Source organism: Triticum dicoccoides, chromosome 1A (assembly GCF_002162155.2).
Source record: "Triticum dicoccoides isolate Atlit2015 ecotype Zavitan chromosome 1A, WEW_v2.0, whole genome shotgun sequence".
NCBI classification, from domain to species: Eukaryota; Viridiplantae; Streptophyta; class Magnoliopsida; order Poales; family Poaceae; genus Triticum; species Triticum dicoccoides.
In genome coordinates this window covers 438,789,075-438,861,163 of record NC_041380.1, presented here as the reverse complement: position 1 = coordinate 438,861,163, position 72,089 = coordinate 438,789,075, and the positions used below count along the sequence as shown (strand labels likewise).

The 72,089-nt window shown below is 43.7% G+C and overlaps 2 protein-coding genes and 1 pseudogene across 13 annotated transcripts; 2 read left to right on the top strand and 1 right to left on the bottom strand.

Annotated features, from left to right (window-relative positions):
* The first annotated feature begins 18,548 nt into the window (after positions 1–18,548).
* Positions 18,549–23,785, top strand: LOC119277526 (NADH:quinone reductase-like). 2 transcript variants are annotated; one of them, XR_005137182.1, is made up of 7 exons: positions 18,549–18,896; positions 18,987–19,199; positions 20,447–20,542; positions 20,802–20,947; positions 21,050–21,269; positions 21,426–22,646; positions 23,397–23,528. XR_005137182.1 is itself a non-coding variant. In XM_037558810.1 (6 exons), exons 1-6 carry the CDS (start codon positions 18,762–18,764, stop codon positions 23,598–23,600), a joined length of 1,014 nt encoding a protein of 337 aa, XP_037414707.1. In that variant the 5' UTR covers positions 18,554–18,761; the 3' UTR covers positions 23,601–23,785. The 2 variants fall into 2 exon arrangements, 1 of the variants encoding a protein (XP_037414707.1); XM_037558810.1 differs by lacking the exon at positions 21,426–22,646 and having other exon boundaries at positions 18,554–18,896; positions 23,397–23,785.
* A 1,205-nt stretch (positions 23,786–24,990) lies between these two features.
* Positions 24,991–31,477, top strand: LOC119277534 (annotated as a pseudogene).
* A 1,184-nt stretch (positions 31,478–32,661) lies between these two features.
* LOC119277483 lies at positions 32,662–38,072 on the bottom strand. Of its 11 annotated transcripts, XR_005137164.1 has the most exons (7): positions 35,998–37,579; positions 35,592–35,630; positions 34,082–35,378; positions 33,928–33,981; positions 33,540–33,669; positions 33,362–33,455; positions 32,662–32,973 (listed from the first exon to the last, which is right to left on the bottom strand). XR_005137164.1 is itself a non-coding variant. In XM_037558768.1 (5 exons), the coding sequence occupies exons 1-5, from the start codon at positions 34,144–34,146 to the stop codon at positions 32,926–32,928; spliced, it is 354 nt and encodes a 117-aa protein (XP_037414665.1). In that variant the 5' UTR covers positions 34,147–34,176; the 3' UTR covers positions 32,662–32,925. The 11 variants fall into 11 exon arrangements, 2 of the variants coding, with proteins under 2 accessions (XP_037414665.1, XP_037414673.1); XR_005137153.1 differs by adding an exon at positions 37,586–38,072 and having other exon boundaries at positions 33,540–35,378; positions 35,998–37,500; XR_005137163.1 differs by having other exon boundaries at positions 33,928–35,378.
* Positions 38,073–72,089: the final 34,017 nt, after the last annotated feature.

Here is a 72,089-nt window from a genome sequence, read left to right as displayed (position 1 = left end):
TTAGCTCTCTAAACAATTAGGTAAATGACCGAAAAACAACAAATGATGTCAGAACATGTTGGAAATTGATGACGTCGCTTTGAATATTGCATACTGAATACAAAAGAAGTCCGGAGTTCAAATAAGTTTAAAAAACATTGAAGTGCCCGTGTAACAGATGAGTTCTCGTCCGAAACCCTAATACTCCGAAAGAGTTTGTCCAGTTTGTACATGAAGTGCGTCCAGTTTTTGCCGTGACCCTCTCTACTCTTTCGCACATGCTATGCGGGTGAAATGATGATACCATGCCAAGTTTCAACATTTTCAGAGTTCATTTTGTAGTGATTTTTAATTTCACGGTCATTTAGCTCTCTAAACAATTAGGTAAATGACCGAAAAACAACAAATGATGTTAGAACATATTGGAAATTGATGACGTCGCTTTGAATATTGCATACTGAACACAAAAGAAGTCCGGAGTTCAAATAAGTTTAAAAAACATTGAAGTGCCCGTGTAACAGATGAGTTCTCGTCCGAAACCCTGATACTCCGAAAGAGTTTGTCCAGTTTGTACACGAAGTGCGTCCAGTTTTTGTCGTGACCCTCTCTACTCTTTCGCACATGCTATGCGGGTGAAATGATGATACCATGCCAAGTTTCAACATTTTCAGAGTTCGTTTTGTAGTGATTTTTAATTTCACGGTCATTTAGCTCTCTAAACAATTAGGTAAATGACCGAAAAACAACAAATGATGTCAGAACATGTTGGAAATTGATGATGTCACTTTGAATGTTGCATACTGAATACAAAATAAGTCCGGAGTTCAAATAAGTTTAAAAACATTGAAGTGTCCGTGTAACAGATGAGTTCTCGTTCGAAACCCTGATACTCCGAAAGAGTTTGTCCAGTTTGTACACGAAGTGCGTCCAGTTTTTGCTGTGACCCTCTCTACTCTTTCGCACATGCTATGTGGGTGAAATGATGATACCTGCCAACTTTCAACATTTTCAGAATTCATTTTGTAGTGATTTTTAATTTCACGGTCATTTAGCTCTCTAAACAATTAGGTAAATGACCAAAAAACAACAAATGATGTCAGAACATGTTGGAAATTGATGACGTTGCTTTGAATGTTGTATACTGAACACAAAAGAAGTCCGGAGTTCAAATAAGTTTAAAAAACATTGAAGTGCCCGTGTAACAGATGAGTTCTCGTCCGAAACCCTGATACTCCGAAAGAGTTTGTCCTGTTTGTACACAAAGTGCGTCCAGTTTTTGCCGTGACCCTCTCTACTCTTTCGCACATGATATGCGGGTGAAATGATGATACCATGCCAAGTTTCAACATTTTCAGAATTCATTTTGTAGTGATTTTCAATTTCACGGTCATTTAGCTCTCTAAACAATTAGGTAAACGACCGAAAAACAACAAATGATGTCTGAACATGTTGGAAATTGATGATGTCGCTTTGAATGCTGCATACTGAACACAAAAGAAGTCCGGAGTTCAAATAAGTTATTAAAAATAAAAAAGAGGTGCAATGCTGGTTAATTTGCTTCAAGCCTTTCGGAATAGTGTAGACTGCACTGCACATAGCTCAGTGCAATCTATGCTATTCCGAAAGGCTTGAAGCTAATCAACGTGCAGGTGAGCATTGCGCCTCTTCGTCATTGTCTCTGCACTCACGGCTTATAAACCGCTCATACTGCCTCTCTCTTGGTGAGGTGGGACTAAAAATCAGCTTACTAAGAAACTCTAGTACCGGTTCATGCCATGAACCGGTACTAAAGGTCTTCGTGGGGGCCCCAGCCTGACCACAGCCGCACTGGCCTCATTAGTACCGGTTCGTGGCATGAACTGGTACTAAAGGTTACCCACGAACCGGTACTAATGATGCCCGCCCGCCTAGCCGTTTGAACCGACACTAATGGTCACATTAATGCCGGCTCAAATTCAAACCGGCACTAATGTGCTTCACATTTGACCCTTTTTCTACTAGTGATGTATCTAGAACTGAAATACACCTAGACCCATCCATTTATTTCCAGATGGAGTAAATACATGTCAATATGTCATGTCTTCCTATTCTTCAGTACCTATTCCATCTCTGTTGTAGCATGTTTTATAACTGAATCACCATTCTTCTATATAAGGCATGCAAGGGGAAGACGGCTATGTTAGAATCTGAAGGGTTACAAACCAGGTCTTTGCAAAAGATCCAAACGCCAGGAGATAATAAACCAACTCCATTTTTCATAGATACTGCTCCAGTACAGAGAAACCCAACTCCCACTGATAATAAGCAGATTCCAGTGGCCAAAGAACTAGTCCGCTCCAGTCCAGCAAAAGAATGTCAACTCCATTCTAGGAAGCATGTGCGTATCCTCGCATCATGAAATTTTATAGCATTCTGATCATATTTTCTACATGTTTCTTACCCGTCTCTCTTTCAGAAAATAAGGTTAAACGATACAAGACTTCCTCCATTGGGATCGTATTCGAGGAAAATATCTTGCGGGAATTCTCTGTGCTCCAGTGCTGATGTAAGTACCTGTTGTATATCACTATATTTTTACATCAGCATGTATTTTGTTAATCGGCGTGAATCTAACCTTTATCTGATCTAAAATTAGTTGTAGCAAAATGTTAAAGGCGCCAATGTTGATTTTTGTAAGGAAAATTGCCTGGTAGTTTTGCATACTGAGCTGCATGAATGTGCTATCGCATATCACGCACATTACTGAATTGTAGTGCTTCTCTGGTTGCCCATTCATTCATTGTGTCAATGTTGCTTTCGTATTACCTTACCTGACTTATGATAGTTGTGTCATATTGTGTTAATTTGGTGTAGGCTAGTTGCCCAAACGTTCGTTGTGTCAATGTTGCTTTCCTATTATCTGACTTGGCCAATGGTAGCAATGCTAGTGTGTTAATTTTGTGCAGGCTGCTGAAGATAAGAAGACAAACTCTGAAAACAGCAAGGCAACCCCATTGTTTCTTTTCAGTAAATCTAGGCCAGGTAATATGGAAATAACTCATGATTAATCTATTTGGTTCCCGTCCTAATTTATGTTATGATGCAGTGGTCAAGACACTCTCCACTATCAATAATACAAGCCTGCCAAAATCGCCATATGAATCTGTTCAGTATCCTCTGTCTCGAATGCAATGGAATAAATGTATGTTTCTGAACCAATTAATGGATGAAGCAATGATGGAAATGGTGGATGAATCAGAGGTGCAGAGTCGTGCGACACAACAACTGATCAATGTTTTTAGAGACAGTGTGGCAAAGTAGCAAGAACTTGCCCACATGCTTATGGGCATCATCTGTGCTGAGGTTGCAGATTGTGACGTTGTAGATGGTTAGGTTCTGCTCATTTATTTGCACTGGCATCAATCTTTGATTGCCCAGTGGATGTAATTTCCTGTAATATATTCTGGATGTGCAATGTTATTCCCTGTATGCCGTACCTTTGCTCGTCGTAATGGGCTCAAATTATCTAATTTGGCCCAAAGATATGAACGAACTTTAGTGGGCCCATTAAGTTAATGGGTCGTTACTAGGCCGAAAGTTAATGGTCGGCCCTCTTACCTCCCGGGTCGTTAACAGGCGACATCGAAGCGGGCAACAGGTGGCCCCAGTTTATTTCACGGGTCGTTAACAGGCCGTTACTAAGTTTGGGCTACATATGGCCCAATTATACTGTAGGCCTTTAGCAGGTCGAAAGAGACAGCGGGCTTGTATTGGACCATGAAGAGTATGGGCCGCTAAGAGGCCGAAAGTCAGGTCGTATTGTAAACGGCCCAACTGTGTTGTGGGCCTTTAGAAGGCGGAAAGAGAAACCGGGCTGGTATTGGACCATGAAGGGCATGGGATGTTAAGAGGCCAAAACTAAGGTCTGACTACAAATGGCCCAACTCATTTATGGTCCGTTAACAGGTCGAAAGGCACACAGGGCCCAGAATTGGCCCAACACTTAAATGGGTCACTAAAAGGCCAAAACTCAGGTCCGACTACAATTGGCCCAACTAATTTATGGGCCGTCAACAGGCTGAAAGTGACACCGGGCCAGAAATTGGCCCAACACTTAAATGGGCCGGTAAAAGGCCGAAACTCAGGTCCGACTACAAATGGCCCATCAGATTTATGGTCCATCAACAGGCTGAAAGACACACCGGGCCGGAAATTAGCTCAACATTTAAATGGGTCGCTAAAAGGCCGAAAGATGTACATCCTGAAAATTGGCACATCCATTAAATTGGCCGTTAACAGGCCGAAATCTCATCGGGTCGATATTGAGCCCAAATATATAGTGGGCTGTTAACGGGATCGAACTGACGATGGGCTGCAATGGTGTCAAATCTTTAACGGGCCGAATTGGCACATCTCGTATGGGCCGTGGGCTTAAATGGACCTGACACAAGTAGGCCTTATATGGGCCGGCCTGCTAATTTTTACTGGGCCGGCCTTTTTCACCGGAATGGGCCACTGTTGGGCCGTGCCACGTGTCGACCTATCATAGGTGCCTCCTGTCCAATGAGTGGATGACATATGTCCCAACGATGAGCCGACACGTGTTTCCTCTAGCCAATGATGATTTTACACGTGGAAAATCCCCATTGGTCGGGGCTGTTAACGGGTTATCGGATCCAAAACCCGACCCGATAGCTTAACGGCGTTCCGTTACGGTGGATGCCAAGTGTCGATCACCCTTGACGAAAGCACTTCTGTGACGCACGATTTATCGTCATGGAAGTGGACACTTCCGTGATGATAATTTTGGTAATGTCATGGAACACTTCTACGACAGCACAAGTATGACTATCTTGATTCTGTCATAAATTTGTCATGGATGTACATGCATGACAAAAAACGCGACCTACTGTGATAAACATGTATCATCACAGAAGTGTATTTTTTTGTAGTGTAATCTGTAATAATTCTTTGAGGAATCAATTCATCTTTATCATTAGGAATGACAGTAATATCTCCCTTCTTAGGGACACAATGGACAGGGCTTACCCATTGACTATCAGCAACGGGATAGATTATACCTGCCTCAAGGAGCTTTAGTATTTCCTTCCTTACCACTTCTTTCATTTTAGGATTCAGCCGTCATTGATGATCACGGACTGGTTTAGCATCTTCTTCCAAATTTATTTTATGTTGACGTAGAGTGGGACTAATGCCCTTAAGATCATCAAGAGTATACCCAATAGCAGCACGATGCTTCTTCAGAGTTTTCAATAATCTCTCTTCCTCATGCTCTGAAAGGTTAGCACTAATAATAACAGGATATATCTTTTTCTCATCAAGATAAGTATATTTAAGAGTATCAGGCAACAGTTTAAGCTCAAACACGGGATCACCCTTGGGTGGAGGAGGATCCCCTAGGATTTCAACAGGTAAATTGTTTTTCAGAATAGGTTCCTGTTTAAAGAATACTTCATCTATTTCCCTTATTTCATTCATAAACATATCATTCTCATGGTCTAGCAAATAATATTCTAAAGGATCACTAGGAGGTACAACAATAGAAGCAAGACCAATAATTTCATCCTTGCTAGGTAATTCTTCTTCACGGTGTTGTCTACTAAATTTAGAGAAATTAAATTCATGAGACATATCATCTAAACCGATAGTAACAACATCCCTTTTGCAATCTATGGTAGCATTAACAGTGTTCAGGAAGGGTCTACCAAATATAATAGGACAAAAGCTATCTTGTGGGGAACCAAGAACAAGAAAATCAGCAGGATATTTAGTTTTCACACACAAGACTTCAACATCTCTAACAATTCCCATTGGTGAAATAGTATCTCTATTGGCAATTTTAATTGTGACATCAATATCTTCTAACTCAACGGGTGAAATATCATGCATAATTTCTCTATATAGGCTAATAGGTATTGCACTAGCACTGGCACCCATATCACATAAGCCATGATAACAATGATCTCCTATTTTAACAGAAATAACAGGCATGCCTACGACAAGTCTAGGTTTATCTTTAGCACAAGGTTTAGCAATTCTAGCACTTTCATCACAGAAATAAATAACATGCCCATCAATATTATCAGACAAGAGATCTTTAACAATAGCAATATTAGGTTCAACTTTAACTTGCTTAGGAGGTGTATATGTTTTAATATTGCTTTTACGAACCATAGTTGACGCTTTAGCATAATCCTTTATCCTAACAGGGAAAGGTGGTTTCTCAACATAAGAAGTAGGAACAACATGATCATTATAATTGATAATCTTTTCTTCAACTTTAACAGGTGCAGCTACTTTTACTTCTATGGGAGGATGATATTTAAACCACTTCTCCTTGGGGAGATCAACATAAGTAGCAAAAGATTCACAGAAAGAATCTACTATCTCAGAGTCAAGTCCATATTTAGTGCTAAATTTACGGAAAACATCGGTATTCATAAAAGATTTAACACAATCAAACTTAAGTGTCATACTTGACTCCTTAACTTCGTCGAGGTCCCAATCTTCAGAGTTGTGTTTAATTTTTTCCAATAAATCCCATTTGAATTTAATAGTTTTCATCATAAAAGAGCCAGCACAAGAAGTATCGAGCATGGTGCGATTGTTATCAAAAAGCCGAGCATAAAAATTTTGAATAATCATTTCTCTTGAGAGCTCATGATTGGGGCATGAATATAACATTGATTTAAGCCTCCCCCAAGCTTGAGCGATGCTCTCTCCTTTGCGAGGCCAAAAGTTATATATATAATTGCGATCACGATGAACAAGATGCATAGGATAAAACTTCTGATGAAATTCCAATTTCAATCGTTTGTAATTCCAAGACCCCATATCATCACATAGCCTATACCATGTCGATGCATCTCCCTTCAAAGATAAAGGGAAGACCTTCTTCTTAACAACATCTCCGGGTACACCTGAAAGCTTAAATAATCCACAAACTTCATCCACATATATTAGATGCTCATCAGGATGCTTTGTTCCATCTCCTACAAAAGGATTAGCTAGCAGTTTTTTTATCATACCTGAAGGAATTTCAAAGTAGACATTTTCATTTTCAGTAGGTTCAGTAGGTTGAGGAGCAACTCTTTACTCTACTGGTTGGGGTGAAGATACCCCGAACAAGCCCCTCAGAGGATTACTTTCCATAGTAACAAGTGACAGTAAATTTCAGCACACTATATAAATTTTTCCTTACCAAATTCCACCTACCAAAGGCGCTTCACTCCCCGGCAACGGTGCCAGAAAAGAGTCTTGATGACCCACAAGTATAGGGGATCTATCGTAGTCCTTTCGATAATTAAGAGTGTCGAACCCAACGAGGAGCAGAAGGAAATGATAAGCGGTTTCCAGCAAGGTATTCTCTGCAAGTACTGAAATAAGTGGTAACAGATAGTTTTGTGATAGGATAATTTGTAACGAGCAACAAGTAACAAAAGTAAATAAAGTGCAGCAAGGTGGCCCAATCCTTTTTGTAGCAAAGGACAAGCCTGGACAAACTCTTATATAGAGAAAAGCGCTCCCGAGGACACATGGGAATATCGTCAAGCTAGTTTTCATCACGTTCATAAGATTCGCGTTCGGTACTTTGATAATGTGATATGTGGGTGGACCGGTGCTTGGGTGTTGTCCTTACTTGGACAAGCATCCCACTTATGATTAACCTCTATTGCAAGCATCCGCAACTACAACAAAAGTATTAAGGTAAACCTAACCATAGCATGAAACATATGGATCCAAATCAGCCCCTTACGAAGAAACGCATAAACTAGGGTTTAAGCTTCTGTCACTCTAGCAACCCATCATCTACTTATTACTTCCCAAATGCCTTCCTCTAGGCCCAAATAATGGTGAAGTGTTATGTAGTCGACGTTCACATAACACCACTAGAGGGATGACAACATACATCTCATCAAAATATCGAACGAAGACCAAATTCACATGACTACTAATAGCAAGACTTCTCCCATGTCCTCAGGAGCAAACGTAACTACTCACAAAGCATATTAATGTTCATAACCAGAGGGGTATTAATATGCATATAGGATCTGAACATATGATCTTTCACCAAAAAAACCAACTAGCATCAACTACAAGGAGTAATTAACACTACTAGCAACCCACAGGTATCAATCCCGGACTTGGAGACAAGAATTGGTTACAAGATATGAACTAGGGTTTTGAGAGGAGATGGTGCTGGTGAAGCTGTTGATGGAGATTGCCCTCTCCCGATTAGAGGAGCGTTGGTGATGACGATGGCGATGATTTCCCCCTCCCGGAGGGAAGTTTCCCGGCAGAACAGCTCCGCCAGAGCCCTAGATTGGTTCCGCCTCATGGCGGTGGAGATTCGTCCGAGAAGATGGATTCTTATTTTTTTCCCATCGAAAGACTTCATATAGCAGAAGATGGCCACCGGAGGGCCACCAGGGGGCCCACGAGGTAGGGGGCGCGTCTAGGGGGTAGGGCACGCCCCCACCCTCGTGGGCAGGGTGTGGCCCCCTGGTGAACTTCTTGCTCTTGGTATTTTTTTATATATTCAGAAAACGTCTTCCGTGAAGTTTCAGGACTTTTGGAGCTGTGCGGAATATGTCTCTAATATTTGCTCCTTTTCCAGCCAGAATCCCAGCTGCCGGCATTCTCCCTCTTTATGGAAACCTTGTAAAATAAGATAGAATAGGCATAAGTATTGTGACATAATGTGTAATAACAGCCCATAATGCAATACATATCGATATAAAATCATGATGCAAAATGGACGTATCAGGGCGGCGTCGAGGTCGGGGTCGGGGAAGGCGTCGAGGGCATGCAGAGGGCGATGGGAGAGGGCGCGGCGGCCGACGGCGATGCTGGGCAACGACGACAGCGACAGCAGAGGAGTTCGATTTGGGGGAAGTGGCCATGGGGAAGGAAGAACCGCGCGATTAAGTCAGAAGTAGCAGTAGCGCGTTCCTGGAAATGCGCTACTGCTACATTAGCTATAGCGCTGGTGGCAAAACGCGCTACTGCTAAGTTAGCTGTAGCACCTGTCCGGAAAGCACGTTGCTGCTACGCCTTTCTCCTTTATTTTTATTTTTCATTTGTTTTCCTTCACATTTTCTTTTTTTTCTTTCCCTTTTTCTATTTCTTTCATTTTCCTTTACTTTTCCATATGTTTCTCATTTTATTTTCCTTACATTAGCAGTAGTGATTTCCCTGTGAAACACGCTACTACAACAACCTTATCAGTAGCGTGCTTTCCCTAAGCCCGCTACTACTACTGGTAGCCTGGCCAGAACAATAGGGGAATTGCAGTTGTAGCGCTTCTTCCCTGAGACACGCTACTGTTATGAACTTAGCTGCAGCGCGTCTGGATTCCACGCGCTACTGGTAAGTAGTAGTAGCGCTTGTTTTTGTCCCTCGCTACTGGTAAGATTCTGTGTATAAGGTTTTCCCTAGTAGTGCCTAGCAGTGCATCAAGGACATAATTCTTCTCTGCAGCAATGAGGATAATCCTCAGATCACGTACCCAGTCCACATCATTGCTACTATCATCTTTCAACTTAGTTTTCTCTATGAACATATCAAAAATATAGGGGAGCTATATCGCGAGCTATTGATCTACAACATAGATATGCAAAACTATTATGACTAAGTTCATGATAAATTAATCAAATTACTAATGAACTCCCACTTAAAACAACATCCCTCAAGTTGTCTAGGTGTTACATGATCCAAATCAACTAACCCATGTCCGATCATCACGTGAGATGGGGTAGTCATCAATGGTGAACATCTCTATGTTGATCATATCTACTATGTGACTCATGTTCGACCTTTCGGTCACTAGTGTTCTGAGACCATGTCTGTACATGCTAGGCTCGTCAAGTTTAACCCAAGTATTCTGCATGTGTAAAACTGTCTTACACCCGTTGTATATGAACGTAGAGTCTATCACACCCGATCATCACATGGTGTCTCAAAATAACGAACTGTAGCAACAGTGCATACTCAGGGAGAACACTTTTATCTTGAAATTAAGTGAAGGGATCATCTTATAATGCTACTGTCGTTCTAAGCAAAATAAGATGCATAAAGGATAAACATCACATGCAATCAAAATATGTGACATGATATGGCCATCATCATCTTGTGCTTTTGATCTCCATCTCCAAAGCATTGTCATGATCTCCATCGTCACCGGCTCTACACTTTGATCTCCATCGTTGCGTCGTGGTCATCTCGTCAACTATTGCTTCTACAACTATTGCTAATGCATAGTGATAAAGTAAAGCAATTACATGGCGTTTGCATTCACACAATAAAGAGACAACCATAAGGCTCCTGCTGGTTGCCGATAACTTACAAAACATGATCATCTCATACAATGACGAATATCACATCATATCTTGACCATATCACAACACAAACATGCCATGCAAAAACGAATTAGACGTCCTCCACTTTGTTGTTGCAAGTTTTACGTGGCAGCTATGGGCTTCTAGCAAGAACATTTCTTACCTATGCATCAAACGACAATGGTGTTTCGTCAAGTTTGTTGTTTTAACCTTCTTCAAGGACCGGCCGCAGTCAAATTTGATTCAACTAAAGTAGGAGAAACAGACATCCGCCAACCACCTTTATGCAAAACTAGTTGCATGTCAGTCGGTGGAACCGGTCTCATGTGCGTGGACATGTAAGGTTGGTCTGGGCCGCTTCATCCCACAATACCACTGAATCAAAATAAGACATTGGTGGTAAGAAATATGACTATCACTGCCCATAACTCTTTGTGTTCTACTCGTGCATATCATCTACGCATAGACCTGGCTCATGATGCCACTGTTGGGAATCGTTGCATGGAAAACAAAAAAAATTCTACGCACACGCAATGATCTATCCATGGAGATGCATAGCAACGAGGGGGAGAGCGTGTCTACGTACCCTTGTAGACCGTAAGCGTAAGCGTTTCACAACACGGTTGATGTATTCGAACTTCTTCTCACATCAACCGATCAAGTACCGAACGCACGGCACCTCCGTGTTATGCACATGTTCAGCTCGGTGACGTCCCTTGCCTTCTTGATCTAGCAAGTTATCGAGGTAGTAGATGAGTTCCTTCAGCACGACGACATGGTGATAGTGATGGTGAAGTGATCCTCGCAGGGCTTCGCCTAAGCACTACGCAAATATGACCGAGGGTGTAAACGGTGGAGTGGGGCACCGCACATGGCTAGGCAATTGTCTGGTGTGTGCTAGGGCGCCCCTCCCCACATATATATAGGTGGGAGGGAGGGATGAGCAGCCCATCCTACTTGGAGTCCCTCCCAAGCCGTGCCCCCTACCATATATAACCGAGGGGGAAGGAAAGAGGGGGGAGAGGGAAGGAAGTGGGAATCCTAATCCACTATTTCCTTTCCCTTCTCCCCTTTCCTTCCCCTCCTTAGGCTAGACCATATGGGGGGCGCACCAGCCCCTTGTGACTGGTGTGTTTCCCCTCTTGGCCCATAAGGCCCATATCTTTTGTCGGGGGTGCCCGGAACCCCTTCCGGTGACTCGATAAGTACCCGATACCCCCGAAACACTTCCGGTGTCCGAATACTATCATCCTATATATCAATCTTTACCTCTCGACCATTTCGAGACTCTTCGTCATGTTCGTGATCTCACCTGGGACTCCGAACAACATTTGGTCACCAAATCACATAACTCATTTAATACTAAATCATCATCGAAGGTTAAGCGTGCGGACCCTACGGGTTCGAGAACTATGTAGACATGACCGAGACACTTCTCCAGTCAATAACCAATAGTGGAACCTGGATGCATATTGGTTCCTACATATTCTATGAAGATCTTTATTGGTCGAACTGTTATGACAACATACGTAATTCCCTTTGTCCATCGGTATGTTACTTGTTCGAGATTCGATCGTCGGTATCTTCATACCTAGTTCAATCTCGTTACCGGCAAGTCTCTTTACTCGTTCTTTAATACATCACCTCGTGACCAACTCCTTAGTCGTTTGCTTGCAAGCTTATGATGTGTATTATCGAGAGGGCCAAGAGATACCTCTTCCATACCCGGAGTGACAAATCCTAATCTTGATCTATGCCAACTCAACAAACACCTTCGGAGATACCTATAGGGCATCTTTATAATCACCCAGTTACGTTGTGACATTTGATAGCACTCAAGGCATTCCTCCGGTATCTGGGAGTTTCATAATCTCATAGTCGAAAGAATATGTATTTGGCATGAAGAAAGCAATAGCAATAAAACTTAACGATCATAATGCTAAGCTAACGGATGGGTCTTGTCCATCACATCATCTCCTAATGATGTGATCCCGTTATCAAATGACAACTCATGTCCATGGTCAGGAAACCTCAACCATCTTTGATCAACGAGCTAGTCAAGTAGAGGCTCACTAGGGACACGATGTTTGTTTATATATTCACACATGTATTTAGGTTTCCGGTCAATACAATTCTAGCATGAATAATAAACCTTTATCATGAATAAGGAAATATAAATAAACAACTTTATTATTGCCTCTAGGGCATATTTCCTTCAAGACTTGCATAAAATTTTGATTGCCATGTCATCCATGTAATTGTGTTCTCATGTTGCCTAAGTATCCATGGTTTTGTGTTATATACATCAGTGATGAAGTACAGGTTAAGATCATCCATAATTTGTGTGCTACGTCTTTTTAGTAGTATTGGACATGTTCTGGTTCAGAGAAGATAAAAGAAGTGACAATGTGTTTTGACTTTTTATCTCAGGTAATGGTGAAGCAACAAACAATGGTATCCTTTTTTAAAAAAGAAACAGAGGTTAGGAAAATGTTAAACAAGAACAACCATCAACTCAAACCACTCTCAGTTCTCTAGCATTGGTGGAATTGATGGATTAAAGGTTGATTTCAAAGCTAAGAAGGCAAATAGAGCATATTTGTAGTTATTGGTCATATTTAGTTGCCTTTTGGTCGGTCCAGTGTATGCCACTGTCGTGGCTATGGAGCACTTCTTTTGGTCGTTCAACTGTTTTGGCTATGGAACATTGGATAATAGTAATTGACCACAATATCATACCAAGTATGTTGGTGTTACCATGTATTTGCGTGAACAAGCTATATAGATATATGCATATAGCATGTATATTTTGTTCCAAGTTCATGTTATGAGACCATGAGTCACATCTGTTTTTGTGCATATTTTGCTTTTAGCTGAAATTGCCCCCCTCCCCCTGGTTGCTCATCATGCTTCGCCATTGCCCGTGATGAACTCCTCCTATCTTGGTCATATTTGATTCACACGTTAGAGGATAGCATAATATAAAGGTCCCCCAAAATCCAACAATTATGCAGTATTTCTGCATGTCTGGGAGATTGTGTGTTTGTGCACAGTTGTCGTGACATCAATATCTATATGAAATGTGCTTCATACCCCCATATGACGATAAAAAATATGAAGATTTTGCTAAATTTGCTCTTAGACACCTGAAAGATATATGAGACAGACCACAAACGTCACTGCCACGCTTATGGATCCATGAGTGAAAGGACGACACAACCTTCCATGAATCCATTGATGCAAACATGATTGGACGTAAGTTCATCCAAGGATACAAGAAAAAATAATCATAAACGGACTCTTAGAACATGAAAGGAGGACCCTAGCTCTAGATAAAATTACATCTAGATCCAACATACAACTAGCGTCCCTCCCATATCCATAGGGCTGGAATTCAAGTTGATTGGCTTGGTTTGACTCGTTAGAGCTCATTAAGTTAACAAGTTAGGTCGACTTGTTAACATAACAAGCTCAGTTTCAAACTCGATTTGACTCGTGTTACTCACAAACTAGCTCGTTTAACTCATTATAAATATAAACGACAAAAATATATGTATCATGTATGTAATTAATTTACAAAAATATTAGTAGACACATATTTTTCTTCACAATTATAACAATCAATAATTTACGTCAAATGACACTTGGTGCACACAAATCACAACAATATTGGTACTTACATCATGTCCAATTCAGTTAACAAGGTAAACGAGTAGCTCATCAGCTCGAGTCATTCAACTCAATCTGTTAACGAGCTCGCCGTCGGGGAACTGACGGACGCCGAGGAGGGCGGCCGTCAGGAGGAATGACACTATTGTCCTGGAACTGTCGGGGTCTGGGCCACCCCGGAACAGTTCGAGAACTAGTGTGCCTAGTGCGCACCCACAGCCCCACTGTTGTGTTCATCTCAGAGACGCGACAGTGTAAGGAGAGCGTGAAAAGAATAAGAGAGAGAATAGGTCTGGAAAATTGTATCACCCATGATGGGGTAGGCAAAGGTGCCGGCATCGCCCTATTTTGGGACGATAGCATTGAAATAAACTTGCTCTCTTATGGACTGTGGTATATCGATGTTCATATTCGGAATGAGCCTAACGGCCCCTTGTGGAGAGGTACGTTTGTGTATGGAGAACCAAAGGCACATGAGAGGTACGATATGTGGAATTTACTCAAAAGAATCAAGCCTAGATCAGCTGAACCATGGATGATGATGGGCGACTTCAATGAAACGATGTGGCAAGGGGAACACTTCTCTGCAGCAAAAAGATCTGAAAGAAACATGAGTAACTTCAGGGATTGTATGGGATGGTGTGACCTACAGGATTTGGGTTTTAAAGGGCCGGAATGGACCTATGACAATAAGCAGAAGGGGGTAAAAAACGTAAGAGCACGACTGGACAGAGGGGTAGCGTCTCCGGCTTGGAGTGAACTGTTTCCCCAGGCGCATATTCAGCACATTGTCACTTCGAGGTCCGACCATTTTCCCCTTCTGCTATCTCTAACTGATGCACACCCTCCAGTCAGACACAAAAGCTTCAGATATAAAATAATGTGGGAGAGAGTCAGCACTTTGGAACCCACTACCAGAGAAGCTTGGAACAGAGAGGGATTCGCAGGTAGTCTGTCAGAATTTGCGCTGAAACTAAACATAATGCAGACATCACTAGCGGCATGGTCCAAGAAAGATTTTGGCGCGGTTTCCTCGAGCATTAAAAAGAAGAGACAGCGCCTGAAAGTATTGACAGAGGGGCTGGACCAAAGGAATAAAGAGGAACAGATAAGAAAGTTGTCAAAGGAACTTGATGAACTGCTACTACGCGAGGAAGTAATGTGGAGGCAAAGATCACAAGCCACCTGGATTAGAGAGGGTGACCAAAACGCACGCTATTTCCACCAAAAAGCTACCTGGCGCCAGAAAAAGAACACAATTAAAAGGCTAAGAAATGCTGATGGAGTCTGGATAGAAAAGAAGAAGGAGCTCAACACCCTTGCCACAAAGTTCTTCAGGGAATTGTACACTAAAGAGGAAGGTGTGGCTCCTTTTGACCTGATTAATTTGCTACCCCGTTTGGTGGATGAAGAGATGAACAAAAAATTGATAGGGGGGTTCACAGAGAAGGAAATAAGCGATGCCCTTTTTCAGATCGGCCCGCTAAAGGCTCCGGGCCCGAACGGATTCCCGGCCCGTTTTTTCCAGCGAAACTGGGAGATAATGAAAAATTAGGTGGTGGCAGCTGTGCAGAATTTCTTTGAAAACGGGATCATGCCAGAAGGAATAAACGATACGTCGATCGTCCTCATCCCCAAAGGAAAGAACCCCAAAGCTTGAAAGACTTCCGACCAATAAGCCTCTACAATGTTATATATAAGGTGATCTCTAAATGCTTGGTGAACCGGCTGAGACCAATGTTAGATGGACTAATCTCAGAAACCCAGAGCGCGTTTGTTCCGGGAAGATTAATCACAGACAATGCCATCATAGCGTTCGAGTGTTTCCATAAGATCCAACAAAGCAAAAACCCGCACAATACACACTGTGCGTATAAGCTGGACCTCGCCAAAGCCTATGACAGAGTGGATTGGGACTTCCTAGAAGGAGCCTTGGAAAAGTTGGGTTTCCATGCTCGTTGGATAAACTGGATTATGAGATGCGTTAAATCTGTCCGGTACTCGGTGAAACTGAATGGAGAAGTCTTGGAACATTTTCTTCCTTCGAGAGGGCTCAGACAAGGTGATCCCCTCATCCCCTATCTGTTTCTTTTTGTCGCTGATGGGCTCGCCACAATCTTCAACAGGGAGGTTCAAGGTGGAAGCATTTCACCTGTCAAAGTGGCCCGCAACAGTCCTGAAATATCAAATCTGTTATTTGCCGACCATAGCTTGGTATTTTTTAAGGCCTCTTGTGACCAAGTCAGGGTGGTTAAGAGGGCGCTTACCATGTTCCAAAGATGCATATGCCAACTATTGAGTAGCAGCAAATGCTCTATATTATTTAGTGAGCATTGCCCCAACGCGTTACAGGAGGAAATTAAGGATATCCTCGCTTGTGAATCATCTACGTTTGAAAGTAAGTACCCGGGACTCCCAACTCCAGAGGGTAGGATGAAAGATGCAAACTTCCAACCTATTATGGATAGATTCTTAAAGAGATGCAATGATGGGTTGGGTCGCCACATGTCTTTTGCGGCAAAAGAGGTTCATGTCAAATCAATAGTTCAAGCCCTGCCTACTTTTACTATGGGAGTTTTCAAATTCTCAGTGGGTTTTTGTGACAAATATGAGCGTCTCATCAGAGAGTTCTGGTGGGGGGAAGATGAAGGACAAAGGAAAGTACACTGGATGTCGTGGGAGCGTATGATTAAGCCCAAGAGAGCAGGAGGGATTGGTTTTCATGATATGCAGATTTTCAACCAAGCCCTCCTCGCAAGACAAAGTTGGCGCCTGCTTCAGAACCCAAATAGCCTTTGTGCTAGAGTCCTTAAGTCAAAATATTATCCTAAAGGAGATCTCCTTGATACTGTTTTTGCTTCGGACGCATCCCAAGCATGGAAGGGCATTGAACATGGCCTTGAGCTTCTAAAAAAGGGGCTGATATGGAGAGTTGGAAACGGGAAGAAAATTCAGATTCAAAGAGACCAATGGGTCCCAAGGAAAAGTGGGCTGAAAGTAACAGAGTTTAAGAGACGATCAAGGTTAAGGTGGGTAAACCAGCTAATGAAATCAGATAGCAAAGAATGGGACGAGACACTCATCCACCAACTGTTCCATACCTATGATGCCGAAGAAATCTGCAAGATTAAAATTCCTAGATATGAAGCTGAGGATTGTGTTGCATGGCATGAAGAAAAGTCTGGCTTGTTCACTGTCCGAAGCGCATACAGGTTGGGTGCAAGTCCCAAACAACATGGCGACGCGCTGGCGTCGAGCTCGTCTCATGATGCGGAGAATAGAAGCATATGGGACCTCATATGGAAAACGAAAGTACCGGAAAAGGTCAGGATTTTTGTGTGGCGAGTGGCAACTAAAACACTCCCCACCAAAGAGAATAAGTGGAAAAGAACACTTGAGCTTGACAACATCTGTAGTATATGTGGGAGGGAGCTGGAGGATGAGTTCCATGCAACAGTTAATTGCACAAAGGCCCGTGCACTCCGAGAGAAAATGAGATCGAACTAGTGCTTACCGGATGAGGATCATTTCAGGAAAACCGGTGTTGACTGGCTCCAGAATCTACTAGGGAACTGCGATGCAGAATCAAGGAGGAAAATATTACTCCTGTTGTGGCGTGCGTGGTGGCTGCGCGATGATTGCATCCATGCGGATGGCAACGCTATGATCAGCCATTCAGCGGGCTTCTTGGTCAAATATGTTGAGGAATTGAATCTGATAGGAACTGAACCCACTGCAGACGAGGTGGACGGTCACCTGGTCGGCGTTCAGAAACCTGGCTCTGTTGAGGCGCGCCGCGCGGAGATTAGAAATGGCAAGAAGCCCCAGGAACAGTGCTTGTGGAACGGCCAAAATAATAGTACCCGTGAGGAATTGGAAGCAGACCAATCAGCAAGGACGGCAATGAAGCCAATACATACAAAGAGGAGCAAATGAGAACCGCCACCGGAAGGCATATGGAAATTAAACTCTGATGCAACGTTCCTAACCAATACTGGCGACACTGTGGCTGGAACCATCGCCAGAACACACCAGGGTGTGGTTGCATTAGCATGTGGGCAGCGACTGCATGCATGCAAGGACCCAGAAGAAGCTGAAATGGCTGCTGTTGCACACAGACTCTCAGTATTAAGCAAATACTACAGGGGGCCAGTTTGTGTGAAATCAGACTGTGCTTCAGTCATCATAATGCTGAATAACAAAGCAAGTAATCTGTCGGCTCTTTTCCCCCTAGTCATGAAAGTGAGGCACTTCATGAATATTTTCAAAGAAGTGACCTTCAGTAGCGTGAGAAGATCCAGTAATAAACTGGCACATGAGCTTGCTGCTCTAGCAAGAAGACAGAGAGACCTCTTTATTTTTGGCGATGTCCCTCCTTCTTTAAGGAGCATCCTCATAGAGGACTGTAATAGCTCTTCCATTGTTACTTAAGTTGTTGCTGGTTTGATCTAAAAAAAATTGAAACCCATCTGGACTCATTAGTCAGCGAGTTCGAGTCAAAGTGGAGCCGACTCACCGGCTACTCATTTAGCTCACGACTTTTATTTGCAGCCCTCCTTATCCATCCTCCGTGTGGAGGAAACGACCAGCCGCCGTGCGCGGTGACGTCCCCGCTGACGCCCGGCCCCTGGAGCACGCAGCTCGCTGGCTGCTCACGGCTCATCGTCACGGCCTATTTATGGATCCGCCGCCTGCCACCGGCCGCCGGCAGAACTCCCGCGACTATCAGGATCGGCGGCTATACACCGTGAACTGCGCCACTAGACTAGGAAGAAAATGGGGTGGAAGGGCGTCCTGGGGTTCGACTACGGCGTCGTGCAGGCACCGCTCGGCCCCGACATCTCCGGCCCGGAGCTCGCCGCCGCCGTCGCCAACGCTGGCGCCATAGGCCTCCTCCGCCTTCCTGACTGGGTACCTCGACTTTCCTATCCTACCCTCTTTGCTATTTACATGCGCTCTGCCAGTCTTGGCTAATCGCCGGAGCCCCCTACCTGCCTGCAGCCGGCGCCGGACCACGTGAGGGGGTTGATACAGAGGACCAGGAGCCTGACCGAGAAGCCGTTCGGGGCGGCCATCGTGCTGGCCTTCCCGCACGAGGAGAATCTGAGGGTCGTGCTGGAGGAGAAGCTCGCCGTGCTGCAGGTGTACTGGGGCGAGTTCCCCAAGGAGCGGGTCGACGAGGCCCATCGTGCCGGCGTCAAGGTCTTGCATCAGGTGAGAACCTTATCTGAAGGACACTTCACCGGAATGGATGAAACCCGGCTGCGGCTTGTGCTTGTACTTAACAGTTAACACTTGTGCCGTTCTTATTACCACTTTCCTTGTCTGATTGCGTTTGCCTAGTATATGTTCGTTCCAATTTCCGTAATTAACATTTGTGATGTCATTGTAGTACTAGACTGGACTCTTTCTTCCTACTCACATTCCTGACTAATAGTGCCCAACTAATTAGACAAAATTAGTTGGAGCAAAATCATTTTGTTCTTGACAGTTGTGAGAGAGGGCAAAGTCCAGTGGCCGTTAGCTAAGATATGGCTGCTTAACACCTTTGTTAATTAGTCAAAACTTGTGAATGGTATGTATCAAATTTGCTAAATCATTGGAGGGCGGTGGCCGGTGGCCGTTAGCTAGAGTACGTTGACTGGTCATTATTCTGTATATGTCCAACTTCAAACAAGTGTTGTGTTCTTCAATGGTTTTGGTGCAAATGTAATGAACAGCAGCGGAATGGGCTTTTATGTTATATAGACAGATGGAGACTTCCAACAGAATTTGTTCTCTCACAATGATATTTGGACTAAGAATGGAAGGGCTAGAGTTTCTTATATGGACTCTGTCTCTGCAGCAAACCATGAAATCATGAATATACCTAATTAAATCATACTCCCTCCGATCCAAAATAAGTGTCGCAGTTTTGAATTGTGGTTAGTTCAAAACTGCAACACTTATTATGGATCAGAGGTAGTAGTTTTTAGCCTTTCCAACAAAGAAATCAGAGCTTTCTACTATTAGTGCACACTTGCAGCTATTCTAACAAGTACATTTAAAATTTTCTAAGCTTCTTTTGGAGGTCTAGTAAGAAACTATAGTACTGTTATGTCAAGTTTTAGAATGCGATCCTTTTCATAAAAGAAATACTTCTTATCGGTAGTGAACATAAAGTTGAGTTTATAAGAAAATGCTTGTTATTCATTTCTCTCCAATTTCCTAGGACTGCTGGGATCATGGGATGATTTCAGATTTGTGATATTGATGAACAACTAGGATTAGCATTTGATGTAGACCATTCAGGTTTCAATGAACTCCTTGTTGGTGCGAAGAAATTCACAATAAGTGCCAATGCATGACCTGTAGTCAAGGCTTTGATGCTCTATGATGATGATATGAGCATGTAAGTCCTTGCACTTGTTCTGTTGATTATGTATATTTAGATTTGTTTTTTTCCTTTGTGACTTGAACAGGTTGGTAACCTTGAGGAGGCAGCAAAAGCTAAGGAAGCTGGTGTAGATGGAATTATCGTTCAAGGCCGCGAAGCAGGGGGGCATGTGATTGGTCAAGTATAGTCATTACACACTGTTTCCATCTTGTTTTCGCTTCAATATTTTGAAATGCTGTTAGGCAGTCTACCAAGAAGCAAGCATGCATGCAATAAGAATCTACACCATGTGCCCATGATATATTCCAGGCTACTGATTTAGCTTAAGGCCCCTTTTGTGGTGTCATCTTTGGAAGCATAACACATCTTGCAAGTCTGTTTCTATTTAATTGTCTTCATGGGCTTTCATCTCAAACAGCTTTTCTTCTTTGAATAAAAAGGAGGGTCTGCTACCGTTGCTGCCGAGAGTAGTGGATCTAGTTTCAGATAGTACTGTTTCGGTTATCGCCGCTGGTGGAATCGTAGATGGCCGTGGCTATGCTGCTGCATTGGCACTTGGTGCTCATGGTGTTTGCTTAGGAACTAGGTACTTGCTCAATCTTTCCTTTGTATGATTATGTCAAGCAAAGCTTTTCTTTATGCTTATGCATGTTGTGGTTCTCACATTATGAAATTCCTTAATATTCAGGTTTGTAGCCACCGAGGAAAGCTTTGCGCATCCGCTGTATAAGAAAAAGCTAATTGAGATGAATTGCACGGACTATACAGCTGTGTTCGGGCGTGCTAGATGGCCTGGTGCTCCACAACGTGTCCTGAAGACACCTTTCTATGTTGAGTGGAAGAATCTTCCAGATCATGAAACAGAGGAAAATCAGCCTATTATAGGTCATTCTATCATCCATGGTGTGGTATGTATTACTTGTTTATTTTTGTTGAATTTATCCCCTCATTCTGCATTTAGAAATTGAAACCATCTTACCGAAAAAGGCTTTCGCCCCGCTTTATATATAAAGCAACGATCCAGTTACAACCAACCTCATACAACTCCACACCAACACACACAGGGCAAGATACAAGAATGTTGGGAACAGCTACACCACCCAACACAACTCCAAGCCATCTACAGGAAGGAAGAGAGAGCGCCGCTTGAAGTCGCCGGGTGCCTCAACCGTGAACGCAACATAGCGAAGAGTCGGAGCTGTGCACGACGAACCGATTACTCCAAGGCGGAGCCTTCAACAAGGTCATGGCACCTAAGTACCACCACCGCCTGATCCAGGGATCGAGGTTTCCCTCGGAGCAACACGGAGGAGGAAGAGGAACCACGGCGACGCCTTCAAGAAGGATACGACGCCCGTAGGCGCCGCCGCGCCGACCTGGCAAAGCCAGAAAGAGTTTTCACCCGGCAAGCCCTCTTTGCCTCCGAGACAGAGTGCCGCAAGCACGCTGCAGAACCACCGCCACCGACCGTCATGCCCAAGCTACCACGCCGCCCGCACGACCATGGTAACCGGCCAACATCCGAGCCGCGAGCTCCGCCCACGAGCATCGCGCCTCCCACCACCGAGGCCGCCGCCCGGCATCCGAGACCACCCCTCGACCGCCGCCGCCGCACACCGACATCGTCAACAGGTGAAGGGGCAGCAAAGACCCCCTCTTTCCGCCCCAAACAAGTTCCTATGGCAGGAGCGGCCGGCAGCCAGATCTGGGCAGGGAAAACGCCGGCGGTCAGCCGTGCTGCAGCCACCCGAGACACCCGATCTGGCACCTCCAAATCGCGGCGACGGCGAGTCCGGGAGGCACCCCTGCCTCCCCCTCACGGCGCCCTTGCCATTCACCAGCCAGCCAAGCCACACCAGAGCACAAGAGGAGCCGCCACCAGCAGCCGATTCATGCGCCACGACGGCCATAGAGGAGGGGGTCGAGCATACTGCTGCCGCGCCGCCATCTCCGCCAGCCCGCGCCGGAGAAGAGGCAGCCACCCACGACCTGTGCCGACCGCAGCCCTTGCCGCCGGAGGAGAAGACGACCGGCCGCCGCCGTCGCCCCAGGCACACACCGCCACCGCGCCGCCCGTCACGCCGTCGCTGCAGACGAACCGCCGTGCCGCCCGGCGTCAGCACCACGCCCCGGCCCGGGGTGTTGACCCGCGCCAACCCCACCACGCGGGAGGACGAGGATGCCCCGCCGCCGACCGGCCTTTGCCCAGCCGGGCCCCCTGGCGGCGGCGAGGGAGGAGGGAGGAGGGGAGGGGAGACCGGCGGAGGCGGCGGAAACCATATTTGGTATGACCTTTTCTGGTTTTCTTATTTTGACCAGTAATGTAGAGTACTTTACTCCTAAAAGTCTAACCCCGGAACAATATGTAGGCACGATGATGAGTGAATGTGCTTTATAAGGACTTCGTTAGCTAACTTCAGTTCTCAGGCATCTAATTTGGGAAGTTTACTTCCCAGTGAGAAACATGAGTCTTCAAGCTGTACCTTTGAAACTGTTTGTCAATTTAGACATGTCAGCTAACTTTAGGAGCTCTTGGACACGGGAAAGGCTGCCCAGTCCAATGTAGGGCCAAACAAGCCCCACAATTGAACTAGCTACTTTGCAAGTTATAGCTCAAGCGATCAAATTTTAAATGGCCATGCCAGCTCAGAATGATTTCATTGATATGATCCTTGGGGAAAAGGATATCAAAATGTTTCAAAATGACCATGATTATTTATTAACTTCTGATTTTTTAAATTAAACCTGGGTCTGTGTTTCCTGGGCATATAAAGTTAGAAAACGACATGCACATATTTACTCTTAAGTGCCAAATGATTTTTGTCATGTTACTTCAATATAGGTTGAAAAACTAAAGTTCTAGGAGTACCTGTAATGTACCATTGTTGTGATTAATCATGGCCATCTATTATGCTATTTGTACAAGATGGAGCTCAGTAGAGGAGTTCACTCATTCCAAACCTTAAATGCACATTTCATACTTGTGCATCTAGAACTTAATAATGGAGAACTAAGCAATGGTTTCATAATTCCAGCACAAGGATATATGCCGGTTTGCTGGTACTGTTCCTAATGCGACAACAACAGGCGATATCGATAGCATGGCCATGTATGCTGGCCAGAGTGTTGGGCTAATCACCGAGATTGTACCAGCAAGGGAAGTTGTCAAGAGGCTAGTCGCTGAAGCACAGCGTGTCATTGGAGAAAAGCTTTCTGGTTTCCCCAAATCATCAGAGTAGTGCTGGTGAAGTCCTTGGTAATTAAACTGTTAAGGTATCTAATGGTGTACGCTGCGTGTTATTTGTAGGCAATAGCCAATGAAAATAAATGGGTTTTCCAAGGTATTCCCTTTTTACCACAGTTTTGTACTTGTATGTGTTGTTTGTAAGTATATATTCAATAAAGGTAAATGATTTCAATACAATGAGACTGACAAGCGGAGCATGTAGGCTGGAGCCACTTGTCAATTACACATCCGCTTGTGCTTATGCTTTTGGAAACTTTCATTTTCATGAACCTCAGAGCAGCTGTCACTAATCAGACCTCAGGTGTCGGGTCATCTAAGATACCAACCTATGACACTACGCACTATGGAGATAGTAGTGTATCCTAGTATAATATGCATGATACCGCCTTATGATACCACCCACTACGAAAGGTCTTAGTGGCAAGGGCAAATTAGTAATCCTAACTAGCAAGATTTTGGAGTTTGATTGGGCTGGATATGGTAAAAGAAGTTTTGGAGGTGGTGAAGTCGGGAGTAATGTCGGTGGGCTGAAATGACACATTTATTGTCTTGGTTCAAGAGGTAGATGGTTCGACAAAGAATACTCAGTTTCAGCCCATTAGCATGTATAATATGGTCTATAAGATAATTTTGAAAAATGTTAATCACATGCCCAAAGGTTATTTCGCCGAAGGTGACTGAACAGACGGGAAGTGCTTTTGTGTCGGATAATATTCTCATTGCACACGAATGCATTCATCGAATCAAGAGGGAGACCAGTAAGAATGGACTATGTGTGGTGAAGCTCGATCTTCATAAAGCATATGTCCGGCTAGAATGGTGTTTTCTGAGGAGAATGATGGACTGAACCGGGTTTGCTGACCGATGGATTGAATTAATAATGAATCGTGCCTCATCATATGTTTACAAGATTAGGTTTAATGCGGAAGAACAAAAAATAAATACTCCAGTGAGAGGCTTACGGCAGGATGACTCCTCCTTCTCGATGTACATGTTCTAGTTTGTGCTGAGGCACTCTCAAGTACACAACTCCATCCACTTTCCCCCTTGTTTCTCCCTCCGGTGGATCTCCAGCCACCCAAGGCCCGGGCCATGGATGGAGATGGCGACTTCAACGCCGCAGGCGGCGGAAGGGGAAGCGCTGGTCGGAGGCGTGGGGGGCAAGTGCGAGGCAGCCGCGGGTGGGAGACGCAGAGCGGCGCCCCGGTCCGAAGGTCGCGGCAGGAGTTCGTCGCTGAGGGCCTAACGGCAGGTGCAGCGCCGGCGAGTTGGTGGGTACGGCAGGGAGGTTGTGCAGCCGCGAGGAGGCGCCGTCTGCTTCCGCTTCTGCGGCAGGAAGGCGACGATGTGCCTCGTCTAGATCATCCATCGCCAGGCAAGCTGAGCTCCTCCCTCCCCTCTTTTCCAAATCCAAATCCTAATGCTTTGATTTGCAACTGGTTTTTCCATCAAATCAGAAACACTAAATATGGCTTAGCTCCCCTAAACATCTTGTCCCGCCCCGCTATTTTAATTCAACTGAAACTTAAACAAGCTAGCGCAACACTCGACACGAAGCGTCGTCCTCTCGGCCACTTTCACGACCACCCACCAGCAGCATAGCTTCCTCTTTTTCCATAGATGGAATCACGGAAGCTCAACCTCTCTCTCTTGCAGTGCACCCACCACCAGTCCACCACCGCCACTGTCCTCTCTCCCTTTGGGTCACTTCTCTGTTCCCTCCACCATTTTCCCATCAACTCTGCAAGCTGCGTGCTGACGCGGTCGAACCTTTGCTTGTCTGGAGGCTTTCTCTCCACCAGCGCAAGCTCGACACACACCGGTGTCTATGAAGGATAGCCTTGCCCTTGTGTGCTTTGCAGGGACTAGCAGATATGTTGATCGAAACTCTTACCTTAGGTTTCTGTCTCTACTACTCCCCTGATGTGATTAGATACATGATACAAAGATTATTCGGTGGAACTCTGTGGCGTCCAGGTAGGAACGCTCCATGCCGTCGCAATGCAGGAAGCCTTTTCGTTTGGAATCTTTTACACAGCCACCCCACAGACGACACGGCGCTCTCCCTAGCCATGTAGCTCAAGGACGAACCAGACCGAACAATCTGATTTGACTCACGTCACGTATAGGTACAGGAGCATCTAGGGCGTGCGTGCAAGGTTCAGCACGCAGCATTTAACGTTGAGGCCCCGAAGCCATTTCTGTGCTCTGCCCATCTTTTTTCTCTCACAAATCCAACCGAGGTAGAGTGAGCGAAAGAGGAAGAAGCATTTGCTGCTCTGCGCCGTGCCGTGCCCTCCTGTGCGCAGCCGCCGCCACCATCCGGTCGTCCTCTCTCCCTCTCGGTTCCTTCCACCACCACCACCACCACCTCTCCTCCTCACACGCCAAGCTCACGCACATTGGCGTCGCCCCCCAGCTTCCTTTCGGAATCGCAGCTCCAGCCATGGCATCCTTGGCCAACCTCCTGATCTCACTTTTCTCGCTCACCCTCGTGCTCCTGCATGCTCCTGCACCTGCGGTATGCGACGACCTAGTCGCAGGCCTCTCTCCAAGCCATCGCACATACATTGTGATGCTGAGGCCACCCGTCGAAGCCGGCAGCGAGGACGACCACCGCTGGTGGCAGGATTCCTTCCTGCCAACGCCTCTCGCCGGCTCCGATGAGCCACGCCTCATCCATACCTACACTGAGGTCTTCACGGGGTTTGCCGTGAGGCTCACCGAAGATGACCTCGCCATGGTGTCCCAGAGGAAGGAGTTTCTGCGGGCGTTTCCATACCATCTCTGGCGCCCCAGCACCACTCACACTCCGAAGTTCCTCGGACTGGAGAAAGATGCCCGGCTGTGGAGGGACACCAACTATGGCCAAGGAGTCATAATCGGGGTCCTGGACACCGGCATATACGTAGAGCATCCTTCCTTTGATGACAGTGGCATCCCGCCACCCCCATCAAAGTGGAAGGGCTCATGCCATGGCGCTGCACGCTGCAACAACAAATTGATAGGTGCCAAATTCCGTAATCCCAGAGCATATGATTCCAGTGATGACACGGGGCATGGAACACATACCTCGTCCACCGCAGCTGGGAACTTCGTCAGTCATGCCTCAGCCCACGGCCTCGGCAGGGGCACAGCTGCCGGAATTGCTCCACATGCACACTTGGCCATGTACAGGGTGTGCATAATTCTTGGGTGTGCATCCTCGGACATAGTTGCCGGGTTAGATGAAGCCGTCAAGGATGGTGTTGATGTGCTTTCACTCTCCCTCGGCCCCTTTTTTGATGTCAACTTCACTGATGATCCGGTTGCCATTGGCACATTCAATGTGGTAGCAAAGGGTGTTGTTGTCGTGGCTGCAGCTGGTAACAACGGTCCAAGGTCCTTTATTGCCAACTCTGCACCATGGTTGCTCACAGTTGCAGCTCGCTCGGTGGACCGAAGCTTCCAGACCGTTGTGCAGCTTGGCAACGGCGAGCACATCAGTGGGGAAGCTTTCAATCAGACTGCGAACTCAAACTCCAACTCTGTTCCTCTGTATTGGAACAAACACTGCAAGTCATCATTGGCTGGAAGAAATGTGTCTGGCAAAATTGTGATTTGCCATAACACAGGACCAATGAATGACACAGGGTCAGCAATCAACCAGTCTGACATCAGTGGCATCATGAGTGCCGGGGCGGCTGGCATAGTCCTGATCAACAGGAAAGATGCTGGCTTCACCACCCTTCTGGAGGATTATGGCAGTGATGTTGTGCAGGTGACCGTGGCTGATGGCAACAATATCATAGGGTATGCAAGGGCAACAAGCAAAGCCAGTGCCAAAGTCATATACAAGAACACTATGCTTGGTGTCCGTCCATCTCCCACTGTCGCGGCATTCTCATCCCGCGGTCCCAGCACGTTCAGCCCCGGTGTGCTAAAGCCAGATATATTAGCACCCGGGCTCAACATCATTGCTGCATGGCCACCACTCACCATTCTTGGATCTGGGCCATTCAACATTAGATCAGGGACATCCATGTCGACTCCACATGTCAGTGGAATCGCTGCGCTTGTCAAGAGCTCCCATCCTGATTGGTCTGCTGCTGCTATCAAGTCAGCCATCCTCACCACAGCTGACATCACGGACAGCGCTGGTGGCCCGATCTTGGACGAGCAGCATCAGAGGGCAACTGCGTATGCCATGGGTGCTGGCCATGCCAATCCTATAAAAGCTATTGACCCGGGCCTTGTGTATGACCTTAGCATCACTGAATATGCTGGCTACATATGCGCTCTCCTCGGTGATCAAGGCTTGGCAACCATTGCGCGTGACCCGACGCTGTCCTGCAAAATGCTTCCCAAGATACCAGAGGCACAGTTGAACTACCCATCCATAACAGTGCCACTCAGGACAAGGCCATTCACGGTGAACAGAACCGTGACAAATGTGGGGCCAATAAATTCAGTATACACACTGAAGATGGAGGTTCCCAAGTCGCTCACAGTGCGAGTCTACCCAGAGACGCTGGTGTTCTCCAAGGTTGGACAAAAGAAAACATTCAGCATTACGGTGAGCAGGCATCGCAATGTCGGGTCAAAGGCCTTGCAGGGAAGTTTGAGCTGGGTGTCCAAAAAACATATTGTGCGTAGTCCGATCGTGGCTTCTCCTCTGTTGTAATCAGTAAAAGCATGTGTGACACATGACGTTGTAGAATCGCGCATGTAATATTGTAATTAGGGAAATGACTGTCTTTTAATTAGAAGTGTATCCATGCCTGTAAAATAATTGATGTTTGGACGTTTAGCATCCATTGCTGTCACAATTCTTTTCTGAATTACTTTTTCCTTTTCCCAACTTATCAACAATGTTTGCTGCAGGTAGTAGATCACCATTGAGAGGTGCTGCTTCTAAGGTGTAAAATCCATCCAGGTACCTAAACCTACCCTTTCCCTCATATGGGTATATGCCATTGCTACCTCCAGATTTTTTATCCGCGCTATTGATGATATACTTTCTGCCGATATGAGCTATTGATGATAAACTTGCTCTTTTTTTGTTTCCTCTACATTAGTTCCTTTCAATGCTTAGGTTCAGTTGGGCACTAATGACTATTTCGGGTGCTTTGAAATTAGATTTTGATGATATTAAGGTCATCATCAATCTACATGAACAAAGGAGAGGTTTGCCTGAATACTCGTAGCTAAATTGGTTTTTCTCCCTGTGTTTCTTTTCTGGTCCTTTTTGTCTTTTGCAGTTGGTGTATATATGTTCCGAAGCTAAATTGAGTCTTGACTTTTAAGAAGAAAAATACATCGTTGCAGTAATTGTACAGTTTAAACTTATTAGTTCGTGTTGTAAGCACATGTATTAGTGAGTCAGTTTAGAGCTTGTACTATTAGTTGTGCATGTTAGCTCACTCCCCTGTCTCAACCCGGAGCCAGGCACCGAGTTAGACCTTGCCAACACACAATCTCTTCTTCCTCAACTCCTCTGCTTTCTGCCTCCAGGTCCAGGTCGCTCTCCTCAGTGGTGCTACATGAGTGAAGATTTATGTTTGCTACTGGATCCGAAATCCTTCATCTTTGCTGATGCTATTCCCCTATATTTTCCCATCACTTGACACTCTGATCTCCCTGATTTTGGTCTCTGGTTTTTGAAATGCAGATAGTGGCCGCAGCGTTGCCGCTGGACGGTGCACACTGGAGCTCGAGTATGCAGCCACGACAGAGCTGCTCGGACATCACTGTATGTCGATGTTCTCTATCACTCCTGAACACCTTGAACTCTCCTCTACTTGATCTAGAGGTTTCTGGGACCTAAAATGCTCTTGTGTGCTGAGACAAAATCCCCAACTCTCGCCTTTAAACCCAGCATTTATATTAGGCCTAAACCCATAATTTATACTGATGTTTAACTCAAATTCCCACCTCAATGGTTTCTGCTATAAAACTGAGGTGATGGTGTCGTTAAGTCCTAAGTATTTTGCTTGTCTTAAAGCATTTCACTATTTTCTTCATGTCGCCAGCTTTTTCCGTTAATGAAACCGTTGTGGTGACATGGGATTTGTGCTTGTACGTGAGAAAAGAAAAATGATGGCATGAAGAAAAACACCTTTTTTTGATGCAATTGCTCCTTTTTGTTCTTGCTTGCTGGCTTTGTCTCTACTCTGGATGCAATTGCTTCTTTAGGCATGCTTCTCAGCTCCTCCCCCTCCCACGACAGCCAGCATTGGTGGTCTCTCAGGTTACCACCTCCTTTGGTTCTTGTTTTTTTTAATTGGGAAAGAGAAGTGGAGACAGTGGGAAGGGGGGAACTACGGCCAGGTGAATATCTTCTTCTATTCTTATCCCTCCTCCTCGAGCAAGTATACCTTTTTTTTCTTTCCCGAAAAGAGGGTAAAAGCCCCCGGTATCGATTGAAGCAAGTTATCCCATACCTTGGTCTAGATGATCCTTTCATTCATTGGTTGAGCTACTATGCTTACACTATTCGAGCCCCTTGTATGTTTACAAAGACGATTAGTGCAGCTGCACTGTATTTATGATGAAAATGCTGGTTCATGCACAGTATTAATGTTGGTGATCTATCTGTTTATAGGTGCACAGTGGGTTTTATTCTGCATATCATAATACAACATTGCGTGATGGAGTCATCAATGGCATCCAGAAGACCAGGGAAGCATATGACAATATTCCCATCATGGTGACTGGACATTCTATGGGAGGGGCTATGGCTTCGTTTTGTGCCCTTGATCTTATTGTGAGTGCTAATATTTGTCTGAAGAAGATATGCTTTCATTTATTTAGAAGTTTCTCTACTTTTCATGAATGCATCCTCCTGCTAAATTCTACTACAAGCTGACCTTTTTGAATGGAATAGGGTGCATTGTTGGGGATTCCATTCCTCCTCTGTTCTTAGTTTTAATCGATTCTTTCATGTGTATAAAATGCATTGAAAAAACTTCTAACATCACTAAAATCAATACTACATAAGTACTGCACAATTCTCAGACTGAACTCTCTTTACATTTGACAGACTAGTTATTGCTAATATTTTGTTGGGAATGACAGCAAGTGTCGGCGAATCAAGAACCTCAGTAATAGTATAATTTGATTTCTGTGCTGTTCTTCTGAATACAAAAATCTTAGACGAGGCAGATGTAACTATCTTTGTTCATGTGTGGACAGTACACCCTCTGTATATCTGAACAGTGGCATCAAGCATAAGTAGTACTAGCGTCTGTTTTTGTCTATCCTGAAAAGTACGACATGCTTCTGATTTTAGCCACCATATTGGGCTCGATAGCCTAGTATACCTGATCGAGCAAATCTGTGACGATTCTGGTGAAGATCCCACTTGCAGCAGGTCCTTTCCGCTCTCACGTTTTAACATTCTGTCCTTTGTGAACTCTTTGCCAGCTGATGTTCTTTCACCCTAACATTGCTCTTCTATTCAGGTCCGTCAGTGGAAATAGCGTGCAAGACCATATCCACTATCTTGGCATCAGCATGCATTCCGAGTCGCGGGGATCATGCAGGATCGTCACGGATGACAATATGCTCAGGTACAAAGTTGGCACTGTAGACGGCGCTATTGTCTTCTCGAAGCAGCCTGGTTTATCAGTTGATCAGCTACTCAGTGCACAGTGAACAAGCTGAAGATTACATGGATTTGTTTTTATGGTTCATTTCTGCCAAAGTACAATATTCTTGTTGGCAATCAAAGCACTATCTCATGTATATATACACGCGTTATCCTGGCTGGATTAAATTATCATAGCCGAGGGTGTATTTCTGAAATGTACAAACATATTTGTGCTGATTAACTTGTCCATATTCTTGTATATAATTTAATTTATTTAAGCATGGCGGTTGCTTTCATTATGTGCAGCATACCAGATGCATATGTTATATATGGTGAAGTGCACAAGTCAGTTTGTGGTATCAATTGTTCTTAAAAATGTTGAGGATGTTTATACACAATGGTTTTTGACATTCCTGCCGTCAAATGCTTTGTTTTACAATTGCCTGGTTTTGATATTCAAGTTAAACTATTAAACTTTACAAGGATGTGGTAAAATTTTAAAAATCTGCACGGCTATTGTACATGCATTTAATTGGATATGGAAATCAAGCTGTCTCTCTAAATAGATACTTACTTACGAAGCCTTTTATCCCAAACAAGTTGGGGTAGGCTAGATATGAAACCCTTTCACGAGGACTTCCCAGGAGGTCACCCATCCTAGTACTACTCTCGCCCAAATGGGTTACATACCCAAAAGACTGGCTAGTTTTTACGTTGGCTCGCCAAGCCTATCACAACCCTTAGATATGAAACCCTTTCACGAGGACTTCCTAGGAGGTCACCCATCCTAGTACTATTCTCGCTCAAATGGGTTTCATACCTATGGGACTGGCTAGTTTTTACGTTGGCTCGCCAAGCCTATCACAACCCTCCTCCTTTACCCGAGCTTGGGACCGGCTATGCCTAGAAGACATAGGCGGAGTTTGTCTCTCTAAATAGATATTCTTATTTTTTTGGCATCTCCTTTAAGACAGATTGAACACAAGGGGTCTACTAAACAGAAAGAATTTCTATGTTGAGAATAACAAATGTGTTTATGTGTGATGATGAACCTAATGAAGATTACATCCACCTTTTCTTTTTATGTGACTTTAGTCAGAACTTCTGGATTGCACTTGATTTTTAATGGAACTAGTGGACCCGTTGCGCCAAATGGCGCAGAGGCACGCTAAATCCATGTACACATTGAAAAGAAAATACATTATTTAGTTGATTTAGTCATGGGCAAGCACATATAGTAACAAATTTAACACCCTTTAAAAAAAGAATGGTGACTCCACAATAAAAAAAATGATTTCTTGTTATCTACAGCAAGATGTGCGCAAATACCCATTTAAAATCATGAATGTGTAGTAACTTTAGCTGTGAGCAACCACTTAGAGCGCCAACGCAAACCCTTTTAATCAAAAATTAAGGACTTCTTTTTACAAATATATACTTGAGCATGCACAATTTGTAATCAATCACATTTTCAAACAAGGGATTGAAACAACAGTTAACATAGCTAACACTTTGCATTTGCATTTAAGTGTAAAATATTGTAAGATAGGAATAAGGGTTTGGTTCTTCCTTGGAGATGCACCAACTCCAGTACACACATACATAGACCTAACAAATATTTCTTCACCAGGAACTACGTCACACAGCAAGGCTCCATCATCCGTGAAATCAAACTAATTTAGCTACCCATCAAATGTAGAAAAAACTTTGCTGCTGGAAACTTGCACGTTCATTCTCCCCTGCAACCTTAGCTCGCGGAACCCGGCTTCGAGGGCAGATACAGGGGCATGGGGACCTGTCATGATTTTTTGAGAATGCAAAACACACCAGCATGAGATTTATTAGGAAAAACACATTATATCAGTTTCTAATTGGCTCACATTATAGCAGAAATAATGATAACTGACAACAGGCCTGGAAGATAGACTAACAACATAATTCCCACAATCAAATTAGCTAGATTAGGATTTCCATATGTACATACCGCCACAACATATTATAGAATCTGTAACCTCACTGGAGAACAAAGTGTTCAGTAAAAAATAACACAATCTGGCCTACATAACTTTGGAATCACTGCACATTGTTGAAACTTGTAAGCCCGACATTCCTTATTAGCATTAAGGCGAGCCAAAAGTATTGAAACCATGATGACCTAAATAGTGCATCAGGTAGAGCATTACCTGCACTGGCCAAATGATGACATGGTCTTCCTTTCCTTGACGCCAAATGATGGAGACCTTGTTCTTCACCAAATTCTTCCATTGGATCCTTGCGCTGCTTTTCTCCCAAATTAGTAAATTTTATACAAGGAAATCAAAACCAGAGAGACAGTAATATCAACAGGTCAAAAGAGAACACCTTATAGTGATTTGTCGAGAACTGCCTCTTGCTGCCTCTGCAGGATTGTTTTGTCCATCGTCGTCTCTAGATCCCTTCCTCCTAGATGCACCACTATATTGGTACACAGAGCCGCCGAACGATCAGTAAACTAAGGACCATGAATTAAGATCACTTTTTAAAAAAGTAATCATGTGATGCATAAAAATTGCAAAATAAAATAGCAACCACGTGGTAAGAACCGGCAACTCATTTTACAGGATAAATATTTGCCTAACCCTTGCTGCAGATGGTCAAGACCACAACACAATGACACATAATAGCAGGTTCATATATAGAAAGATAAAAGGAAACTAAGATTACAACACAATCAGACAAATCTATATATTCAAGTACACTAAGATTTTACCTTTGTCTATTTCCTTTAGAATGGTGAACCAACAATGATGGATGGATCATAGTACTGTGGACAAAAAAATTACTATATATGATTAATTTTAATGTGACAAAAGCAAAGCAAAGTGGTCCATGCCGGAATTCATGCCCAGCAATCAATTCTACACCTTTTCTCTGTGCATAGCTTTATTTTCGTTTCTGTATGTCTACGATAAGTTACCCCATTTCTCATCCCTCGCTGCTCTGCTCATACCTTGACAATCTGGAAGCACCAAAGGAATAAGCACTTTGTGCATATATAAATATAGCAGTCAGCCAGGCATGGTTAAGCAATGACATTGAAAGATAAATATGCCAGTCGACGCTAATAAGGTAGGCTACAATCTTCTGGGAACCACTAACTTGCAAGGCACTGAAAATAAACTAAACACAACGACCTGACCCTAATGATGCTAGCTTATGGAAGCCATAGCCTATCTGATAGACAATGAAAGTGATCAGAAGACCAACAACAATTTTGATTTCAGAAAAGGGTATTTCTTAAGCAATGCTTTTATTAGAAAGATGCATTCACATATATTTTTCTAAAATCCCATGCAAATGTGTTGATCCATTCCAGGGAAATAATTCATACCCAAAAAACCTGGAACATAGATGGGGACAGTATTTAAGGCAAAGCAAGTATTTGCCTAATCAACACAGAAACTTTGCATATTCCACTTTGCTGTAGTAAACATATTTGAGAACAGTTCAAACAGGACCTCCATATGTTATACATAAGTAGCCATATGGAGCTGTAAACCAAGACAGAGGCCACTCAAGGCAGAAATTCAAATAGTGACAAAGGAACATCTCGTAATCAGGAGAATTCTATGACTATTCAAAAACAGAAGGCACCTCAGGAAGCGTGTAGTCAAATTAGTCTAGCTTAAAAACTAAATAGTAAATAAGGTACCATTCGTTTTTCCATGAAAAATAGGCATGCCATATTAGATTTCTGAAATCCTTTACTTGTAAATGCCATATCCAACTGCCCAAATTATTGATGTATAACCCGTCAGCTGCATCCAGTCAACTGTTTTTAAGAGAATAGGCAAACAACAAGAAACCAAAGCAGACCCCCGCTTCTTAGAAAGAGCTTCAATAAACTTAAATTGTTGTCCTATTATATTAATTAATCTATACAGATGAGACTTATTCACGGGTTTGTCCTCAAGAAAACAGCTTTAACTCTTACAAAAAAATAGTTTGACCAGTTCTAAAAAAAATCCATTCGTATGCACATGTTTAACTCTCAAAAAATAGCTTTAACTCTCATAAAACAGGTTTAACTCTCATAAAACAGGTTTAACTCTCACAAAACTTGCACGTGTCTGTCCTCAAGAAAATTTCCATTATCACCCATCCAACGGATGACCCAAGACCATAGATCACAAAACCATATCTTCACGCCATGTCCCCAATCTGCATATGAGACCTTTCTGATTAGAAACTATATGGAAAATAAACAACATTTATCTAATTGGATCTTAAGTAAACATGGCTGCATGTTTGCCGATAATCTAATTGAATTTTAAGGAGGGCGACAAGATGCATGTGTGTGGCCACGACACCCATGTTGCCAAATTGTTTAGTGCGGCCAAGAAGAAAACTGACAATACTGGAAAGTAGCCGGACCTGGGGTCGTGAGGGAGGTTGAGGATGAAATCTTCGCCGCTGCATGCCAGAGAGCAGTGGGGTAAGACAATGCTAATGTTTATAGAAGATGTGAACTCTTTAAAATGCATGTATAGCCCTTTTTAGGGGATTAAAGGGTACAGAAAAGCAGTAAAAAATGGAGCCAGCTCATAAATACATTTATGGGCAGAAACATATATATGCCTAGATGGAACACATAAAGATAAGGAATGCATCTATCAGTACATGGAAACCCAGATCACGGCAACATTAATAAACAGGTCCAGAAGTGATGTACAAAGCATCAAATTTGCCCTATGGAGTGTCCAACTACACAGGAATGGTATTAGAATTCAGAAACTGTATGAGATGTAGCATGCCACACGTGAAATGCTAGGTCACTTACATTGCTTGTATTTGGATGTGCACAACATCAGTACATAGAGATTTGGGAAACGTTTGCTGCCGGTGCGCCGGTCGAAGCGTTGCGCCGGACGCGCGCGCTTCGTTGGATCGAAGGCAATCCTACAGCCCTTGTGTGTTGTCTTCCACTCGTCTCTTTTCTTCAGATCCCGTCGCGATGCAAACTGCATCTCCCGCTCACGACCATAACCCATCCCCTCCATCCCGCGAGCGGAAGTTGTTGTGAGAGCATCGGTCTCCGGCCACCGCCCTGCACCACCGGGCGTGAAACCGAGGCCGTCATCTATTTGTCCTACTCCAGCGAACTGGCGGCCACCCCCACACTTCCTCCTCGGCTTTTTCCCCTCTCCAGCCATGGGACAAGAGATGGGTGGCCCTCTATGTTGCAACCAGGCGTCCGAGGTGTCGCCGTAGACGAAAGCCAACCAATGTTTGCGGACCGTAGGGGACGCATGCTGGGACCAGCCCCACAGATGCTACAACCAATTTATTTTTTGCTCGAACCACCATCAGAGATGCTGGGAAGCTGCTACTGCGTGCAATCGAGCTGCAACCAGCAGCTCAAAAAGCTACATCCGGCGACTTTGTTTGCTGGAACCAGAGAAAGCGGCGGGGTTGTGTCAGGCGACGACGTACGACCGACGTACTGCGGAGCTGCAACCTGCAACAACATTTGTTACAACCGTTGACCATTTTTGCTGGAACCAGAGAAAGCGACGGGGTTGCGTCAGGCAACGGCGGAGCTGCTACATGCGGCGAAATGCTACGACCACCGTGATGCGGAGCTGCAATCGGCAACACCATTTGTTACAAACATAGTCCATTTTTGCTGGAACCAGAGAAGATCGAGGCTACTAATGGTGCACGGCGAGCTTCAACCAGCGACATGAGATGCTACAACCAGCACAATTTTTTGCTGGAACCACATATTGTGATTTTTGCGAGTTACTTCGTCGTCTCCATCGTTCCATCCATGCTGGGGCGGCACCGGTAGGGGCACAATGTTCCAACCACTTACTTGTTTTGCTGGAACCAGCGAGGGACGAGGAAGCGTCGTACTATTGCCGGCGAGCAGAGCTGCCGCGGCCAACGACGGCAACCCATGACCACAAAGGGCGAGGGAGAAGTGTAGGGGAGGTGCTGCCGGCGTGCAGCAGAGCGGGTAAAAAAGGCGACCGGTGACGGCGGCGCGTGTCGACGGCGAGGCAAGCCGGCGGGGGCGGAGGCAACGGCTGTCTGGGAACGGGGTGGAGCTGCGTGGCGAGGTGAGGAAGACAACACAGAGGAGAGACACACGAGGGGGGAAGGGATGAAGCAGCTTTTTGGATAAGGAACTGATGGCCTAGATGAATTGGATCGGATGGCTAGGGCGCGACCGGCCCAAATTTGGGCCGGCGCACCGGCGCCTAGCGCTGGCCTAGAGATTTTGCCGCACAATATACTTATCAGCTAAGAATCTTGGAAAATGGAGATCCAATCCCATAACCTAGCAAATTATCAAACAAAATCAGGAAGGAAAATATAGGAGAAATCAAAGGATAATACCATAGCTCCAGAGACATTGACCAAACCTGGAATTGTGTAACTGGTACGTACAGACATCACCAACACCAATCCTGGCTACTGCAGTCGGCGGCGCAACGTCTCTTACCGACCAAACCAACATGTGAAACAAGAATGAAATTAGATGGAAAGGGGAGCCGAATTAGGCAGGAGGAACTCATGCGGGGAGGTGCATCCAGAAGGGAAGAGGGACGAGGGTTGAGGGGTGAGGTCCTGGTCCTTCTTCGATGCGGCTTAGCGGGGCGACAATGAACAATGACGGCGCCGTCCGGCACTCTCCCACCCGCATCCGTTGCTCCCCGCTGCTTCCGCCCGCCTGCGCCAGGCTCGCCTCGAGCCGGCCGCCGCCATGGAGCCTAAGCGACGGGAGGTAGTTCTGGGAGGAGGAGAAACGCGAAGATGGGAGGGCTGGGAGGGATGGGCGCCGCGGCAGGGGTGCGGGCGAGGAGGAAGGAGGGAGGCGTGCGGCGGCTTTGGTGATTGGGGGAGGGTTTGCCACCAGCGCAGGGGGCGACGTGCACTGAGACGACGCACGCCTCGCACGAGGGACCCAACGCGCGGCGCTCGCACGTCCAGTTGCCAGCCGTGTGCATCGGCCACGCGAACCCAGTAGCGAGGGAACACAAAGCAACTGACCACCGGCCCCGCCCCTCCACACGGCCCCAGCGTCAGTGGCCTTGTGTAGCGCTAAACTAAAGGCACCGGACGACCCGGAAAAAAGGCGAGCGCACCGGACGACCCGGAGAAAAGACCCGTGAGAGCAAGCATAATAAGTCCTACTCAGCAGGCTACAAGACTTGCCACGTCACAAAAATCCTACATGAAAGAGAGAGAAGTGAGGAGAGAGAGTAGAGCTGACTCTTCACTAGTCGCCCGCCTATAGCATGTTACGAGGCGCAATAGCTGGCTTGCAGCCCGAGCTGCTGCCTGTAAACCAGCGCTTTGCCATTCCTCCCAATCCCAGCATGCAAAGATTAATACTTAAATCCAACCCAACAGCTAACCTATAGCTGTCCTATTATATGGTGTTGGTTGTATGAAGACTATAGATGACATGGACATGACTATAGAGCCGGCTGCTGCCTCTCTTATTAACCATGCTCTGAGTGGGCGGACCCGGCACTATGTAGAGGTCAGCCTTAGCACGACACGCGCAGGAGTCAGCCACAATTCTCTCCAACCCCGGCATAACGCAGAGAACAATAGAGAGTCCCTTGCACGTGGGACCAGCGGCCATCCTGGCCCACTCGTCATGGCATGGAAGGGGTAGCAGCGGGTGTACATATGTCCTTCCAGCCGGCTGCCAAGCCAATAGGGGTGCGCTACGCGAGGCACGCACGCGGCACGCCAGGGGAGGCCGCCCGCGACCCAAAAAGAACTGACCCAACCAATAGCGCAGGAGGCTGAGCCCACAGGTTATCGCCCCAATGAATTTACCAGAAGGTCAAACGAAGATCGAAAATTGCCAGCGCAGATTGAACGGCAACCAATCAATGGAAGACCAATTTGACCAACATCCGATGGACAAAAGATATGCAAATCGAGGGACGATTCTGGAGAGGAGTTGGCTAGCAACCTTATATGTTAGAATGCCACAGTTGATATGCTGATGGAAGCTAAAGATAGAATCATTAGAGTTACTAAGCTCCCACGAAATGGAGAGTTGTGAGCGTTGTAGACTGTTTTTACGTGCTGGACCCCACATGTTAGCCGGTAGGAGTGGTGGTCTCTCTAGGCTGGGCTTGGATGATAGGTCAACGTGTCGTTTATGTACGACTTCGGTCCCTTCATGTCGGTTTCGCTGCCAGCTCGCGTGGAAAGAGAATGAAAAGGCAGTTTGGGGAAGGGAGGCAAATCAACCATTGTGATACGGGATCTGCCTTTGTTCGCACTTCGCAGCTGCATGCTCCCAGAGAAAATGGGCGAAGGAAATTCAGCGCCACCACATCAGACAACGGAAATCCGGTCCGCCCCAGCTTCTTCGTCGCCAGTGCGGCCGCCACTGTCGCTCTTCCGGCTCCTCGCCGACACGCTGCGGGGAGGACGCCTGCGGGGAGATCCGCAATTTTGCTGCGTTGGCGTTTGCGGGCAGGACATGATGAGATCCGATTCTTCCTCTAATATTGGTGGAGCTTGGCAGCGGGAAGAAGTCGGGGGATCGAGGAGATCACACACAGCCGGCGGTTCTTGAGTCTGCACTTAATCGCCGTTTACCAGACCTGCAGGTTAGGCGACTGTACGAGTATGTCTTCTTCGGCTCTAAGGTTCGGTTTATGAGAAAGGAAATAATTGAAGTGCACGTTGTTATTCATCTAAGAATTATTCCAACAACAGAAATATGCCAAACATGTACTATGGTCTGATGCAGGTTCGGAGGACAAAGTTTCGATGTTGTAGTCAAACAAAGCCTGATAGTAAACTTGCAGCCAACAACAGTTGCTTTGATAAATAGTCAAACAAAGCCCTCTGCAAAATGCAGTAGCAACAAATGTTTAAACTTATAACCTGTATTTTTTTGCAGCCTTAAATAAAGTTGTACTCCCTCTGTAAACTAATATAAGAGCGTTTAGATCACTATTTTAGTATTCTAAACACTCTTATATTAGTTTACGGAGGGAGTATTAGCATTTTGTTTTCGTTCATTTTCAAGGTTCAAGAAAACAAACATGGCAAAACTGGCTTCTAACAGGGTCTATGTTGCTGTCCTCCTTGACCAGAATCTGCTTCTCCATTATACATCCTCCACTAACAATGAGGTTGATCCAGTTTGCTGTTGGGTTCATGTAGTATGGTTTCTAACCCACATTACAGAGTTATTTGTGGTGCTTTTGAAAATCAGATTCACGGTCCTTGACAACAGTCTTCTAATTCATGATGTTCAGGTGAGCAACAGGCAACTTGGTTGTAACATATAATTGACTATGAGCAAGTAGACATCACAATGGCTTCTGGTACAACTCCTGAATTCGGGAGATGTATCAATATGCTTTGACCACACCAACTAGATGATGCTCATAATTGAAGGTCTAAACTAAGGAAAGACTCAAGTAAGATAAGTGGAGGAGAAGGTAACCTGACGGAATATTACATAAAGCATTCGTGCATTTGAATTGTGTGGAATATATTCTTCTATTTGCTTGGATCAGATGAAATTCAATTTTTCATGCGACTTTGTTTGGCCTGTTAAAACCCTCCACTAATTGAAATGCAGTCTATTTACTGGTTAAGGTTCCATTTTTTGGATGTTCTGTTTAGGCTTTACCAATTGTCCAATTAATATTTTATTATTGTTTTGGACTCAGGCATGTCGATTATGATGGATCTAACCATCAAAGGTCAGGAGAGGGCGTGGTACTGCCGGTGCTCCGCAATTCATTCTTGTCACTTTCTTCAGTTTTCACTCTCTAGAGGCAAGATGAATGGATCAAGTAATTAGATGACACCCATGTAATAGCGGATTAAGTGTTTTTGGTGTATCTATGCAAGCATGGCGACGATTCACTGTTGTTGAAGACTCTATTTGCGGAGTAGATGAATGTGCTTCATATATCATAGTTTAGACAAGGTGTTCCATATATAATCCATGTTTACAACAAATAGCACCTTATGCTTAAAGTTTTGATGATAACTATACCATGTTTTGTACATGTTTTACACTAATTTTACTTAATTTTGGATTAGTGAAAAGTGTGTTGCCCAAGTGTACTAGCAAGACTTTTCAATGACATCCTTTTAGAAGACACTAGGAATGTGCTTTTACTTCTTTTTGCCAATCACAATGTGTCTTGCTTATTAGCAATAAATGAACATTTTTTATTTTTACTTGTCTGGTTGTTGATGTTTCCCTTTAGCAGCTTAATCTTGCAATTGAATAATACTTTTTATTAATCATTTTAATAAACACTTTTTGCATTGCACATACACTATTAGTAGTGTCCAATCAAAAGACAGGGATCAACCACATCAAACCGAACAATGCAAAATATGCCGCCCAACAAACATCAATTTTATATGAAAAAATGGGTAATAAATGATTAGAAAGAAAATGCACAATAAACATGATAGTGAAAAGCGGCGCAGCAAAGCGCGCGTCACCTTCTAGTGCCAATTCAATGTTTCAAAGAATGCCTGATCACTACATGTAGGAGCATATGGAAGCACAAAAATAGTATAATATTTGACCACAAGCAAAGAAATCTAGAATACTGTATCGGTAGCTTCAAGGAACATTTTTCTATGGTAATCAAGAAAACCAGGCCTAGTCTTAATGAGGGTATGCAATCATGGTTGGACTATTTATAGACAACATTTGTAAGACTCATACATACATGATACATTCATAAATGTTCATGTACTGCTACCATGTTCCACCATAGAAGTACAGGTTTTTAGGGTACCCTGGTACTCCATAGGCAGGGCTTCGAGTACAAACTAGATCTGACCGTTCCTTTGAGAGGGTACTTTGGTCTTTTTGTCTCTTTCATCTAAACGTACTCTTGATGAATTCTCTGGGCCAACTATTTTCTTCCGATTTCCGGATCAAGCACAAACCGTGGCCTCCCTGATCTTGCATAGCTGTGGCTGCCTTCTCTTCCTCTGGTCTGCGCCCTTAGTTTCACACCCATGAAAACATGGCGCGTCGGCCGCCGGCGAGACCTTCGATCCTCCGTCGTATCCGAGTCTAGTTCTTCACTTCGCTAGCGAAGGCGATAAAATTACTAGCCTAGTTCTTCGGTGTCTTGTATAGAAAACTGGAATGTTGTAAATTGTTGAATATCGGCATCACGTTTCATTTCTTTTGAGTGCTCATGTGTTGATTTATAAATCGCAAAGGAGCCATGGCTTTCAGATGATGCATCCATCTTTATTTCCTGACGGGTCCCTCGCCGGCCGGTTCACACTGCATGCTAGTCAAATCTCGTAATTATCGTAACTGCCGTTCGGAGGGAGTAATTTTCACCTTGATTTCCATATATTGATTACCAATTTACCCTTTAAATCAAGGTACTCCCCAACTTCTGGCGGTGGTACTCCTAAACGCCAACGTTGGAGTACCAACCAATCCTATCCATCAGATTAAGATAAATGAAGGGCCTATATTCATTTAAGGGTACTGTAAAAGAACTCTAGAAGTAAGAGAGAATTACTTATTTAATATTGTCTTTAATTTTGTTTCCTATTTGACACTTGGAATTTTTTTGTTTCCTGTAAGACACACACACATGCTTGCTAGACTATGCCGGCGCGCATTCTGGCCTATGGCCTATCTTATGCTATCTTGGTTTTGCCTATCTTATGCGGACCGACCGGAGCATAGGTTAAGCAAGAATGCTCGCACGCTCACAATAGCTCACGGTAGCTCTAAACTGAGCGAGAGCGCAAAATTCCTTATCCCGCGCACTGGTCCTAATTAGGTCTCCGCATGAATAGGCCTCCTCACTCGTTAATGAATGAGGGTAAAACCAACTGCTGAAATACTAATGCAATTTATTTCGTTACCATTCCACAGGTTCACCCACGTCTCGCAACTACCCTCCCTAATTGTTGGTAGTAAAGCATGTCGGATATGGTAATAAAATAATTTACATTACCAACTACGCTTCTGTAGTAATACGGGTTGAGGATATGGTAATAGAATAATTTGTGTTACCAGCTACACTCCATAATTATTGGTAGTAAAACAGGTCGAGATATGGTAATAAAATTACTTGTGTTACCAAGTAAAGCATCATGTTCACGTAAACGCAGAACCCCATGATAGTAATGCGTCATGTTTGAATTACTATAACTAGACCTAATATTATCATTGATTTTTACATGGAGAGGAATACCTAATGCTAGTAATCAATTATTATAACTGGACCTAATATTACCATTGATTTTTACATGGAGGATTGAGACCTAATGCTAGTAATGAATTATTATGACTGGACCAAATATTACCATTGATTCCTACATGGAGGGGAGAGACCACGTGCTAGTAATGTGCATCATTCACATGTATGAGTCAAAGTTCACACATATGTCATGAGCAGCACAAAAGTGACTTTAACTGAAAGAAATTAGATGATGTTCACAAGCCGAGTCTTCTTTTGCTTCTTGTGCTAATTGTAGGGTTGTCCAAGGTTTTCTTGGCTTCTCGCGCCCATTGCAGGGTTGTCAAATAGCACCATAGGAATGTTTTCATCTTTTTTTAGCAAGCACTATCTTTTCCCTTTTGGTCCTTACGTTCACAACATAGTCTGCTTGCTTCGTAGGAACATGAATAGGCTCAAGAATGAGCTCGGGTTTGTTAGATCCAGTTCTTGATCTACATTTGTTCATATATGGTAGCAATAATTTTAGAGCAAACAACAACATTAACCATGCACAATATTCAAAACTTGCAAAGCTCACCTTTTACCACTTCTCCTTTTTTCCTATTTGTAGTCTCTAACCTTTGGCTATGGATTAGGTCAATACATACAAATCGAAATCAATTTTCATTTGGCACAAATCAATCTCGGTTTTCATTTGGCACAATGGTAGGTGTAAAATTGCTAACCTTGGTAGAAAACACATAGCGATTATTGGTGCTTCATCCTCTCTTGACACAATGGATGACTTGGGTAGTGTTTCTCCTCTTCTTTGGTGGTTCTCTACACAAGCAATTTGCTAACATGTATGGTTGATTACAAAACACTAATGCCTGAAAGTATAACAAATTGAAAAACAAGTTTATTAACTCACAACCATCATAGCAACAATGTCATCGAGGTTACCCTTCTTGCAATTGTGCAAATGGTGTCTCCTTACAATTGTGCCGAGGTCATGGGCCGAGACACATGATGTACATGCAGTCAATAGCAAATAACTATTGAAAAATATATGGTGGTGTCGTACATGAGTGAGGGGGCATATGTCCTCCCCGCCCCTAACATAATATGGGGGAGCGGGCAAGCCGCCATAATCCTAGATTAACTATACATTCATGATTATTAGAGCCAGGTATCCATTAGCTTTCATGTGATCAGCACTACGCCAGCCGCCCCGACACTCATGATGCCACCGCGTAAACGTTTATTCCAATAAAGAGGAAACGACTTGGAGCTTGAGTTTGAAATCTGGTTACAAGCTTCCCCGTTGATGTAATTACCGTTCCCAAACTGCACAACATCCTCAAAGCTTCGGTCCACTAAGCCAGTTGCGACTATGAGAAAACCATGGTAAAGAATTGGCAAGAAATGACTCGTGTCCATTATTCCCAGCCGCATCCACGACAACGCTGGTGTGCCAATCGCGACCGGGTTACCACTAAAGTTGACATTGTAAACTTGGCGAGGGAGAGTGAGAGCACATCAACCCCATCCTTTATAGTAGCTTCATCTAACCCAACTAATATGTCTAATATGTGTGATGATGCACACCCACGAAGGACACATATGTTGTACATGGCAGGTGTGCGCCTGGAGCAATCATGACTATTGTGCCCCTATCATGGTCATGACCCGAGACGCATGATGTAAATGCACTTAACGGTAAAAAAAACTATTGAAGAAATATATGGTGGTGTCGTGCATGAGGGAGGGGGCATATCCCCCCCCTACAAAAACACCCTGCTTGGTGTTCGTCCATCTCCCACTACCATGACATTCTCATCCGTAGTCCCAACATTTTCAGCCCATACGTCCTCAACCAGATATATTAGCACTTGGGCTCAACATCCTTGTTGCAAGAACACCACTCACCATATTTGGTTCTGGGCCATCAACAAAATAAGCTACGTGCAAAGGGTGAGCCCTCGCGCTAGCCACGCCATCAAGGCTTCTGTTTAGGTCGAGGGAAAAAAGACAAGAGAGAAACACAACGGTCGGTTGTTTCCTTCCCAACGAAGGCAGGCACACGTCTTCGTCTCCTCCTCTCCCCTCACATGCCTCCTCCTCCTCTTCCTAGTGTCGCCCGCCGCACCTGTCGCCTCCTCTTCCTCTCTCTGCTTCCTTGCCCGCCCCCTTGCGGCGTACACGATTGGTGGCGAACGCGGATCTGCGAGAAACATGGGAAGGCAGGAGGTGGGGCGGAGCAGATTGGTAGTGGGAAGCTCCGAAAGGAGCACGAGGTGTTGGGAAACGTAGCATGCAATTTCAAAAAAAAATCCTATGCTCACGCAATATCTATCTAGGAGATGCATAGCAACGAGAGGGGGAGAGTGTGTCTACGTACCCTCGTAGACCGAAAGCGGAAGCGTTTGACAACGCGGTTGATGTAGTCGAACTTCTTCTCGTCTCGACCGATCAAGCACCGAACGTACGTCACCTTCGAGTTCTGCACACGTTCAGCGTAATGACGTCCCTCGAACTCTTGGTCCATCAAAGTGTCGAGGAAGTAGATGAGTTCCGTCAGCATGACGACGTGGTGATGGTGATGGTGATGTGATCCGCGCAGGGCTTCACTTAAGCACTACGAGAATATGACCGAGGGTGTAATCTATGGAGGGAGGCGTGAAGGAAATATGCCCTAGAGGCAATAATAAAGTTATTATGTATTTCCTTATAGCATGATAAATGTTTATTATTCATGCTAGAATTGTATTAACCGGAAACATAATACATGCGTGAATACATAGACAAACAGAGTGTCACTAGTATGCCTCTACTTGACTAGCTCATTAATCAAAAATGGTTATGTTTCCTAACCATGAACAAAAGAGTTGTTATTTGATTAACGAGATCACATCATTAGAAGCATGATGTGATTGACATGACCCATTCCATTAGTTTAGCACCCGATCGTTTAGTATGTTGCTATTGCTTTCTTCATGACTTATACATGTTCCTATGACTATGAGATTATGCAACTCCCGTTTGCCGGAGGAACACTTTATGTGCTACCAAACGTCACAACGTAACTGGGTGATTATAAAGGAGCTCTACAGGTGTCTCCAAAGGTACATGTTGGGTTGGCGTATTTCGAGATTAGGATTTGTCACTCCGATTGTCGGAGAGGTATCTCTGGTCCCTCTCGGTAATGCACATCACATAAGCCTTGCAAGCATTGCAACTAATGAGTTAGTTGCGAGATAATGTATTACGAAATGAGTAAAGAGACTTGCCGGTAACGAGATTGAACTAGGTATTGAGATACCGACGATCAAATCTCAGGCAAGTAACATACCGATGACAAAGGGAACAACATATGTTGTTATGCGGTCTGACCAATAAAGATCTTCGTAGAATATGTGGGAGCCAATATGAGCATCCAGGTTCCGCTATTGGTTATTGACTGGAGACGTGTCTCGGTCATGTCTACATTGTTCTCGAACCCGTAGGGTCCGCACGCTTAAGGTTTTGATGACAGTTATATTATGAGTTTATGAGTTTTGATGTACCGAAGGAGTTCGGAGTCCCGGATGAGATCGGGGACATGACGAGGAGTCTCGAAATGGTCGAGACATAAAGATCGATATATTGGACGACTATATTCGGACATCGGAAAGGTTCCGAGTGGTTCGGGTATTTTCGGAGGTACCGGGTAGTTACGGGAATACGAGGAAGAAGCAATGGACCTTAATGGGCCTTAGTGGGAAGGACCAGGAGGTGGCACGCGCCTCTCCCAAGCCCAGTCCGAATTGGACAAGGGGTTTGGGGCGCGGCCCCTCTCTCCCTTCCTTCCTCTCTTCCCCCCTTTCCCTCCTTCTCCTAGTTGGACTAGGAAGGGAGGAAACCTACTCCAACTAGGAGTAGGAATCCTACTCCCTGGCGCGCCCCTCCTAGGGCCGGCCTCCTCCCCCTTGCTCCTTTATATACAGGGGCAGGGGGCACCCCTAAACACACAAGTTGATCTCTAAGATGGTTCTCTTAGCCGTGTGCAGTGCCCCCTTCCACCATAGTCCTCGATAATATTGTAGTGGTGCTTAGGCGAAGCCCTGCGACAGTAGAACATCAAGATCGTCACCACGCCGTCGTGCAGACGGAACTCTTCCCCGACACTTTGCTAGATCGGAGTCCAGGGATCGTCATCGAGCTGAACGTGTGCTAGAACTCGGAGGTGCCGTAGTTTCGGTGCTTGATCGGTCGGGCCGTGAAGACGTACGACTACATCAACCGCATTGTCATAACGCTTCCGCTATCGGTCTACGAGGGTACATAGACAACACTCTCCCCTCTCATTGCTATGCATCACCATGATCTTGCGTGTGCGTAGGATTTTTTTTGAAATTACTACGTTCCCCAACAGTGGCATCCGAGCCTAGGTTTTATGTGTTGATGTTATATGCACGAGTAGAACACAAGTGAGTTGTGGGCGATATAAGTCATACTGCTTACCAGCATGTCATACTATGGTTCGGCGGTATTGTTGGACGAAGCGGCCCGGACCGACATTACGCGTACGCTTACGCGAGACCGGTTCTCCCGACGTGCTTTGCACAAAGGTGGCTAGCGGGTGTCAGTTTCTCCAACTTTAGTTGAACCGAGTGTGTCTACGCCCGGTCCTTGCGAAGGTTAAAACAGCACCAACTTGACAATCTATCATTGTGGTTTTGATGCGTAGGTAAGATTGGTTCTTGCTTAAGCCCGTAGCAGCCACGTAAAACTTGCAACAACAAAGTAGAGGACGTCTAACTTGTTTTTGCAGGGCATGTTGTGATGTGATATGGTCAAGACATGATGCTAAATTTTATTGTATGAGATGATCATGTTTTTTAACCGAGTTATCGGCAACTGGCAGGAGCCATATGGTTGTCGCTTTATTGTATGCAATGCAACTGCGATGTAATGCTTTACTTTATCACTAAGTGGTAGCGACAGTCGTGGAAGCATAAGATTGGCGAGATGACAACGATGCTACGATGGTGATCAAGGTGTCGCGCCGGTGACGATGGTGATCATGACGGTACTTCGGAGATGGAGATCACAAGTACAAGAAGATGATGGCCATATCATATCACTTATATTGATTGCATGTGATGTTTATCTTTTATGCATCTTATCTTGCTTTGATTGACGGTAGCATTATAAGATGATCTCTCACTAAATTTCAAGATAAAAGTGTTCTCCCTGAGTATGCACCGTTGCCAAAGTTCGTTGTGCCCAGACACCACGTGATGATCGGGTGTGATAAGCTCTACGTCCATCTACAACGGGTGCAAGCCAGTTTTGCACATGCAGAATACTCAGGTTAAACTTGACGAGCCTAGCATATGCAGATATGGCCTCGGAACACTGAGACCGAAAGGTCGAGCGTGAATCATATAGTAGATATGATCAACATAGCTATGTTCACCATTGAAAACTACTCCATTTCACGTGATGATCGGTTATGGTTTAGTTGATTTGGATCACGTGATCACTTAGAGGATTAGAGGGATGTCTATCTAAGTGGGAGTTCTTAAGTAATATGATTAATTGAACTTTAATTTATCATGAACTTAGTCCTAGTAGTATTAGCATATCTATGTTGTAGATCAATAGCTCGCGTTGTTGCTTTCATATGTTTATTTTGATATGTTCCTAGAGAAAATTGTGTTAAAAGATATTAGTAGCAATGATGCGGATTGGATCCGTGATCTGAGGTTTATCCTCATTGCTGCACAGAAGAATTATGTCCTTGATGCACCGCTAGGTGACAAACCTATTGCAGGAGTAGATGCAGACGTTATGAACGTTTGGTTAGCTCAATATGATGACTACTTGATAGTTTAGTGTACCATGATTAAACGGCTTAGAATCGGGACTTCAAAGACGTTTTGAACGTCATGGACCATATGAGATGTTCTAGGAGTTGAAGTTAATATTTCAAGCAAATACCCGAGTTGAGAGATATGAAGTTTCCAACAAGTTCTATAGCTAAAAGATGGAGGAGAATCGCTCAACTAGTGAGCATATGCTCAGATTGTCTGGGTACTACAATCGCTTGAATCAAGTGGGAGTTAATCTTCCAGATAAGATAGTGATTGACATAATTCTTTAGTCACCATCACCAAGTTAGTAGAACTACGTGATGAACTATAGTATGCAAGGGATGACGAAAACGACCCCCGAGCTTTTCATGATGATGAAATCGATGAAGGTAGAAATCAAGAAAAAGCATCAAGTGTTGATGGTTGACAAGACCACTAGTTTCAAGAAAAGGGCAAAGGGAAGAAGGGGAACTTCAAGAAGAACGGCAAACAAGTTGCTGCTCAAGTGAAGAAACCCAAGTCTGGTCCTAAGCCTGAGACTAAGTGCTTATACTGCAAAGGGACTGGTTACTGGAAGCGGAACTACCCCAAGTGATTGGCGGATAAGAAGGATGGCAAAGTGAACATAAGTATATTTGATATACATGTTATTTATGTGTACTTTACTAGTGTTTATAGCAACTCCTCAATATTTGATGCTAGTTCAGTTGCTAAGATTAGTAACTCGAAACGGGAGTTGCAGAATAAATAGAGACTAGTTAAGGATGAAGTGACGATGTGTGTTGGAAGTGGTTCCAAGATTGATATGATCATCATCGCACACTCACTATACTTTCGGGATTAGTGTTGAACCTAAATAAATGTTATTTGGTGTTTGCGTTGAGCATGAATATGATTTGATCATGTTTATTGTAATACGGTTATTCATTTAAGTAAGAGAATAAATTGTTGTTCTGTTTACATGAATAAAACCTTATATGGTTACACACCCAATGAAAATAGTTCATTGGATCTCGATCGTAGTGATACACATAATCATAATATTGAAACCAAAAGATGCAAAGTTAATAATGATAGTGCAGCTTATTTGTGGCACTGCCGTTTAGGTCATATTGGTGTAAAGCGCATGAAGAAACTCCATGTTGATGGGCTTTTGGAATCACTTGATTATGAATCAGTTGATGCTTGCGAACCATGCCTCATGGGTAAGATGACTAAGACTCCGTTCTTCGGAACAATGGAGCGAGCAACAGATTTGTTGGAAATCATACATACTGATGTATGTGGTCCGATGAATATTGAGGCTCGCGACAGGTATCATTATTTTCTGATCTTCACAGATAATTTGAGCAGATATGAGTATATCTACTTGATGAAACACAAGTTTGAAATATTTGAAAAGTTCAAAGAATTTCAGAGTGAAGTGGAGAATCATCGTAACAAAAATAAAAGTTTCTATGATATGATCGCGGAAATAAAATATTTGAGTTACGAGTTTGGCCTTCAGTTAAAACAATGTGAAATAGTTTCACTACTCATGCCACCTGGAACACCACAGTATAATGGTGTGTCCGAACGTCAAAACCGTGCTTTATTAGATATGGTGCGATCTATGATGTCTCTTACCGATTACCACTATCATTTTGGGGTTATGAATTAGAGACAGCTACATTCACGTTAAATAGGGCACCATCTAAATCCGTTGAGACGACACCGTATGAACTGTGGTTTGGCGAGAAACCTAAGCCGTCGTTTCTTAAAGTTTGAGGTTGCAATGTTTATGTGAAAAAGTTTCAACTTGATAAGCTCAAACCTAAATCGGAGAAGTGCGTCTTCATAGGATACCCAAAATAAAATGTTGGGTACACCTTCTATCACAGATCCGAAGGCAAGTTATTCATTGCTGAGAATGGATCCTTTCTAGAGAAGGAGTTTCTCTCGAAAGAAGTGAGTGGGAGGAAAGTAGAACTTGATGAGGTAACTATACCTGATCCCTTATTGGAAAGTAGTTCATCACAGAAATCTGTTCCTGTGACTACTACACCAATTAGTGAGGAAGCTAATGATGATGATCATGTAACTTCAGATCAAGTTACTACCGAACCTCGTAGGTAAACCAGAGTGAGATCCGCACCAGAGTGGTACGGTAATCCTGTTCTGGAGGTCATGTTACTTGACCATGACGAACCTACGAACTATGAGGAAGCGATGATGAGCCCAGATTCCGCGAAATGGCTTGAGGCCATGAAATCTGAGATGAGATCCATGTATGAGAACAAAGTATGGACTTTGATTGACTTGCCCAATGATCGGCGAGCCATTGAGATTAAATGGATCTTCAAGAGGAAGACGGACACTGATAGTAGTGTTACTATCTACAAAGCTAGAATTGTCGCAAAAAGGTTTTCGACAAGTTCAAGGTGTTGACTACGATGAGAGTTTCTCACTCGTATCTATGCTTAAGTCTGTCCGAATCATGTTAGCAATTGCCGCATTTTATGAAATCCGGCAAATGGATAAACAAAACTGCATTCCTTAATGGATTTATTAAAGAAGAGTTGTATATGATACAACCAGAAGGTTTTGTAAATCCTAAAGGTGCTAACAAAATGTGCAAGCTCCAGCGATCCATCTATGGACTGGTGCAAGCATCTCGGAGTTGGAATATGCGCTTTGATGAGATGATCAAAGCATATAGTTTTATACAGACTTGCGGTGAAGCCTGTATTTACAAGAAAGTGAGTGGGAGCACTACAACATTTCTGATAACTATATGTGAATGGCATATTGTTGATCGGAAATAATGTAGAATTATTCTGCAAAGCATAAAGCAGTGTTTTGAAAGAAGTTTTTCAAAGAAAGACCTCGGTGAAGCTGCTTACATATTAAGCATCAAGATCTATAGAGATAGATCAAGACGCTTGATAAGTTTTTTCAATGAGTACATACCTTGACAATATTTTGAAGTAGTTCAAAAATGGAACAGTCAAAGAAAGAGTTCTTGGCTGTGTTACAAGGTGTGAAATTGAGTAAGACTCAAAGCCCGACCACGGCAGAAGATAGAAAGAGAATGAAAGTCATTCCCTATGCCTCAGCCATAGGTTCTATAAAGTATGCCATGCTATGTACCAGATCTATTGTATACCCTACACTATGTTAAGCAAGGGAGTACAATAGTGATCTAAGAGTAGATCACTGGACAGCGGTCAAAATTATCCTTAGTGGAATAAGGAAATATTTCTCAATTATGGAGGTGACAAAAGGTTCGTCGTAAAAAGTTACGTCAATGCAAGTTTTGACATAGATCTTGATGACTCTAAGTCTTGATCTAGATACATATTGAAAGTGGGAGCAATTAGCTAGAGTAGCTCAGTGCAGAGCATTGTAGACATAGAATTCGCAAAATACTTACGGATCTGTATGTGACAGACCCGTTGACTAAAATTATCTCACAAGCAAAACATGATCACACCTTAGTACTCTTTGGGTGTTAATCACATAAACGATGTGAACTAGATTACTGACTCTAGTAAACCCTTTGGGTATAGGTCACATGACGATGTGAACTATGGGTGTTAATCACATGGTGATGTGAACTATTAGTGTTGAATCACATGGCAATGTGAACTAGATTATTGACTCTAGTGCAAGTGGGAGACTGAAGGAAATATGCCCTAGAGGCAATAATAAAGTTATTATTTATTTCCTTATATCATGATAAATGTTTATTATTCATGCTAAAATTGTATTAACCGGAAACATAATACATGTGTGAATACATAGACAAACAGAGTGTCACTAGTATGCCTCTACTTGACTAGCTCATTAATCAAAGATGGTTATGTTTCCTAACCATGAACAAAAGAGTTGTTATTTGATTAACGGGATCGCATCATTAGAAGAATGATGTGATTGACATGACCCATTCCATTAGCTTAGCACCCTATCGTTTAGTATGTTGCTATTGCTTTCTTCATGACTTATACATGTTCCTATGACTATGAGATTATGCAACTCCCGTTTGCCGGAGGAACACTTTGTGTGCTACCAAACATCACAACATAACTGGGTGATTATAAAGGAGCTCTACAGGTGTCTCCAAAGGTACATGTTGGGTTGGCGTATTTCGAGATTAGGATTTGTCACTCCGATTGTCGGAGAGGTATCTATGGGCCCTCTCGGTAATGCACATCACATAAGCCTTGCAAGCATTGCAACTAATGAGTTAGTTGTGAGATGATGTATTACGAAACGAGTAAAGAGACTTGCCGGTAACGAGATTGAACTAGGTATTGAGATACCGACGATCAAATCTCGGGCAAGTAACATACCGATGACAAAGGGAACAACGTATGTTGTTATGCGGTCTGACCGATAAAGATCTTCGTAGAATATGTGGGAGCCAATATGAGCATCCAGGTTTCGCTATTGGTTATTGACTGGAGACGTGTCTCGATAATGTCTACATTGTTCTCGAACCCGTAGGGTCCGCACGCTTAAGGTTTTGATGACAGTTATATTATGAGTTTATGAGTTTTGATGTACCGAAGGAGTTCGGAGTCCCGGATGAGATCGAGGACATGACGAGGAGTCTCGAAATGGTCGAGACGTAAAGATCGATATATTGGACAACTATATTCGGACATCGGAATGGTTCCGAATGGTTCGGGTATTTTCGGAGGTACCGGGTAGTTACGGGAATACGAGGAAGAAGCAATGGGCCTTAGTGGGAAGGACCAGGAGGTGGCGCGCGCCCCTCCCAAGCCCAGTCCGAATTGGACAAGGGGTTTGGGGCGCGGCCCCTCTCTCCCTTCCTTCCCCTCTTCCCCCCTTTCCCCCTTCTCCTAGTTGGACTAGGAAAGGAGGAAACCTACTCCAACTAGGAGTAGGAATCCTACTCCCTGGCGCGCCCCTCCTAGGGCCGGCCTCCTCCCCCTTGCTCCTTTATATACGGGGGCAGGGGGCACCCCTAGACACACAAGTTGATCTCTAAGATCGTTCTCTTAGCCGTGTGCGGTGCCCCCTTCCACCATAGTCCTCGATAATATTGTAGTGGTGCTTAGGCGAAGCCCTGCGACAGTAGAACATCAAGATCGTCACCACGCCATCGTGCAGACGGAACTCTTCCCCGACACTTTGCTGGATCGGAGTCCGGGGATCGTCATCGAGCTGAACGTGTGCTAGAACTCGGAGGTGCCGTAGTTTCGGTGCTTGATCAGTCGGGCCGTGAAGATGTACGACTACATCAACTGTGTTGTCATAACGCTTCTGCTATCGGTCTACGAGGGTACGTAGACAACACTCTCCCCTCTCGTTGCTATGCATCACCATGATCTTGCGTGTGCGTAGGATTTTTTTTTTGAAATTACTACGTTCCCCAACAAGGCGCCACACACGGCTAACATATATTGGTGTGTGTTCTAGGCGCCTCCCCCCTCATATATATAGGTGGGAGGGAGAGGGAGCAGCTAGGGGGGCGCCCCAAGTAGGCCGAATCCTACTTGGTGTTCCTCGCCAATTCGCCCCCCTTTCCTTTTTCACCAGAGGGGGAAGGAAAGAGGAGGGAGGAGGGAAGGAAGGGGAAGGCCGAATCCCTCCCCTTCCTTCTCTCTTCCCCTTTTACCTTTCCCCTCTGGTGTGGCCCATATGGGGGGCGCAACTGCCCCTGCTGGCTTCTGCGTTTCCCCTCTTGGCCCATTAGGCCCATATCTTTGCCGGGGTTGCCCGGAACCCCTTTCCGGTGACCCGATATGTACCCGGTACCCCCGGAACACTTCCGGTGTCCAAATACCATCGTCCTATATATCAATCTTTACCTCTCGACCATTTTGAGACTCCTCGTCATGCCCGTGATCTCATCCAGGACTCCGAACAACATTCGGTCACCAAAACACATAACTCATAGAATACAAAATCGTCATCTAACGTTAAGCGTGCGGACCCTACGGGTTCGAGAACTATGTAGACATGACCGAGACACCTCTCCGGTCAATAACCAATAGCGGAACCTGGATGCTCATATTGGCTCCTACATATTCTATGAAGATCTTTATCAGTCGAACTGTAATGACAACATACGTTATTCCCTTTGTTATCGGTATGTTACTTGCCCGAGATTCGATCGTCGGTATCTTCATACCTAGTTCAATCTCGTTACCGGCAAGTCTCTTTACTCGTTCCGTAATACATCATCCCACAACTAACTCATTAGTTACATTGCTTGCAAGGCTTCTTATGATGTGCATTACCGAGAGGGCCCAGAGATACCTCTTCAATACTTGGAGTGACAAATCCTAATCTTGATTTATGCCAACCCAACAAACACCTTCGGAGATACCTGTAGAGCATCTTTATAATCACGCAGTTACTTTTGACATTTGATAGCACACAAGGTATTCCACCGGTATCCGGGAGTTGCATAATCTCATAGTCAAAGGAATATGTATATGACATGAAGAAGCAATAGCAATAAAATTGAATGATCAATATGTTAAGCTAACGGATGAGTCTTGTACATCACATCATTCTCCTAATGATGTGATCTCGTTCATCAAATGACAACACATGTCCATGGTTAGGAAACTTAACCATCTTTGATTAACGAGCTAGTATAGTAGAGGCTTGCTAGGGACACGATCTTTTGTCTATGTATCCACAAATGTATCAAGTTTCTGGTTAAAACAATTCTAGCATGAATAATAAACATTTATCATGATATATAGAAATATAAAATAACAACTTTATTATTTCCTCTAGGGCATATTACCTTCAGTCTCCCACTTACACTAGAGTCAATAATCTAGATTACATTGTAATGATTCTAACACCCATGGAGTGTTGGTGTTGATTGCTACCTCTTGAGCATGCGTTGGTTTTCCCTTGAAGAGGAAAGGGTGATGCAGCAAAGTAGCGTAAGTATTTCCCTCGGTTTTTTAGAACCAAGGTATCAATCCAGTAGGAGATTACACGCAAGTCCCTCGTACCTGTACAAACAATCAAGAACCTTGCAACCAACGCAATAAAGGGGTTGTCAATCCCTTCACGACCACTTGCAAAAGTGAGATCTGATAAAGATAATAAGATAAATATTTTTGGTATTTTGGTTGTATAGATTGGAAAATAAAGTTTGCAAAATAAAAAGGCGGCAGAAATAGCAAGTAGATAGGAAAAATAATATGATTGAAGATAGACCTGGGGGCCATAGGTTTCACTAGTGGCTTCTCTCAAGATAGCAAATTCTACGATGGGTGAACAAATTACTGTCGAGCAAGTGATAGAAAAGCGCATAGTTATGAGAATATCTAGGCATGATCATGTATATAGGCATCACATCTGTGACAAGTAGACCGAAACGATTCTGCATCTACTACTATTACTCCACACATTGACCGCTATCCAGCATGCATCTAGAGTATTAAGTTCATAAGAACAGAGTAACGCATTAGGCAAGATGACATGACGTAGAGGGATAAACTCAAGCAATATGATATAAACCAAATCTTTTTATCCTCGATGGCAACAATACAATACGCGCCTTGCTGCCCCTACTGTCACTGGGAAAGGACACCGCAAGATTGAACCCAAAGCTAAGCACTTCTCCCATTGCAAGAAAGATCAATCTAGTAGGCCAAACCAAACTGATAATTCGAAGAGACTTGCAAAGATATTAAATCATGCATAAAAGAATTCAAAGAAGAATCAAATATTGTTCATAGATAATCTTGATCATAGACCCATAATTCATCATATCTCGACAAACACACCGCAAAAAGAATTACATCGAATAGATCTCCAAGAGAATCGAGGAGAACTTTGTATTGAGATCCAAAGAGAGAGAAGAAGCCATCTAGCTAATAACTATGGACCCGAAGGTCTGTGTTAAACTACTCACACATCATCGGAGAGGCTATGGTGTTGATGTAGAAGCCTCCGTGATCGATTCCCCCTCCGGCGGAGCACCGGAAAAGGACCCAAGATGGGATCTCACGAGTACAGAAGGTTGCGGCAGTGGAAATAGGGTTTCGTGGTGCTCTCGGATGTTTTCGGGGTATATGAGTATATATAGGTGAAAGAAGTAGGTCGGCGGAGCCATGAGGGGCCGACGAGGGTGGGGGCGCGCCCTCCTACCCCGTGGCCGACTTGTTGCTTCCTTGACGTCCACTCCAAGTCTCCTGGATTGCGTTTGTTCCAAAAATAACTCTCCCGACGGTTTCATTCTGTTTGGATTCCATTTGATATTCCTTTTCTGCGAAACACTGAAATAGGCAAAAAACAGCAATTTGCACTGGGCCTTTGGTTAGTATGTTAGTCCCAAAAATAATATAAAAAGGTATATTAAAGCCCATTAAACATCCAACACAAATAATATAATAACATGGAACAATAAAAAAATTATAGATACGTTGGAGACGTATCAAGCATCCCCAAGCTTAATTCCTACTCGTCCTCGAGTAGGTAAATGATAAAAACAGAATTTTTGATGTGGAATGCTACCTAGCATAATTCTCAATGTAATTTTGTTTATTGTGGCATGAATATTCAGATCCGAAAGATTCAAGACAAAAGTTTAATATTGACATAAAAATAATAATACTTCAAGCATACTAACAAAGCAATCATGTCTTCTCAAAATAACATGGCCAAAGAAAGTTATCCCTACAAAATCATATAGTCTGGCTATGCTCTATCTTCATCACACAAAGTATTTAATCATGCACAACCCCGATGACAAGCCAAGCAATTGTTTCATACTTTTGATGTTCTGAAACTTTTTCAATCTTCACGCAATATATGAGCATGAGCCATGGACATAGCACTATATGTGGAATAGAATGGTGGTTGTGGAGAAGACAAAAAAAGGAGAAGATAATCTCACATCAACTAGGCGTATCAATGGGCTATGGAGATACCCATCAATAGATATCAATGTGAGTGAGTAGTGATTGCCATGCAATGAATGCACTAGAGCTATAAGTGTATGAAAGCTCAACAAAAGAAACTAAGTGGGTGTGCATCCAACTCGCTTGCTCACGAAAACCTACGGCATTTTGAGGAAGCCCAATATTGGATATACAAGCCAAGTTCTATAATGTAAAATTCCCACTAGTATATGAAAGTGACAACATAGGAGACTCTCTATCATGAAGATCATGGTGCTACTTTGAAGCACAAGTTTAGTAAAAGGATAGTAACATTGTCCCTTCTCTCTTTTTCTCTAATTTCTCTTTTTTTTCCTTTCTTCTATTTTTTTATTTGGGCCTTTTCCTTTTTATGGCCTCTTTTTTTCTTTTTCATCTGGAGTCTCATCCCGACTTGTGGGGGAATCATAGTCTCCATCATTCTTTCCTCACTTGGGACAATGCTCTAATAATGATGATCATCACACTTTTATTTACTTACAACTCAAAAATTACAACTCGATGCTAGAACAAAATATGAATCTGTGGATGCCTCCGGCGGTGTACCGGGATATGCAATGAATCAAGAGTGACATGTATGAAAGAATTATAAAGGTGGCTTTGCCACAAATACGATGTCAACTACATGATCATGCAAAGTAATATGACAATGATGAAACATGTCATAACAATTGGAACGGTGGTAAGTTGCATGGCAATATATCTCAGAATGGCTATGGAAATGCCATAATAGGGAGGTATGGTGGCTTTTTTGAGGAAGATATATGGTGGGTGTATGATACCGGCGAAAGGTGCGCGGTATTAGAGAGGCTAGCAACGGTGGTAGGGTGAGAGTGCATATAATCCATGTACTCAACATTAGTCATAAAGAACTCACATACTTATTGCAAAAATCTATTAGTTATCGAAATGAAGTACTACGCGCATGCTCCTAGGGGGATAGATTGGTAGGAAAAGACCATTGCTCGTCCCCGACCGTCACTCATAAGGAAGACAATCAATAAATAAATCATGCTCCGACTTCATCACATAACGGTTCACCATACGTGCATGCTACGGGAATCACAAACTTTAACACAAGTATCTCTCAAATTCACAACTACTCAACTAGCATGACTCTAATATCACCATCTTCATATCTCAAAACAATCATCAAGTATCAAACTTCTCATAGTATTCAATGCACTTTTTATGGAGTTTTTATTATACCCATCTTGGGTGCCTATCATATTAGGACTAATTTTATAACCAAAGCAAATTACCATGCTGTTCTAATAGACTCTCAAAATAATATAAGTGAATCATGAGAGATCAATAATTTCTATAAAATAAAACCACCACCGTGCTCTTAAAAAGATATAAGTGAAGCACTAGAGCAAAATTATCTAGCTCAAAAGATATAAGTGAAGCACATAGAGTATTCTAATAAATTCCGATTCATGTGTGTCTCTCCAAAAGGTATGTGCAGCAAGTATGATTGTGGTAAACTAAAAAGCAAAGACTCAAATCATACAAGACGCTCCAAGCAAAACACATATCATTGTGATGAACAAAAATATAGCATCAAGTAAAGTTACCGATAGACGTAGACGAAAGAGGGGATGCCTTCCGGGGCATCCCCAAACTTAGGATTTTGGTTGTCCTTGAATTTTACCTTGGGGTTCCATGGGCATCCCCAATATTAGGCTCTTGCCACTCCTTAATCCAAAATCCATCAAATCTTTACCCAAAACTTGAAAACTTCACAACACAAAACTCAACAAAAAATCTCATGAGCTCCGTTAGTATAAGAAAACAAACCACCACTTCAAGGTAATGTAATTAACTAATTATTTATTTATATTTGTGTTAAACCTACTGTATTCCGACTTCTCTATGGTTCATACCCCCGATACTAGCCATAGATTCATCAAAATAAGCAAACAACAAGCGAAAAACAGAATCTGTTAAAAACAGAACAGTCTGTAGTAATATGGAGGTTTCGAATACTTATGTAACCCCAAAAATTCTGAACAAAATTGGTGGACATGACTAATTTGTCTATTAATCATCTTCAAAAAGAATCAACCTAATCACACTCTCCAGTAAAAAATGGCATATAATCTCGTGAGCACTAAAGTTTCTATTTTTTACAGCAAGATCGCAAAGACTTCCCCCAAGTCTTCCCAAAGGTTCTACTTGGCACAAACACTAATTAAAAACATAAAACCACATATAAACAGAAGCTAGATGGATTATTTATTTATTACTAAACAGGAACAAAAAACAAGAAAAATAAAATAAAATTGGGTTGCCTCCCAACAAGCGCTATCGTTTAACGCCCCTAGCTAGGCATTGAGATTTCAATTATGCTCACATGAAAGACAAGAATTGAAGCACAAAGAGAGCATCATAAAACATGTGAAAAACACACTTAAGTCTAACATACTTCCTATGCATAGGCATTTTATAAGCAAACAAATAATCAAGGCAAGCAAAAACTACCATATGCAAGGAAGAATAAAGAAACAATAGCAATCTCAACATAATGAGAGGTAATTTTGTAACATGAAAATTTCTACAACCATATTTTCCTCTGTCATAATAATTACATGTAGGATCATAATCAAATTCAACAATATAGCTATCATATAGAATATTTTCAACACGATCCACATGCATGCGAAGTTGACACTCTTCCAAAATAGTGGGATTAACATTAACTAAAGTCATGACCTCTCCAAACCCACTTTTATAAAAAAAAATCATAAGATTGAACATTCTCCAAATGTGTGGGATCTAAAGTTGACACTCTTTCAAACCCACTTTCAATATTATTGCAAACATTATTATCAATCTCATATTCATCATGGGCTTAAATAAATTTTCAAGATCATAAGAAGAATCACCCCAATCATGATCATTGCAACAAGTAGATGACATAGCAAAACTAGCATCCCCAAGCTTAGGGTTTTGCATATTATTTGCACAATCTACATCAATATAATTTATAATAAAATCATTGCAATCATGCTTTTTATTCAAATATAAATCATGAATCACTTTATAAAGCACTTCATCACAATTTTCAGATTCACGGATTTCAAGCAAAACTCCATAAATATAATCTAGTGCACTCAACTCACTAGCAATTGGTTCATCATAATTGGATCTTTTAAAAACATTAGCGAGAGGATGAGGATCCATAACAATAGATATTTAACAAGCGGAGATGCAAGCTAATAGAAGGCACATGGAAACACGAGCACACAGAAGGACGAACGGAAGAGGGCGAATAAAACGGCAAAGGTGAAGTGGGGGAGAGGAAAACAAGAGGCAAATGACAAATAATATAATGCGAGGGATAAGAGTTTGTGATGGGTACTTGGTATGTCTTGACTTGTGCGTAGATCTCCCTGGCACTAGAAATGGCTAGTTGCTGGGAGATCAAATCTTGACTTGGTGTAACCTCCTCGGCAACGGTGCCAGAAATCCTTCTTGCTACCTCTTGAGCATGCATTGGTTTTCCCTTGAAAGGAAAGGGTGATGCAGCAAAGTAGCGTAAGTATTTCCCTTAGTTTTTTAAACCAAGGTATCAATCCAGTAGGATATTACACGCAAGTCCCTCGTACCTGCACAAACAATCAAGAACCTTGCAACCAACGCGATAAAGGGGTTGTCAATCCCTTCACGACCATGTGCAAAAGTGAGATCTGATAAAGATAATAAGATAAATATTTTTGGCATTTTTGTTGTATAGATTGGAAAATAAAGCTTGCAAAATAAAAATGCGACAGAAATAGCAAGTAGATAGGAAAATAATATGATGGAAGATAGACCCGCGGGGCCATAGGTTTCACTAGTGGCTTCTCTCAACATAGCAAATTCTACGGTGGGTGAACAAATTACTGTCGAGCAATTGATAGAAAAGCGCATAGTTATGAGAATATCTAGGCATGATCATGTATATAGGCATCACGTCCGCGACAAGTAGACCAAAACGATTCTGCATCTACTACTATTACTCCACACATTGACCGCTATCCAGCATGCATCTAGAGTATTAAGTTCAGAAGAACAGAGTAACACATTAGGCAAGATGACATGATGTAGAGGGATAAACTCAAGCAATATGATATAAACCCCATCTTTTTATCCTCAATGGCAACAATACAATATGTGCCTTGCTGCCCCTTCTTTCACAAGGAAAGGACACTGCAAGATTGAACCCAAAGCTAAGCACTTCTCCCATTGCAAGAAAGATCAATCTAGTATGCCAAACTAAACTGATAATTCGAAGAGACTTGCAAAGATATTAAATCATGCATAAAATAATTCAGAGAATAATCGAATATTCTTCATAGATAATCTTGATCATAAACCCACAATTCATTGGATCTCGACAAACACAACGCAAAAAGAATTACATCGAGTAGATCTCCAAGAGAATCGAGGAGAACTTTGTATTGAGATCCAAAGAGAGAGAAGAAACCATCTAGCTAATAACTATGGACCTGATGGTCTGTGGTAAACTACACACACATCATCAAAGAGGCTATAGTGTTGATGTAGAAGCCCTCCGTGATTGATTCCCCCTCCGGCGGAGCGCCGGAAAAGGCCCCAAGATGAGATCTCACGGGCACAGAAGGTTGCGGAGGTGGAAATTGGGTTTCGTGGTGCTCTCAGATGTTTTCGGGGTATATGAGTATATATAGGCGAAAGAAGTAGGTCGGCGGAGCCACGAGAGGCCCACGAGGGTGGGAGGCGCACCCTCCTACCTTGTGGCCACCTCGTTGCTTCCTTGACGTCCACTCCAAGTCTCCTGGATTGCGCTTGTTCCAAAAATAACTCTCCCGAAGGTTTCATTCTGTTTGGATTCCAATTGATATTCCTTTTTGCGAAACACTGAAATAGGAAAAAAAACAACAATTTGCACTGGGCCTTTGGTTAGTAGGTTAGTCCCAAAAATAATATAAAAAGGTATATTAAAGCCTATTAAACATCCAAAACAAATAATATAATAGCATGGAACAATAAAAAATTATAGATACGTTGGAGACTTATCATTGATCATGTTTTACTCATGGAAGAGGCTTAGTCAACGGGTCTGCCACATTGAGATTTGTGTGTATTTTGCAAATCTCTATTTCTCCTTTCTTGACTTGATCACAGATGGAGTTGAAGTGTTGCTACCTCTTGAGTATGCGTTGGTTTTCCCTTGAAGAGGAAAGGGTGACGCAGCAAAGTAGCGTAAGTATTTCCCTCAGTTTTTAGAACCAAGGTATCAATCCAGTAGGAGACAACGCACAAGTCACCTAGTACCTGCACAAAAAATCAAGAACCTTGCAACCAACGTGATAAAGGGGTTGTCAATCCCTTCATGGTCACTCGCAAAAGTGAGATCTAATAGAGATAGTAAAGTAAATATTTTTGGTATTTTTGTTGTATAGATTGGAAAGTAAAGATTGCAAAATAGTAAACGAGATGCGATGTAAATAAAAGAGATGCAATATAATAGGAAAGAGATCCGGGGGCCATAGGTTTCACTAGTGGCTTCTCTCAAGATAGCATGTATTGCGGTGGGTGAACAAATTACTGCCGAGGAATTGATAGAAAAGCACATAGTATTGAAGATTTCTAAGGCAATGATCATGAATATAGGCATCACGTCCGTGTCAAGTAGACCGAAACGATTCTGCATCTACTACTATTACTCCACACATCGATCGCTATCCAGCATGCATCTAGAGTATTAAGTTCATAAGAACGGAGTAACGCATTAAGCAAGATGACATGATGTAGAGGGATAAACTCAAGAAATATGGTATAAACCCCATCTTTTTATCCTCGATGGCAACAATACAATACGTGCCTTGCTGCCCCAACTGTCACTGGGAAAGGACACCGCAAGATTGAACCCAAAGCTAAGCACTTCTCCCATTGCAAGAAAGATCAATCTAGTAGGCCAAAATAAACTGATAATTCGAAGAGACTTGCAAAGATATCAAATCATGCATATAAGAATTCAGAGAAGAACCAAATAATATTCATAGATAATCTTGTTCATAAATCCACAATTCATCGAATCTCGGCAAACACACCGCAAAAGAGTATTACATCAAATAGATCTCCAAGAACATAGAGGAGAACTTTGTATTGAGAATCAAAGAGAGAGAAGAAGCCATCTAGCTAATAACTATGGACCTGAAGGTATGTGGTAAACTACTCACGCTTCATCGGAGAGGCAATGGTGTTGATGTAGAAGCCCTCCGTGATCGATTCCCCCTTTGGCAGATTGCCGGAAAAGGCCCCAAGATGGGATCTCATGGGTACAGAAGGTTGCGGTGGTGGAAAAGTGGTTTCGTGGCCCCCCCTAATGTTTCTAGGGTATAAGAGTATATATAGGCGAAATAAGTACGTCGGTGGAGCTACGAGGGGCCCACGAGGGTGGGGGGCGTGCCCTCCTGTCTCCTGGCTTCCTCGTGGAGTTCTAGACTTCGACTCCAACTCTTCTGGATTGCTTTCGGTCCAAGAAAGATCCTCATGAAGGTTTCATTCCGTTTGGACTCCGTTTGGTATTCCTTTCCTGCAAAACTCTAAAATAGGCAAAAAAAACAAAAAATTGGCACTCGACCTCCGGTTAATAGGTTAGTCCCAAAAATAATATAAAATAGCATATTAAATCCCATTAAACATCCAAAACAGATAATATAATAGCATGGAACAATAAAAAATTATAGATACGTTGGAGACGTATCAAGTGTCTCTTGATGTGTTTGGTTCTTTTGTGAAATATGGATTCCTTCGCTAAGGCAATTGCTCCACTTTGTCACAAAAGATTTTCATTGGACCCGATGCACTAGGTATTAAACCTAGATCGGATATGAACTCCTTCATCCAGACTCCTTCATTTGCTGCTTCTGAAGCAGCTATGTACTCCGCTTCACACGTAGATCCCGCCATGATGCTTTGCTTGGAACTACACCAACTTACAGCTCCACCATTCAATATAAATACGTATCTGGTTTGTGACTTAGAGTCATCCGGGTCAGTGTCACAGCTGGCATCGACGTAACCATTTACGATGAGCTCTTTGTCACCTCCATAAACGAGAAACATATCCTTAGTCCTTTTCAAGTACTTCAGGATGTTCTTGACCGCTATCTAGTGATCCACTTGTGGATTACTTTGGTACCTCCCTGCTAAACTTATAGCAAGGCACTGATCAGGTCTGGTACACAGCATAGCATATATGATAGAACCTATGGCTGAGGCATAGGGAATGACTTTCATTTTCTCTCTATCTTCTATAGTGGTCAGGCATTGAGTCTGACTCAACTTCACACCTTGTAACATAGGCAAGAACCCTTTCTTTGGCTGATCCATTTTGAACTTCTTCAAAACTTTATCAAGGTATGCGCTTTGTGAAAGTCCTATTAAGCGTCTTGATCTATCTCTATAGATCTTGATGCACAATATATAAGCAGCTTCACCGAGGTCTTTCATTGAAAAACTTTTATTCAAGTATCCTTTTATGCTATCCAGAAATTCTACATCATTTTCAATCAACAATATGTCATCCACATATAATATTAGAAATGTTACAGAGCTCCCACTCACTTTCTTGTAAATATAGGCTTCTCTGAAAGTCTGTATAAAACCATATGCATTGATCACCTCATCAAAGCGTATATTCCAACTCTGAGATGCTTGCACCAGTTCATAAATGGATCGCTGGAGCTTGCACACTCTGTTAGCACCTTTAGGACCGACAAAACCTTATGGTTGCATGTAACGCCCATGATGCGGCTATATGTCCCATGTGTCGGAGCATGACTTAGAGGCATAACCGCATTGTAAGCAATGTCGCAAGAGGGGTAATCATTACACATCCCATGTACTGAATAAGGAAAGAGGTACATAGTTGGCTTACAATCGCCACTTCACACAATGCATAAATAACATTACATTCATCCAAATACAATCAAGGTCCGACTACGGAACCAAAATAAGGACAACCCCAAATGCATAATGTCCCCGATCGCCCCAACTGGGCTCCACTACTGATCATCTGGAAAGGAAACGTAGTATCGTCCTGAGTCCTCATTAAACTCCCACTTGAGCTCAGTCGAATCTCCTGGAAAGGTATCATCGGTCCCTGCATCTGGTTTTGGAAGTAATCTGTGAGTCACGGGGACTCAGCAATCTCACACCCTCGCGATCAAGACTATTTAAGCTTATAGGTAGGGAAAAGGTATGAGGTGGAGCTGCAACAAGCACTAGCATATATGGTGGCTAACATACGCAAATGAGAGCGAGAAGAGAAGGCAAAGGCACGATCGATAAACTATGATCAAGAAGTGATCCTAGAACAACCTACGATCAAGCATAACATGAGACCGTGTTCTCTTCCCGGACTCCGCCGAAAAGAGACCATCACGGCCACACACTCTGTTGATTCATTTTAATTAAGTTAAGTTTCAGGTTTTCTACAACCAGACATTAACAAATTCCCATCTGCCCATAACTGCGGGCACAACTTTCGAAAGTTCAAAACCCTGCAGGGGTGTCCCAACTTAGCCCATCACAAGCTCTCACGGTCAACGAAGGATATTCCTTCTCCCAAGACAACCCGACCAGACTCGGAATCCCGGTTACAAGACATCTCGACAATGGTAAAACTAAACCAGTAAAAGCCACCCGAATGTGCCGACAAATCCCTATAGGAGCTGCACATATCTCGTTCTCAGGGCACACCGGATTGTCCAAGGTTCCGGTAGGCCAGCCCAGAGTTGCCCCTGGTGGCCACCAGCAGCTGACAGGTTGGACCAACACTTAGAGGAGCACTGGCCCGGGGGTTTAAAATAAAGATAACCCTTGAGTCTGCGGAACCCAAGGGCAAAAGAGGCTAGGTGGCAAAAGGTAAGTTGGGCCTTGCTGGAGGAGTTTATTCAAGGCGAACTGTCAAGGGGTTCCCATTATTACCCAACCGTGTAAGGAACGCAAAATCAAGGAACATAACACCGATATGACGGAAACTAGGGCAGCAAGAGTGGAACAAAACACTAGGCATAAGGCCGAGCCTTCCACCCTTTACCAAGTATATAGATGCATTAAAGTAGACAAGATAACATAATGATATCCCAACAATAAACATGTTCCAACAAGGAACAAACTCCAATCTTCACCTGCAACTAGCAACGCTATAAGAGGGGTTGAGCAAAGCGGTAACATAGCCAAACAACTGTTTTCTAGGACAAGGTGGGTTAGAGGTTTGACATGGCAGCATGGGAGGCATGATAAGCAAGTGGTAGGTATCATAGCATAGGCATAGAAAAAGAGCGAGCATCTAGCAAGCAAAGATAGAAGTGATTTCGAGGGTATGGTCATATTGCCTGCAAAGTTCTCCGAGTTGACGTTAGCTTGATCCTCGTAAGCGTACTCAATGGGTTCCTCGAACACGTACTCGTCTCCCGGCTCTACCCAAGAAAGAACACAAGCAAAGGGAGACACAATCAACCACGTGCAATGCACAAGCAACATGATGCAAAACATGGCATGATGTGCGGGATGTGATATGCAATGCATATGCATGTTTCAGAAAGGAAAGATAGAACCTAGCCTCAACTTGGAAAACCAAGAGTGCCGCTGGAAAGATGAGTTGATTTTGGTCGAAATCGATATAAAGATCACGAGAATCGGATGCACGGTTTGCAAATGGCAAGCATAACAAATATGGCACCGATCTGCGATTAACAGCACGAGACCATCTAAATGCATCAAGAACAACAAGCTACTGCACTCTAACATAACAACAAATCACATGACAGTGATCCACTCAAGATGCTTGACAAAAGATGACCACTAAGCTATGGCTAATTCACTCAATAGCAGGTTCAAACAAGAATGGCAAACGTGTTACAGACTTAGTGAAATTAACATGTCAGGAATTTAACATCAGGAAGCAATGTTTAGAGCAAGATAACAACATGCTACAGGAACATATCATGGCAAAGCAAGGCATGGCATGAAGCTACTCAAAGCATACAACAAAAGTCACTTACTGACCATAAGCCAAAAGGGATCAGAAAATACAATGGCAACCATGTGAACATAGCAACTTTCGTTAACAGATTCAGACTTAGTAGAAAACTAGAACATGGCAAAACAGATTCACGTAGGCATGTTTACGAGCTCGATGCACTCACCACAAGGCATTGCATGACAAACTAAGCATACACCCAGCAAGTAGACATGGGATAGAAGCTAAACATGGCAAGAACAACCTCATAACATGCACGGATCAACTACAACAAGCTCGACAAAAATGCTTAATAAGTAAACATTCTGCCAGGAACATTTTATAGCAAAAGTAGAGCTCGATTGAGTCATGCTAGGGTGCTCCATAAATGCAAACAAAGACATGGATGGATAGAGCACAACAATATCTACAAAACATCCTTACTGATCATGCTCAAAAGAGGCATGGATCACTCTTTAGCAACAAGAATACATGGCATAAAAATATTAACAGGACAAAGACAGAAGATTTCTAAGTCCCTGAAATCAGCAACATTATGAGAGCTACTTTTCATGCTTGTGCTAGCCACCACAAAGATCACAAAAATACATGGCATACACCCCTGTAAAGATGGCATGGCATACTTCAAAACACATGTAGGGCTCAAGTTCATAGGAGGCACACATTAATCATGGCAAAAATGACAAATGTCCAATTACTGATTAGAACCTGAAACTAACATTGCATATCACTCTTGTAACAACATTTAGGGCATCAAGATGAACTCAAATGAACATGGTGCAATGGAATGAAATGAAGTACTCGTCGAGACGAACAATTTGATATGCTACACGCCTAAAACGGAGCCATGGGTGCAGAGATATGATGCGATGAAAAACGCTAAAAATACTGGGGCCGAGGGAAAAAGTCAACCTCTCCAGATCTGGATCTAGGGTTTGCACGTGTTTCGAGGTTCGACGGAAAACACTATAGACGACCGGATCCGGCGACGCGGGACTTGACGGTGGCCGGACTTGGCGAGGACGGTGATGGCGGCGGCGGCGCCGGGAGGTGAGGTGCGCGGCGGAGGGACGGGCGGCGCGGTGAAGGGAGCCGGGCGGCGCGGCGTGACGGTCGCCGGAGTGGCGGAGGGACGGGCGGCGCGGCGCGATGGGCTTCGGGGGCTCCGCTTGGGCCGAGCGGGCCGGCGTGGCTGCGGGTTGCGGCGCGCCACGTGGCGGCCCCCGGTTGGGCGCGGACGGTGGCGGCGAGGTGTTCGGCGCGGATCAGACACGTCCGGCGCGCGGAGAGGAGCGGGGCTAGGGTTAGGGGTGGATTGACCCGGGATTTTCGGGGGAGTGGCCTTTTTATAGGTAGAGGGAGCTAGGAGGCTCCAAATTGAGCACGGTTTTCGGCCACGCGATCGTGATCGAATGACCTAGATGATGGAGGGGGTTTAGATGGGTTTTGGGCCACTTTGGAGGGGTGTTGGGCTGCAACACACATGAGGCCTTCTCGGTTCCTCGGTTAACCGTTGTAGTATCAAACGAACTCCAAATGGTACGAAACTTGACAGGCGGTCTACCGGTAGTAAACCAAGGCCGATTGGCAAGTCTCGGTCTAATCCGAGAATGTTTAATACCCGCACACGAAAAGAGGTAAAAAGGGGACACCGGAGGACATAGGAGCGCCGGAATGCAAAACGGACAATGGGGAAAATGCTCGGATGCATGAGACAAACACGTATGCAAATGCAATGCACATGATGGCATGATATGAGATGCATGACGAAGACAAAAGCAACACGAAGACATAAACCCGACAATGAGAAAATATCATAACTTAGTGCTGAAAATGGCAAGAGTTGGAATACAAATATGGCAGGTTACATACGGGGTGTTACAACACTCCACCACTACGAAAGGATCTCATCCCGAGATCTAGGACTGGAAAAACTCCAGGTACTCAGAACAGAGGTGGTCCTCGCGTTCCCAGGTGGCTTCACGGTCGGAGTGATGTGACCACTTTACTTTCAGGAATTTGATAGACTTGTTGCGAGTCTTGCGCTCAGTTTCTTAAAGAGTAGCAACGGGGCCCTCATGATAAGACAGGTCTTCTTGGAGATCAATCTATTCAAAGTTGATGGTGTGGTCAGGAGTCTTGAAACACTTGCAGAGTTGAGACACGTGAAACACGTCGTGCACGTTTGCAAAGTTGGATGGAAGCTCAAGTTGATAGGCGAGATCGCCTCTTTTGCCAATGATCTTGAAAGGACCCATGTATCTAGGGGCAAGCTTCCCTTTGATACCGAAGCGACGAGTACCTTTCATTGGAGAGACATGAAGGTAGACATGGTCTCCGATATCGAAAGCCAAGTCACGATGCTTGCTATCATAGTAACTCTTCTGGCGCGATTGTGCGGCTTTGAGATTTTCACGAATGACTTTGCACATTTCTTCAGCCTCTGTGATGAAGTCATTGCCAAGAAGTTGGCGTTCACCAGTCTCTGACCAGTTAAGAGGAGTACGTCACTTCCTGCCATAGAGAATCTCGAGTGGGGCCTTGCCCGAACTCGCTTGGAAGCTGTTGTTGTAGGGGAACTCGGCATATGGAAGACAATCTTCCCACTTCATACCGAAAGAAATGACACAAGCCCTGAGCATATCTTCAAGAATTTGATTGACTCGCTCGACTTGGACACTAGTTTGAGGATGAAAAGCTGTGCTGAAGAGAATGTTGGTGCCCATGGCCTTCTAAAAAGAATCCCAGAACTTAGAGGTGAAGATGCTCCCACGATCTAAAGATATCAACTGCGGAATGCCATCCAGAGAGACAATCCTGGAGGTATATAGCTCTGCCAACTAAGCTGCAGTGATTGACTCTTTGATAGGAAGAAAATGAGCCACTTTAGTGAGCTTGTCGATGACAACGAAGATAGCATCATTGCCACGCTTGGACTTTGGAAATCCAGTCACGAAGTCCATCTCAATATGATCAAACTTCCATTCTGGAATGGCAAGAGGTTGGAGGAGACCAGCTGGTCGTTGGTGTTCTACTTTCACTCTTCTGCAGACATCACATTCATTCACGAACTGAGCAATCTCATGCTTCATTCGAGTCCACCAATACGACTGCTTGAGGTCATGGTACATCTTTGTACTTCCAGGGTGAATAGAGAGGAGTGAATTGTGAGCCTTGTTCATAATGACTTTACGAAGGTCACCTTTAGGAACAACAATGCGATCCTCGAAGAATAGAGTATCCTTGTCATCAAGGCGATAGCACTTGTACTTGGGTTGACTCTTGGCAATCCCAATCTTCACCTTCTTCACCATTGCATCAAGAAGTTGAGCCTCACGAATCTGATCTTCCAAAGTAGGAGAGACTTGGAGGTTGGCAAGGAATCCTTGAGGAACAACTTGGAGATTAAGTTTGCGGAAAGCTTCACAAAGCTCTGGTTGGTAGGGCTTGATAATCAAACTGTTGTAGTAAGCCTTTCTGCTCAATGCGTCAGCAATTACATTGGCCTTGCCTGGAGTGTACTCGATACTCGGATTATACTCTTGAATCATTTCGACCCAACGAGTCTGCCTGAGGTTGAGGTTTGGCTGAGTGAAGATGTACTTGAGACTCTTATGATTAGTGAAGATGTCGACTTTTCTTCCCAATAAGAGATGTCTCCATGTTAAAAGAGCATGAACAACTGCCGCCAACTTGAGGTCATGAGTGGGGTAGTTCTTTTCGTTGGGCTTCAACTAGCGAGAGGTATAGGCGACAACTTTCTTCTCTTGCATCAACACTGCACCGAGACCTTGAAGGGAAGCATCATAGAAAACCTCGAATGGTTTGGATTCATCAGGAGGAGTCAGAACTGGAGCAGTGACTAACTTCTCTTTGAGGGTGTTGAAAGCGATGTCACATTTAGGCGACCAGACGTA

Coding starts and splice junctions, on each gene's coding strand:
- LOC119277483 (XM_037558768.1), bottom strand. CDS start 34,146: ATGAGAAATGGGGTAACTTATCGTAGACATACAGAAACGAAAATAAAG. Junction 33,982..34,081: donor AAGCTATGCACAGAGAAAAG/GTGTAGAATTGA, acceptor TTTTGTCCACAG/TACTATGATCCATCCATCAT. Junction 33,456..33,539: donor TCTCGACAAATCACTATAAG/GTGTTCTCTTTT, acceptor GGAGAAAAGCAG/CGCAAGGATCCAATGGAAGA.
- LOC119277526 (XM_037558810.1), top strand. CDS start 18,762: ATGGGGTGGAAGGGCGTCCTGGGGTTCGACTACGGCGTCGTGCAGGCA. Junction 20,948..21,049: donor GGTGTTTGCTTAGGAACTAG/GTACTTGCTCAA, acceptor CTTAATATTCAG/GTTTGTAGCCACCGAGGAAA. Junction 21,270..23,396: donor ATTCTATCATCCATGGTGTG/GTATGTATTACT, acceptor TCATAATTCCAG/CACAAGGATATATGCCGGTT.